General features: G+C 35.8%; 1 protein-coding gene across 1 annotated transcript; it reads right to left on the reverse strand.

Moving 5' to 3' along the window:
* Nucleotides 1-35,073: 35,073 nt before the first annotated feature.
* On the reverse strand, nt 35,074-36,440 carry LOC308338617 (large ribosomal subunit protein uL4-like). The gene is given in 2 exon segments (XM_080796848.1): nt 35,074-35,878; nt 35,882-36,440. Coding segments are annotated over 2 exon segments (1,260 nt in total). The 5' UTR covers nt 36,410-36,440; the 3' UTR covers nt 35,074-35,146.
* Between the last annotated feature and the right edge of the window lie 35,649 nt (nt 36,441-72,089).

The raw sequence follows: 72,089 nt of genomic DNA on the forward strand, positions 1-72,089 counted from the left end.
GGTTCTTTCCACAGTTTGGCGACCGTGGCCATTGCTGCTATAAACATTGGGGTACAGATGGCCCTTCTTTTCACTCCATCTGTATCTTTGGGGTAAATACCCAGCAGTGCAATTGCAGGGTCATAGGGAAGCTCTATTTTTAATTTCCTGAGGAATCTCCACACTGTTCTCCAAAGTGGCTGCACCAGTTTGCATTCCCACCAACAGTGTAAGAGGGTTCCCCTTTCTCCACATCCTCTCCAACACACGTTGTTTCCTGTCTTGCTAATTTTGGCCATTCTAACTGGTGTAAGGTGGTATCTCAATGTGGTTTTGATTTGAATCTCCCTGATGGCTAGTGATGATGAACATTTTTTCATGTGTCTGGTAGCCATTTGTATGTCTTCATTGGAGAAGTGTCTGTTCATATCTTCTGCCCATTTTTTAATATGATTATCTGTTTTGTGTGTGTTGAGTTTGAGGAGTTCTTTATAGATCCTGGATATCAACCTTTTATCTGTACTGTCATTTGCAAATATCTTCTCCCATTCCGTGGGTTGCCTCTTTGTTTTGATGACTGTTTCTTTTGCTATGCAGAAGCTTTTTATCTTGATGAAGTCCCAGAAGTTCATCTTTGCCTTTGTTTCCTTCGCCTTTGGAGACATATCTTGAAAGAAGTTGCTGTGGCTGATATCAAAGAGGTTACTCCCTATGTTCTCCTCGAGGATTCTGATGGATTCCTGTCTCACGTTGAGGTCTTTTATCCATTTCGAGTTTATCTTTGTGTACGGTGTAAGAGAATGGTCAAGTTTCATTCTTCTACATATAGCTGTCCAGTTTTCCCAGCACCATTTATTGAAGAGACTGTCTTTTTTCCACTGGATATTTTTTCCTGTTTTGTCAAAGATTATTTGACCATAGAGTTGAGGGTCCATATCTGGGCTCTCTACTCTGTTCCACTGGTCCATGTGTCTGTTTTTATGCCAGTACCATGCTGTCTTGGTGATCACAGCTTTGTAGTAAAGCTTGAAATCAGGTAACGTGATGCCACCAGTTTTATTTTTGTTTTTCAACATTTCCTTAGCAATTCGGGGTCTCTTCTGATTCCATACAAATTTTAGTATTATTTGCTCCAGCTCTTTGAAAAATACTGGTGGAATTTTGATTGGAATGGCATTAAAAGTATAGATTGCTCTGGGCAGTATAGACATTTTAACGATGTTTATTCTTCCCATCCAAGAGCATGGAATGGTCTTCCATCTTTTTGTGTCTTCTTCAATTTCTTTTAGGAGTGTTCTGTAGTTCCTCGAGTACAGATCTTTAACCTCTTTGGTTAGGTTTATTCCGAGGTATCTTATGGTTTTTGGTGCTATAGTAAATGGAATCGATTCTCTAATTTGTCTTTCTGTATTTTCATTGTTAGTGTATAAGAAAGCCACTGATTTCTGGACATTGACTTTGTATCCTGCTACATTACTGAATTGCTGTATGAGTTCTAGTAGTTTGGAGGTGGAGTCTTTCGGGTTTTCCATAAAAAGAATCATGTCATCTGCGAAGAGAGAGAGTTTGACTTCTTCCTTGCCAATTTGGATACCTTTTATTTCTCTTTGTTGTCTGATTGCTGTTGCTAGGACTTCTAATACTATGTTGAACAAGAGTGGTGAGAGTGGGCATCCTTGTCGTGTTCCTGATCTCAATGGGAAGGCTGCAAGCTTTTTCCCATTGAGGATGATATTTGCTGTGGGTTTTTCATAGATAGATTTGATGAAGTTCAGGAATGTTCCCTCTATCCCTATACTTTGAAGCGTTTTAATCAGGAACGGATGCTGGATTTTGTCAAAAGCTTTTTCTGCATCAATGGAGAGGATCATGTGGTTCTTCTCTCTTCTCTTATTGATTTGTTCTATCACATTGATTGATTTGCGAATGTTGAACCATCCTTGTAACCCAGGGATGAATCCTACCTGGTCATGGTGGATAATCTTTTTAATGTGCTGTTGGATCCTGTTTGCTAGGATCTTGTTGAGAATCTTAGCATCCATATTCATCAGTGATATCGGTCTGAAATTCTCCTTTTTGGTAGGGTCTTTGCCTGGTTTGGGGATCAGGGTAATGCTGGCTTCATAAAAAGAGTCTGGAAGTTTTCCTTCTGCTTCAATTTTTTGAAACAGCTTCAGGAGAATAGGTATTATTTCTTCTTTGAAAGTTTGATAGAATTCCCCAGGGAATCCGTCAGGTCCTGGGCTCTTGTTTTTTGGGAGGTTTTTGATCACTGCTTCAATCTCGTTACTAGATATCGGTCTATTCAGGTTGTCAATTTCTTCCTGGTTCAATTTTGGGAGTTTATAGTTTTCCAGGAATGCATCCATTTCATCTAGGTTGCTTAGCTTATTGGCATATAACTGTTGATAATAGCTTCTGATGATTGTTTCTACTTCCTTGGTGTTAGTTGTGATCTCTCCCTTTTCATTCATAATTTTATTAATTTGGGCTTTCTCTCTTTTCTTTTGGATTAGTGTGGCCAATGGTTTATCGATCTTATTGATTCTTTCAAAAAACCAGCTTCTAGTTTCGTTGATACGTTCTACTGTATCTCTGGTTTCTACCTCGTTGATCTCTGCTCTAATCTTGATTATTTCCCTTCTTACGTGTGGAGTTGGTTTGATTTGTTGTTGATTCTCCAGTTCTTTAAGGTGTAGAGACAGCTGGTGTATTCTGGATTTTTCAATTTTTTTGAGGGAGGCTTGGATGGCTATGAATTTCCCCCTTAGGACCGCCTTTGCTGTATCCCATAGGTTTTGGAGTGAAGTGTCTTCGTTCTCATTGGTTTCCATAAATTGTTTAAGTTCTTCTTTGATCTCCTGCTTGATCCAAGCATTCTTAAGCAAGGTGGTCTTTAGCTTCCAGGTATTTGAGTTCCTTCTGAACTTTTCCTTGTGATTGAGCTCCAGTTTCAAAGCATTGTGATCTGAGAATATGCAGGGAATAATCTCAGTCTTTTGGTATCGGTTGAGCCCTGATTTGTGACCCAGTATGTGGTCTATTCTGGAGAAGGTTCCATGTGCACTTGAGAAGAATGAGTATTCTGTTGTTTTAGGGTGGAATATTCTGTATATATCTATGAGGTCCATCTGGTCCAATGTATCATTCAATGCTCTTATTTCTTTATTGATTTTCTGCTTCGATGATCTGTCTATTTCTGAGAGAGGCGTGTTAAGATCTCCTACTATTAATGTATTCATATCAATATGACTCTTTATCTTGATTAATAGTTTTCTTATGTAATTGGCTGCTCCCATATTGGGGGCATAGATATTTACAATTGTTAGATCATCTTGGTGGATAGTCCCTTTAAGAATGATGTAGTGTCCTTCTGTATCCCTGACTACCGTCTTTAGTTTAAAATCTAATTTATCTGATATGAGAATCGCTACCCCGGCCTTCTTTTGAGGCCCATTGGCGTGAAAGATGCTTCTCCATCCCTTCACTTTCAGTCTGGGTGTATCTTTAGGTTCAAAATGGGTCTCTTGTAGACAACATATGGATGGGTCCTGTCGTTTTATCCAATCTGCAACCCTGTGTTGTTTTATGGGTGCATTTAGGCCATTCACATTGAGAGTGATTATTGAGAGATACGTTTTTATTGACATTGTGTTATCTTTGAAGTCTTTCTTTCTGTCGATTGTCTCTATATTTCTGTTCAATGCTATTCTTAGGATTTTTCCTCTTTTATAGAACCCCCCTTAATATTTCCTACAGTGTCAGCTTGGTGGTTGCATAGTCTTTCAAGCCTTGCCGGTCTTGGAAACTCTTTATCTCTCCATCCATTTTGAATGTCAGTCTTGCTGGATAAAGTATTCTTGGCTGCATGTTCTTCTCATTTAGTGCCCTGAATATATCTTGCCAGCCCTTTCTGGCTTGCCAGGTCTCTGTGGACAGGTCTGACGTTATTCTGATGGGCTTTCCTCTGTATGTAAGGAGCTTCTTTGTCCTAGCGGCTTTCAAGAGATTGTATCTACAATTATGATTCCTCAATTTTACTATGAGGTGCCTGGATGTTTTTTTTGAATTTATAATCTTGGGGGGGGGACCTTTCTACTTCTAGTACATGAACACTTGTTCCATTCGCAAGATTGGGAAAATTTTCATGAAAAACTTGTTCCACTATATCTTCTAGACTTCTTTCTTTCTCCTCCCCTTCAGGGATTCCAATAATTCTGACGTTGGAACGTTTCATGGCATCATTTATTTCCCTGATTCTGTTTTCGTGGCTTCTAAGCTGTTTGTTCCAGGCTTCCTCCTGATCCTTTCTCTCTATTTGTTTGTCCTCCAGATCACTAATTCTATCTTCTGTCTCAGTTACCCTAGCTTTTAGAGAATTTAGATTAGATTGGAACTCATTGAGAGCGTTGTGAACCTCATCCCTGGTGGCCTTCAGCTCTGCCCTAACATTATGAACCTCCTCTCTGGTCGCTTTCAATTCTGCCCTAATCAATTCTGTTTGGTCATCCATGGCTTTCTCCAACCTAGCTATTGCCTGGATAATTGTTAGCCTGAATTCTCTTTCTGACATATTGTCTATGTTGATAGCCGTTAGCTCTGTTGCAGAAGGCCCATCCTCTGTATTTTTCTTCTGTTGGGGATTCCTCCTCCTAGTCATTTTGGTGAGAGATGACTGGACAGATGTAGCTGGATGTATTGACCGTGGTGCAGTCAAGGTGCACCCTGGAACGCTTCTGAGCACTCAGGATTCCCCACCCAAATGAGAGAAAAAAGAAAAGAAAAAGAAAAAAGAGGGAGAGAGAGAGACAGGAAAAAAAGGGAAGATAAAAGTGAAGGTTCAGCCCAAATGGGCCCCAGGGTAAGGTTTATGACGTATACAAACAAAAACAGACAAACAAAAAGACTGATAAAAATATATGACGAGAGAAAATATATATATATATAAGCAAAAAAAAGGAGGAGCCTCGTCAAGAAGAACCCCAAGTATAAGATTTATATACTATCCGGACAAACATAAATACACAGAGACACTGGCAGAAGAAAAAGATGGGAGCATGGTTATAGATTCTCGGTGTGGGCGAGGAAGCTTATTTTGATTCTTCCTGGATGTATCTTGATATCTTTGTTAAAGGACTCAACTTTCCTAAGAAAAAGGGGGATTAAAAATTGGTTCACCTATAGGGGTAGCATTGCTTGGAGAAAGGGGGTTACCTTGAAGTTTAACTCTATATGAATATTAGAAAATAAAAATAAAAAAGGAATAAACTGGACTAAACTAAATTAAAAATTTTTTTTAAAAATTAAGAAAATGGAAAAGCAAAAGAAAAACACATGTGTATGTATCAAAAAATTCAGGTTAGAAGTTTATCATGGAATTTGATGTACTGGACATCTCACTGTGATGGTAAATAGGTTAAAAAATTATCTATATAAAAAAAGAAAAAAAATGAACCAGAATAGTGGGAAAGAATTAAAAATAAAAGTTGTATCTATGAAGTAGTGGTGGTTGTTCTCTTGTAGTCTTTTTTTTTTTTTTTTTCCTGATTTGTTTTCTGGGGGAGGGGGCTGCCACGTGGGTTTTCAGTCAATGATGTTCCCTGAGTTAAGTCCTCCCGACCCCCTCAAGGGGGTGGGCTCTGAGAAAAACTTTTTTTTCAGGTTTTTGTTCTCTGGAGGTTTTTATGTTTGTTCACTTCTTTTCTCTCGCCTTGACAGCTTTTGATGGTTTTTGGAGGTTTAGAGGAAAGAAAACTGCACCCCAACCTCCCTCTCAGAGAGAAGCCTCAGTCTGCTCCCCTGCAGGTGCTGCAGCCGCTGGGCCGCTGGCAGAGCAGGTTCTGAGTCGTGGTCCCTGGGGACGCAGGATCTCCTGCTTGTATGCAAAACCAAGGCAGCTGTGGCTGTCTGGGCAGCTCCAGACCACCAGAGAGGTTCCAAGCAGCAATCGCACACTGAGATTTTCCCGCTGGCTGGGGCTAAGAGCTCAGGGCTTGCGCGCACCTCTCCCAGGGGATGGTTTGGGGCGCGGCGCCTCCAGCTCTATCGGCTCTATCGCCGCGTGGGTCTATCGCCGCGTGGGTCCCAGAACACCAGGCTGGGCGTTCGTGCACCTCTCTCAGGGGAGGTTGAGGCACGCGAGCATCTCCAGTAAGGTGCGTGTTCTGCCGTCTGGTGTGGCTCCCAGCCCCTCACGGGAGCCGGACTCCACCCGTTCTCGGGCGCACTGGCGGCTCCGGGACAAAGACCAGGTTTCTCCGCCGCACTCTCTGGCTCAGCGCCAGGGGAGGCTGCCCTGGGTCTGGGGACTTAAGCCCCTATCCCTATCCGCCCCGATTCCCACAATTTCCCCACTCGAGTCTTTGCTCTTTTGAGTGCTTTCAACAAGACTCCAAGTTAATGCTGGTCCCCAGATGCCGGGCACTCTCGTATTGGGGTATTATTTTCCAGTCGGTCGCCTCTGGTGGCTCCCTCCCCCTTTTGTTTATCTTCCGATATCAGTCCGACGTTCCCACTCCACTTTACCTGCCCACTGGCGTCTTCTGGCCCCCGTAGAGATCCAGACGTGTATAATTCTGATCTCAGGCTGATTTCATGGGTGATCGGAGTTCTTTGGTAGGTAATCAGCTCACTTTAGGGTGCAGGTTGAAAAGGCGCCTCCTCCTACTTCCCCGCCATCTTGTCTCCCCTTCGGGTGTTGTAACTTCATGAAGGGCTTTCTATTCTAGTTTCTAGGTAGAGCAGACCCAAGTATGATTTTTGTTTCACTTGTGTGATGATTAAAGGTGAAAGCTCTAGATTACCGTGCTTACATAAGACACCAAGAGAGCCATTTAACATCTTTTTCCACTTACCATCCTTGATTTTCTTCTGTTTGGGGTCTTGATTTCTGAGGATTTCTCCGATTTTCTTGTGATGTTAGCTAGATACTGAGAAGGAGTTTTAAAGCAGAATTTTATGAGCATATTTAGGTGTTTTGTAGCTGGAACATTTGAGAATGACTGGAATTTCATAATGCTGAACACCATAGTCTTCACCTTCTTTTTTGGCTGTGATATTTTAGCACATAAAGTATAAACAATTAAGCAAATAAGGTAAAACTTATTCTGGTTGTTATGGAATTGGTTGTCCTTAACTTTCACTTACTCACCAATACCATCCCACATATTTTAGAGCAAAGTGACAGAGATTGACAAAGTAGGACAATAGATCAATAAGAAATTGTTCCCAAGTTCAGAAAATTCACATTACAAAGAGACATTTGGAAAATATTCCATTTTTAATGTGGGGCTACCTATCTTCATTTGTGAATGATATGGATTTACTTATTCTGGAATGTTTTACCATGAACCCACATAGCTCCACAAGAGGAGTTAGCTCCGTGGATGTTAGCAAATCTTGTCTGTTAAGTTTGAAGGGGAAAGCCAATTCTATTTTGAGGAGCCATACCTTACAGCATATCTGGGAACTGGAAAAAAAAAAATTAAACAACAACAACAACAACAATAGTGTTTTGCAAGGGATTGAACCACTTTAAAAGGCATATGAATACCTGCTTTCTGCAATGTCAATAGCTTTCCATCGCAATGAAACAACAACATGGATATCAAGATTTACCTGCATTTTATACCCATCAAATCAATATGAAAAGATGAGGTTAAAAATTCTGCTGCTTCTGTGGAATGAGAATGAACCATGTTTTACAGTAATGCCAATAAGATGAGCAAAAGAGCAAAAGCTGTGGGTTTTTATTTAGGAGCTCTATCCTAAATGGGGTGTGCATAAGATATCAAGTATTAAGATGCACTGCAGTTGTAAGAAACTCTGGTTTGTATGAGACACAGAAAGGGTCTTTTACTCCTAAAGAGATGGCCTCTTTCATGCATGCCATAAAGCAAAGACTAGTATGATCTACTTAGCACATATTTTGAATAGCAAAAATAAAGTCAATATCATTTAGTATATCACTGAAACCTCTGGGCTGATTTTAAAACTGACTTAATGAACGTCAAGATGTAAGAGATGGATGACTAAAATGTAAAAAATATGGCAGCCTCCTACAGAAGGTAACTGCAGGAAAGATATGCAAGAGAGCAAGCTTACTCTTTGCTACCTTTCTTCTGTGGGGGTCTTCATCTTTTTTAGACTCTTGGACCCTAATACTGTGTAGTGCTGCTTTTCGATTACTGAAATTGATTGTGTATCTCAGCATGAACCACCTTCTCCCTCATTCTCACTTTGCTTTCCTTAGTATCTATTTTTCAATTTGAGCAATGACTTGAAGGTTTGACTAAAGCAATAGGTCATTCACAAAGCTTAAATCCAAGTGAATTTTCTCAAGAGAAATTAGATAACGTAAGGGATCTATTACAAGAATTTAGAAAATCATAGCATTTTTGATAAACCACATTAATAGGAAAAATAAATGGGTTATAGAATAATGCATAACATATGTAATATAGATATTAAATATATATTAATTTAATACATTTAATATAAAGATACATATATTTAACTGATAAAATAGTTGTTGACTATTTTGAGCTAGCATGGCCTTGGATAATCACCAGTTCTGTTTTTCTTCATCTCCATTTCTGGAATTTGGGTCTGAAAGTTCTTAGTCATATCAGTTATATTCTAGACATAACCTTGCTTTAAATCCTTTGGTACTATCACACATGCCTTCTGTTGAATTGCTCTCACCGTGGCCCTCTTTCTGAGCAGTGGGTGACTGTATTCACAACTTGCGACCACCTCTATTTTGACTTAGTGAGGCTTTTCCCTGCCGCTTCTTTTCAGAATCCTTCCTTGGTGTTTATTACCATGTATTTATTCCTCTCCTGAGTGAACTTAGAAGTAAAATAGAAAAACAAACCAACAAATGAAATACCAACTGGAAAACACAGACATTCACAGAGTATCACCAAATCCTAACAGAATAACAGAGTCTTACACTGCCCCTCTCAGAGTGTTAGTTTCTTTGTGACATTTATAATTGCCCCAACTGGCATCTTTCATCTGCCTGCTTGTTTATGGTCTGTAAAATCTTCCTTGATGATGCATGAGAGCTGGAGCTTTTCTGGGTTCTTTTCCTTTTGGAATATCTGTGCCACTAACAGGACCCATCTGAAGACAGGTACTCAAAGACTTTTGTTGAACGAATGAATGGCTAGAGGACGATGGATACGGGCCAGGAACTTACTTTAAATAATTCCATGAAATATGGGAAACTTGGCAGTATTACTGAGTTGTGCTGCCAGTGGAAGATCCCAAACACTCTTTTGGGCAGTTTAAGCAACTTTATTTGGAAATTAGTGGATGTACATTTTAAAACATACTATTTCTGTCACATTCCTCTAAATTATGTAAATAATTGAGCAGGAAAGGAAAGGTGACTGGATTTCTTCTATTGATCTTAGACTCTACATATGCTTTATAGAAATCACAAACATGATAAATTTCTCCCCTTTTAAATAGTGTTTGAATAATTGGGACTCAGATCAAGTCTTTAAGGCAGAGATGAATGAAAAAAGAACTGGAAAGTAAAAAGCAAAAAGTGATTACATGCACACATGATACCTCCATAATCTGCATTTTTCACCTATTCATTCTTGCAACGTAAATATTGTATATGTCATGGTGCCTTAAGTATGATGATAATAATAACAACACTAATGATAACCATCATAATAACATTAGTTATAAATTATATTTGACATATATTAATGTATGCTAGGTATTACATACCCATTTTGCAGGAAATTAATAGAGTAGGGGAGGTGTACTACCATCACACTTTACAAGTCCAATTGTTAGGGCTCCACTTGCCACATGCTTTATATTTTAAAACCTCCTAAAAGAAAAATAATCTGGACACATAATCTTTTACATATGGCCTTTTTGTTACATGTTGCCTTATTTCTTGTGAACTTTCAGTATGTATTAAAACATAAAAACATCTTTCTTTTAAAATTTTGGAGGCCATGTATCTTTGGGGGTCTATTTTTGGACACCTTCTCTCTGCTTGTGCTTGATAATTTGATTTGCTTTTCTAGCCCCCACCATCCTCTACTGTTTCAAGAGTCCTCAGTGTTTAATTTAGAACCCCTCCAAGTTTCACGCCCATATACCAATTCCAATTAAAATACTGCATACTTCTTAAACTTGAGTCATTATCTTCTCCCAGAAATCCACTTCTATTCTGATTCAAGATGGTTGATCAAAAACCTTCTTTAAATTTCTTTTTTTCCAAATCACATCAGATTTATTAGAGAAATATATGAATAAATTCCTAGTAACTTTGGGATGTTAGAAGAAATGCTACTAGCATCCCAGAATGGCAAGGATTTCCAAAGATTGACAGAGAAGCCAAGCAGGTATGATGGCTCTGTTATACCATCAGGCATCAGGGGAGACTTACAAAACAGGTGTTTATCAGGAAGAATGCAAAGATAATGCTAAGAGATCTGAGGGGATAGAATCTGGAAGAAGAATCTGCGTTGGGAGAAAATTCAGCTGGGAATTATTTCAGAAACAACCTCTGCATCAGTTCTCCAAACATCTGATTCCAGCATTTTCTCACAGGAAAGAATCTTGAAGTAACTGTATAGGCCTAAAAAGTGGACACATGATAAAGGCAGACAGAAATGATATGCAACTTCCCCACTCAGAAAAGCAGTCATCCACACACCCCGCCTAGACAGTTAATAACCCTGTTTGAGGAAATTAAACATTTTGTTTTCAGAGCTAACAAAAGACTTAAGCCCACCAAGAGCCAGAAAGAAGAAAAACAACCTAAAACCAAAAAAGAGATGAACACAGGTTACTTAAAATGAAACAAGGATCTAACCAGCATTGCCAACAAGGAGAGCTTGAAATAAGGGAGCAATGTCCCAGAATTCTGAGGAAAGAAAGCTTTGAATCTTGTTTTCTGTATGAAACCAAAACAACATTCAAGTATAAGGACATGAAAAAACAGTTTTGCATATATAAGAAAGGAACATATTCATCCCCAAACTTTTTCTTAAATTATTTGAGAATATATTCTTACAAAACCAAACATAAATCACAGAAAAAGAAACATGGGCTTCAAGGAATACTATGGAATAAGACATCTGTGAATTTTATGACCATCTAAATATTATTAATACAATGGTTGTCAATCTTCAGATAACCATTAGAGAATGATTTGTAAAAGTATGGAGACATAACCCAAAGTTATAACAAAATGAAAATAAAAGTCCCACGTGATTTCAACAACATGGGATGGCACTGGACACAAGAAAGAAATAACAGAAAGCCAAGAATTTTTTTCTTAAACACTATATAAATTTTTCTTAAACACTATAAATGTGCGTGTTAGTTTCATAGGGCTTCCATAATAGTTACCACAAACTGGATGGTTTAAAACAATAGAAGTTTATTCTTCACAGTTCTGGGGGCCAGAAACCCAAAATCAAGGTGTTGACAGGGTTTATTTCTTTTGGAAGTTCTGAGCAAGAAATCTATTCCATGCCTCCTGGCAGCCACGAGTTCGGGGTGTTTCTTGGCTTGCCGATGCACGCTTCAATCTCCATGTTCATCCTTATAAATTGTTTCTTCTGCTTCTCTGCCTCTTGTAAAGATTCTTGTCATTGGATTTAGAGCTCACCCTGATCCAGAATGATGTCATCCTGAGATTCTTACATAAATTACATCTACAAAGACCCTTTTTTCAAGAAAGATCATATTCACAGGTATATCTATGCCTTAACCCACTATAACACCTTAACATTTATTAAAAAACAAAAATAAACTCTTCTAGGACTTACATCAAGCACTACTAGCTTTACACGTATTAACTGATGTAACCTTCCCAATAACCCTATGATCTATGTCCTACCTTTTCCACTTTACAGATTAGGAAACAGAGGCACAGTAATATCCAAACAACTAGGAGACACTGAATTGTAGCATCCCTCCAACAATTCTGTGAAAGGTGGATATGGTCAGAGAGATATCTACAGAGAAAGCGATAACATGAAGAAGAAATAAAAATAAGATGGCTGATATGAATTTAAGTAAAATATAGAAATTTTAAGAAAAACAAAAAATAACTTAAAATTAATTCCTACGACATGTCATTCAATATATAGTTGAAACAAGTGATATACAAATATAGGCGGTAAAGTGATGAAAAGAGAATTATAGTCCGCATTTTAACAAAAATGAGTAGTTGCAGAATTCTTCAAGATTGGTCAGAGATATTTTTAAAATGTATATGGGATCATGTAATTCTCAGTTTCAGAGCCATCCAGTATCAATTCCTTCTTCAATGGCCTACAAAATTACAAATCATCCGATTGGTTCCTGTCTGAGTTTATACATTGTTTCTTCCTCTCTCAATTTCCCTTGCTTACTATGTTCTGAGCTCACTGAGATTTTCATTCTCCAAACTTGCCTGTATACTCTTTCTTCTCTCTTTCTCTGGCACTCCGTTGATGTGGTTCCTATTCATCATTCAGATCTGAGGTCACAGATCACTTCTTCAGAACTGTCCTCCCCACATTATCTAAAGTGACCCGTTGTTATGCTCTAGCACTTTGCCTTAATTATTTTCTTCCCAATTATTTCAACTGCTTGATATTACTAGTTTGTAAAAGTCATGTGCAATCGCTTCCAAAGTCATCAACTTTACACCATAATTACCTATTAAATGAGTCCTCCTTCAGTGGTATCACAATAATCCAGGCCTCCAAGAATCCAGGAAGACTTGTATAGGATGGCACCCGAGGTCAGTGTTGGAAGATGAGCGTGGCTTAGGTTTTAGTTTGGTAAATAGTGGTAATTTGTGAGTAAATCCCAAAGAATTGTAAATATATAGAGAATATGGAGAATGGATGGAGTGTTGGTGATTCTCTTGCCGCCAGTCATACTACCAAAAATCAGCAACGGTATTATTCTGAATATCATCTATTTGGCCCTTTAGGTTCACTCTGTACCCTTCGTCCAGTTGCTTGATGCCTGGGTGGCTGACCACATCAAAGAACTCTCTTGTTTTCCTTTGACAGGGTGGTAGGGATTGGCAATGATTCTGGGCTTGGGGATAAAACATTTTCTTACGTGATTTCTCCACTCTGACCTCACCTTTGTAGATACTTCTTTTGTTAAAGTCTGCTCACATTAGCTTGAATGTGCCATTTGTTTCCTGCTGAGACACTGACTAATACATATGTATTTCCTTTGAGCATTTCCAATTGCCAAGGGTACATATTTCATTTTTTCCCTTACAATTATTAATTGAGTGCTTACCATGTGCCAAGCACTGTTATAAACCATGGGGACTTTGCAGTGAACAAAATAGATGAAAACCATTGCCCTTGTGAAGCTTACTTCCTCGTTGAAGATTACAATGAATAAAATAAATGTGCAAAATTATGTGAGATATAGCAATATATATTATGAAGAAAAATAAAGCAAGGGAGCAGGATAGCAATATTGGAGGAGGTTGAAATTTAAAATGGGGTGGCCTGGGAAAGTTCCACTGAGAAAGTTACATTTAAGTAAAGAAATGAAAGAGGTAAGGGAGACAGGCATGAAGATTTCTGGTAAGGAACATACCAGGCAGAGAGAATAGTAAATGCAAATGGCCTAGTCACATGAGGGCATGATATTTTCAAGAATCCATGAGAAGGCCAGTGTGATAGGAAAGGATAAGCCAGGAAGGAAAGGAGTGACATGAAGACAGATCCTATAGGACCCAAAGGGCCACTGTGAAGACTTTGGAATTTACTCAGTGTGAAAAAAAAAGGAGGATATTGGAAGGTTTGGAGCTGTGGTACAATGTGACTTACATTTTACATTCATTGTTCTTGCATTTGGTTGTTTTAAAGTGTATGTATGTGCATGGGTGTGTATTTTAGAATAGGGGAGGGCAAACAAAGATATAAATAAAAATTATTTAAGGGGCACCTGGCTGACTTCCTAGATCATGTGACTCTTGATCTTGGGGTTGTGAGTTGGAGCCCCATATTGAGTGTAGAGATTACTTTAAAAAAATCTTAAAAAAAAAAAAAGTTATGTAAGAACTTAATATCATTTCAGGAGAATGGTAACAATGGCCAAAACGAAGTTAATGGCAATGGAATTGTTGATAATGAGGTATGAAATACTTAGATTCAAGATGCATTTTGAAACTAGAGTCACCATGATTTTATTTATTTATTTATTTATTTACTTACTTACTTACTTCCTTATATTTTTTTTCTAGAATTATGCATTTATTTAATTTATTTATTTATAAAGATTTTAATTCTTTTTTTTTTTTCAGCATAACAGTATTCATTGTTTTTGCACCACACCCAGTGCTCCATGCCATACGTGCCCTCCCCAATACCCACCACCTGGTTCCCCCAACCTCCCACCCCCCGCCCCTTCAAAACCCTCAGGTTGTTTTTCAGAGTCCATAGTCTCTCATGGTTCACCTCCCCTTCCAATTTCCCTCAACTCCCTTCTCCTCTCCATCTCCCCATGTCCTCCATGTTATTTATTATGCTCCACAAATTCACCATGATTTTCTAATGGATTCATTCATTCAGCATACATTTATTGAGGGCTTACCATGGGCTAGCATTATGCTAGGTGCCTGGGATAGCACAGTGAGCAAAACAAAGATTCCTACTCTTACAGAACTTAGAATATAATGATGGCATGGAGGCAGTTAGCAGTGAGCTAAAAAATAAACAGATAAATAAAGCATATAGAACTTTACCTATTGTTAAGTGCTGTTAGAAAAAAGTGCTTGGGTGAAGGGCAATAGTGCCCAGTTAGGTTAATAAATGGTCAGGGCATGCCTCCTTAAGTAGGTGACATTTCAGTAAACAGTTGAGAGAAAAGCTGGAATCAGCTAAGGGAATATTTGAGGAAAGAGTTCTTTAGCCAGAGAGAACAACTAGAGCAAAGCCATAGGGTAGACACATGCCCTGGGGCTTAAGGAACCTCAGGAAGGCTGTGGAGCTGAAGAGTATCATTAAGGGACAGTGTATTAAAGACTGGGTTTTAGAGGAGTAACAGGCTACAGGCTTTAGAAAGCCTCATAAGCTATTGTAAGGATTTGGGCTCAGACTCAGTGCAGTGAGAGTAACTGCAGTGTTTGTGTAGAGGAATGGCAAGATCTAACCTTTATTTTGTATTTAATAGGATTATTCAAGTTGCAGCATCGAGAATAGGCTCTCAATGTCAAAATTTGAAGAAGGAAGACCTGTTGTGAATTGAGATGTATGAAAAAGAAAGAACCAAAGACAACATTGCCATTTAAAATTATGAAAAAACTGGGAGGAAAGTAAGTTCTAGAGAGGATGATAGGAAGATTAGGATCTCCATATTGGACATATTAAGACCAAAACAACTATTAGAGATTCATTCTTCACTTTTTTTCCATATAGAGGGACTTCTAGTTTCTGTCATTCCACAGCAGCAAGTTATTTAACAGATGGATTTAGAAAAAAACAAGTGGACATGCTCAGTTTAGCCAGCTCTTTTGCTTTTTTATTTTGCAGGGGAAAAATGCACTCTCTAACTCTCTGTAATGCGGGTTTTAAAGAGTCAAGCCCTAGTAGAGGTATCTATGTTTTTAAACAATGACTAGATTGACTAGATGAGTAAACTTAAATTTTTAGTGAAGTGTTAGTAAGTCCTTTTTGCTGTAGTTCCATAGATGCTTTCTCTAAAGACCTTTACATAGAATGAAAGTGATCATTTGAGTTTCCATATGATAGTCCTCATGTCAATTCTTTTGAATACTAAGGGTGGGAAAATGGCATTATTCATTTTCTTGAATCTAAGGATTTTAAAAAAATGAATATAGAGTGATTTTTATACTAAAGATTATTATTAAGAAGCAACCTTCATATCCAAGTCTTCTCAATTTTGAAGGTAAAATTGAATTTGACCTTTAACTAAAGATCAATTCCACTGGGTAACCAATTTGGACTGATTCCACTGGAGATCACCTAAGAGTATTCTGGCATTGTAAATGGCCATTAAAAGCCATCAGTGCTATAATTCTTTTAGAAACAGATAGTTATGTGAGAGTCATATGATGGTTATTGCTTTATGATTTAGATATTATTTAATGAACAGTTGGAAATATCTATCAAGTCTAACCTGACACAAGAGGACAGAGAGGACCTCCATCTCAGCCAAGACTACTTGGGAAAAATGCTGTAATTTCCAGAAGCATACCCTTCAAACTGACAATAATAGCATATTATCCATTTGCTTTACATCTTTCACTTAAAATTATCAAAACAGTTTACAGTACTCAACTTCAGTCTTATGTGTTAACTAGAGTCATAGCTATAAATCATTAAGACTGCTTGTCACCATCATCACAGGTAATACTAAGTGAGGGGTTTTAACCTATTTTGTGCCATTTGGGCAATATTTTGAGACCTTCACAGAATAATAGTTTTAAATATATAGAAGCCCAAGGTAAGAACCATACTGAAATACACTGTACTCTTTCAAGCATACCCACTTTTCTCATTTTGCTTAAACATTCTTATTCACAAGTTTAAATATATTTTTTCAATGAGAATAGTATTATTTTATTTTTGCCATTAGCTTATCAAATTTTCACTTCATCTGTGTTACTTATAAAATGTTACAAAAATTACCTTAGTTGTGAATATGTTATGGTTGATATAAACACACGACTCTTTGGATTTCTTTTTGGTCTTAATGATCCAAACCCTTATAAAGCAATGTTACCGGTGGCTTATAATTGCATAAAACAAAATTGTGTTTTATATCTTCCTCCAAATATGTTCACATTTACATCTATTATTTAGCCTGTGTTTCTTGAGCAGATTCTCATGGACCCAGACACTCTTCAATATGCTAGGAATTCAGTTCTGAATCAGATAAAGCTAGAGAAAATAAGAGAAAGGGAGGAAAGAAGGACAGAGAGAGAGAGAGAAGATAGATAGGAAAAGAAAGGGAAGGAAATCTGATATTAAATAAGGTGTTAACAAAGGAATAAAAATGACAGGAGATGAGAGTGAGATAGGTAGTCAGGAAAGGACTCTGAGGAAATGACATTTGTACGGAGAAATTAACGTATCAATCCTGAAAAATAATGCATTGTTTACAAAAATCTAATTAGCTTGAACAAAGCATGATCATATTCACAGGCAAGGATCAAGTAAATGCTCTGTCTTAGACCAAAAAGGAGTTCCCTGTGTTTGTCATTCCAAAGTAGGGTAACATCGAAGATGTCTACTGCAGAGTCATGTCTGGCAGAGTAGAAGTAGTAGCTGCCTTGTTCTCAGACTAGATATATAAAGCGGAAACTGAAAGAGAAATGGGTAGTTTCCCCCAGAAGCATTTGACTTGAAGATATTTCTCCATGGTTTTTGCTTTGCTGAAAGGCCTGTAGTATGATTATTTAGTTTTCCCTTTCTCTTAGCTATCTTTGCTCCGAAAAGTCAGTTACATCAGAGGGTAAGGGCCATGGTCTTTCTGAAACCTATAGAGAAGAATCCTTCCTGACCTATTCTTCAGGTGGTTTTCTGGCAATCCTTGGCAAGCACTTCAGTTTTTGTCTCGTCATTACATGATGTCCTCCCTTCATGTGTCTGTGTCTTCACATGGTCTTATAAGAACAATATCTAGAATAGATTACGGGCTCATTCTGCTCCAGTATAACCTCACATTGACTAGTTAATCTTCAGTGATACTATTGCAGATGTCGCATTTGAAGTTACTAGGGGTTAGGATTTCAACACATATTTTGGCAGGATATAATTCAACCCACAATAGTCATTTCTGGAGTTTGCACAAAAACTTGAAGTACTTAGAAATCAAACCAAGTTAGATATAGAATTAGTCCAGATGTCCACTGATACATGAATGGATAAAGAAGATGTGGTATACACACACACACACACACACACACACACACACACTAGAATGTTATTCAGCCATCAAAAATAATGAAATATTGCCATTTGCAATGATGTGGATGGAACTAGAGGGTATTATGCTAAATGAAATCAGTCAGTCCGAAAAAGACAAATACCATATGATTTTATTCATATGTGCAATTTGAGAAACAAAAGAGATGAGCATAAGGGGAAGGGAAGGAAACATAAAATAAGATAAAAACAGAGAGGGAGGTAAACTATGAGACTCTTAGCTATAGCAAACAAACTGAGGGTTGCTGGAGGAGAGGTGGATAGGGGGATGGGGTAATTGGCTGATGGGCATTAAGGAGGGCAATTGATGTAATGAACATTGGGTGTTATATGTAACTGAAGAATCACTAAAGTCTACCCCTGAAACTAGTAATACACCATATGTTAATTAAATTGAATTTAAATAAAAAAGAAAAAAAAAGGAAAAAAAACAAGAAGAAAGAGTATAGGCTAGGAATTTTCAATAGCTAACTCTTTAAACTTCAGCCATACTATGTCGATCGACTATTGTCGATCTTAGGAAGGTTGCTAAAATGTCTATACTCAGTTTTCTCATCCATAAAATGGTGGGGCCAACTACTTTGCAAAACTGCTGTGTAGACAGAAATAATATAAATAAAATGGGAGTACATGGAAACTCAAATTCTTGTTTAATTGTTCTTATAAGTATTTTTGTCATCCAAAAACTGCTTATAAGACTAAATAGAAAGGTATTGCAAGTTACCCATCCTTAGGAAAAAATAGGTGTTATGAATCAATTTTTTTTTACTAAAGTTAAAACAAGAAATAGACATATTGTCCTATTTCAAGTTCATAACTGCATATTAAGATGTATCCTGATATACTTCCACAGCAAGTTGAATTGAATCAACACAGTAAGGACATGAACAGCTCAAGAATCAGTAGAAATATTTTTAAAAATATTCTTGTGGTTGACCTGAAGGATAATAGTCACTACATTTGCCAAAACAAGATCAGTATTTTCCAAAGAATTACTTGTCTTCAATTTAAAGCCATGGCTTGTAATTAGGAACATACTCTTCAGCAAGGCCTCTGCTGACTACCCAATATAAGTTATGTCCACTTCTGGTAGTCTATCATCACAGTTTGTTCTTGGCTTTATAGCATCTATAAAGCACGTGGCATCTATATAGCATATCACAATTTATAATTATATATTTAAGTTTGTGTTTCCTTGTCCACTGTCTGTTTTACATACTAGATCTTAAGTGTCTAGAGAATAGGGATCATGCCTCAACCCTCTAGCACAGTGACTGTCACACAGTAAGGGCTCAATAAATATCAATTTAATGAATAAATGGGTTGGTGAGTTTATTGATGAATAAAAACATTATTACTCTCTCCAGACATTCTCATTTGACAGATTTGCTTTCAGCGAAGACAACACAATAAATTGTATATTTATTTACTTGTCCATTACATAGAGGTACTGGATAAATCCATGGGATATCATTGGACAAATACTTTAAAATTTCCAAAAACAACATATTTTGAATATCAAATATAGCATGTTACTTTTTATAATTCTTTTATATCTAAGAAAAGGTAGACATCAGAACTTTGGAGATGGAATATTCAGGAAGTGGGAAAGCAAGACAAGTACACAAATAAAAACAGGATATAGCAAAAGAAAGTGAAAATGAGCAAAAAAATGTCAAACAATATATAGGTGAAAGTGATAGACCAAAGTCTAAAAAAAAGATCAGACTAATATCAGTATATATATAAGCTAGGTTAGAAAACTTATGTGACATTCCACATTTTTATAATTTGGCCCACATATCATGTTCTATCTTATTTTCCATTGCTGAATTTGTTGGTTAATGTCCCCAGTGAATTTTTACCTCACAGTAGTAGCTTCTTCCCTCCACTCTACCTACAGCACTACCACAAGCCTATCATTAGATTTCTCCTTGTATTCATCTCTCAGCACCCCCATTAAGGTTCCAGTTTTTCTGTTATAGTTTTCCCATTGTATCTGTTGAAGAAGCTGAGACTTAGGGGTAAGGAGACCATGTAAGTTCACACAATTGATGAAGCACTAGAGCTAGAGCACAGAGGACTGTTTCCATAGCATCACAAAGTCTATGGCTTGTAGCATCCTTTGCTCCACGGTTTGAGATAGGGTACATTATCCATCATCTATGCCAGACTATGCATACCTGGGTCATATAAGGAAAAAGAAAAGTTAGTGGAAATCCATTAGATTATAGTTACTATGAAACCAGAGGCAAACATAGAGCTGTCTGCTTTATTTATGTCTTCCCAAGTATGCAGAATGAAGTAGATGGAAGAAAACCCAAAAGCAGTTGGCTAACACAAAGATAGCCTAAAATTGTGTAACACGTGATAATTCTTAATATAAAAGGATACATTTGCAGGGTATGCAAGAAAATTGGATGATCAAATTCCTATTCAACTATGAAGTGATTTGCAAAATAGTATGAAAGGCACAATCTTAAGGAAGTGATTTCCTTTTTCCCTTTAATACTGAATATAACCCCATTAATTTTAATATGTGCCTGTTAAGGGAAAACATACCCGTGGGTGTTTCAGAGAGAACTCAAAAGTATTTTTAATTTAGAAGAGTAGTATAGTTACACAATATAAAATCAGTATCTATTGGTTATTAAAGTGTTGCATTCTGGTTTGAAGTATACAGGATTTGGTTGACATTTTCTTCATTTACTTTATTTGAAGATCTGAACAGGTGACTATAAACTATAGGGACTTGTTTAGAAGTATATCTAACTCTGCATAAGACTTAAGGTAATAAGTTAAATTTAATGAGTTGGCAATAAGGATATTTTTTTCTTCCATGTAATAGAAGTGACCTGGTTTCATAAATGGCTTAGAAAATAATAAAACAGAACATGTTTATGGCTTGACATTTAAGAAAAAAGTATCTGTTTCTCTAGAAAATAAGACTAAGAGGATTAAGGGAAATATTATAAGAAACAAAAAGAGATTCAAAGATAATTTTGTTCTTTAAGACATAAAACTTTTCACTATACAAATATTTCTGCTTTCACTTAAATTTCTTTGGGTTTGAAAACACCTTAGAATACATACATAAATATATATTCTCTTTCTCCTTATATGTATATATATATATACATACACAGATATATGAATGTATATACATACACACACTATATAGTCTATATTTAATGTAAGTATATGTAAATAGTGTATTAAAAACAAGAAACACATGTATAAATATTTATTTTATTTTTTATATTTCAAATCCAGTTATTCATTCATTACTGGAATACATCCTCTGAGGGTAAAAATACTCATCATTTCCTGATGTTGCCTACAGACACCATCTACTCATTTATTCCTTCTTTTCTTTTATAATCGAATATTAGCATCTGCTATTGAATAATTCAGATAAAAACAACAACAATAATTAATAAAAAAATAAACAAACAACAATTCCTGTCTTCAAGGAAAACAGAACTACTGTAGGAAGGCATATGCAAAAATATGAATGCAATAAAATATATTATTTGAGGAAAATATTACTGAAGTAGAGAGAACACAGTTGAGTGTAGAGTAGGAAAAATCCAATCCTGCAAGGAAAGCTCACCTATGGAAGAATCTCAAAAGATGATGTAGAATGGGCCATGGCAGAAGGGCAAGGCCTGCCCCATAACTTGAATTTAGAATAAAGTGCTTCAAGATAAGGAAAACTAAATGATGAAAAACAAAGTATGAGCAAATACATTTTTAGGTAAGTGTGAATTTCAAGTAAACAGTCACACTAGTAATATTTAGTTGAATAAAATTCAAGGCAAAAAACATTTTATAATATAAAACAGTTATTTATAGAAATAATGAATTATAGTAATGGAAATTCAAAATAATATAAATATCTGGTAGCAAATAAAGTTGTTTCAAAATTTATATAAGAGAAGTTAAAATATATGAATTGGAGTTAGGATACTTACCTATGTCTTTGACAAATCTCCTTAGCAAAAGTTACTCAGGATACGAAAGCCATGAATTTGTAATGTATATTATATAATACATATATGTGCTATGTACTACATAATATTTTGTTATATATTAACTGATGTTTTGTTTATATAATTTATATAATTCATTATTACTCTATGTTACTCTATATTATTTTATGATAGAATTATTATATACTACTTTATTAAATATACTGTCTTATATATACATATCACACATTCTAACCTACAAAGAGAAAATATACCTTCTTAAGCATCACAGATCTTTTACAAAAACTAAACATGTAGTAGGCCACCAAAACAAAACAAAACAAAAAAACAACAAACCCTCAATAAATCTAAAAGGTAGTTAGTTAATGGGTCATATTTTCTAGTAATAATGCAATGAAACTAGATATTATTAAGAAAAGTTTGTGTTTAAAAATGCTTGGAAAATAAACAAAAATATCATAAATAACTTTAGGTCAAAGCAGAAATTAAATTTGTCATAGCAGCTGTATAGAATACAATGTAAGTGAGGGTACCTCATATTATATTAGTGGAATGCAGCCAAGTCTCCACCTAGATGAGAATTTATAAATCTAAATGCACATATTTTATACAAGAAACACTAGGTGTGAAAGAACTCAACATGCAGCTCAAGTATTCACAACAAAGTAAAACAAACATTAAGGAGTAAAGCAGGATAAAGGAATTAATAAATAAGAAATACAAACAGAAAGGAATGAGAAAGCCAAAAGGTAGCAGAATGGAAACATAAATATAAAAAATGATTAAAAAAATAAAATAGTCAAACCTGGCAATGTCAGTTGAAAGAGAAAATGAACGTGGAAGAAATCATAGCTATGAAACATTAGTAATAAAAGAGGATTAGCTTAATTTTAGACAGTATTTTTATTTTTTATTTTTATTTTATTTTATCTTTTTTTTTTAAAGATTTTATTTATTTATTTGACAGACAGATCACAAGTAGGCAGAGAGGCAGGCAGAGAGAGAAGGGAGGAAGCAGGCTCCCTGCCGAGCAGAGAGCCCGATGCGGGGCTCGATCCCAGGACGCTGGGATCATGACCTGAGCCGAAGGCAGCGGCTTTAACCACTGAGCCACCCAGGCGCCCCTAGACAGTATTTTTAAAGATTAATTAATTAGTTAATTAATTAGAGAGAGAAAGAGAGAGAGGGAGAGAGAGAGAGAGCATGAGCAGGGAGAGGAACAGGGAGGGGAGAAGCAGACTTCCTGCTGTGCAGGGAGCTCAATGAGGGGCTAGATCCTGGAACCCTGAGATCATGACCTGAACCTAAGGCAGACTCTTGGCATACTGAGCCACCCAAGTGCCCCTAGACAGTATTACTATTTTTTTTTAATTTTTTAATATTTTATAAACATATAGTGTATTATTAGCCCCAGGGGTACAGGTCTGTGAATCACCAGGTTTACACACTTCACAGCACTACAGTATTATTTTTAATGTTAAATCACTATAAACCAAAAATTGGAAGCATTAAGTGTCATAAAATATGAAAATACATTATCAAAATTAACTTAAGACATGAAAATCACATAAAGACAAATAATAACTATAAATTTTAAAAACAAAAAGCAAACTATCTCCAAAAGATGGTGCGAGGGAAATATGATTCAGATGAATTTATGGGGAGAATATGTCAGGATCATTCTTAGGCTATTTAGATTGTTTCAGAATGTAGAAAATCGTTTATAAAGTGGACAAAAAATTGACCCCCAAACCTTCAATATACCATGTTGCAATTGTTTAGGATATAGATCTGAAGATCCGCAAGGAAACACTACCAATTTGGGCCTAGTATTATGTTAAAGATGCAGTATAAAATGACAAATGGACTGGATCCAAAAAATTAAAGGGCTTATATTGCATTGTTTACATTGTATTGCTTATATTATATTGTTTATATAATATTATATTGCTTATATTAATGTCATATGCATATATAATCAGTTATTTTTAAAAAATGCTTTGGAATCTGCCCAAAACACATTTGGTAAAATTAAGTGTTCACTTCCCATAAACATTTTGACTAGACACTACTTTTTTTAATACATTAAAGAAAATCTATACCAAAAATATTTTAATAGTGAAACAACATGAAGAGAAATAGATGCACAAATATCGGCAAAGAAGAAACAAAATAATTATTATGTATTGATGAATGATTATTTCCCTAGTGAATGGAATAGAATCAAGTGAAAAACAGTTACCAACAGATTGGAATGTTTTTAGAATTGTTAGAATAATTTAGTGGTAAGTTGCATTCCCATCTTAATTTGTGATTTCAGTATAAAAGCTCCACACTCAGTATTTAAACCTGTCTAATCATCTACCTTTCCAAGATAATCTCATCCCTTTACTTTCTTAGATTCTATTTAATTCTAGTTGATTCTACCTCATTTACTTTCTTTTCCTATTAATTTTAATTCTCCATCTTTATTAGAAAGCGGTTATGACCTCAACCTTTTTGCCTGATCTTTTACTTTTGCACCTGATCTTAATTATAACTTGACCCTTCCTAAAGGGTTCCACTTTCTTAAGTGGCAGGTGCTACAAAACACCCCCGAAAAACATCTTAAGCTATGGATTCAGAGTCCAGCTCTCTCTGAGATGCTTCTTTTGCCCCCTGTACGTTCATCTCCATAGAGAAATAAGACGAAACAAAACAAAACAACAGAACAAAACCAAAACCTCTGACTTCAAACAAGTGCCATCTGGCTAAATCATTCTATACTTCTCTTCCTTGCTATCATCCCCAAACATCTGGGTTAATCCTCTTATTTGACTACAGATTTTGGCCTTTGTTCACACTGCCTTTCCATCTGACGTCCTACGGTGATCCAGGGTGACTTCTACGCTGTATGAATGTGTCAAATACTGGCCAAAAGTCACCACAGGCCAGCTATTTGGACTTTGTCCTCATCAGGGAAAGCCTTATCTCTGAAATAATTAACTTAGTGACTTTCCTCGCTCTGCCTCTCAGCTCCCATTCTTCTCAACTCCTGATCTCTTCTTCCACCTAATTAGAATATCCAAGGCTGTGCCTGGCAGCATACTCAAATCACCCTGGGGGCTTTAAGAAGGTGTGGATGGCATTGTTTGACACTCTCTGGGCTTCCTATTACCAAAGCAGCCTAAGTACTGCGCAGGCAGGTTCAGCATCACCGCTCAGGGGTACTTACGTGTCTGCTTCCATTTCTCTGCTGCATTTCCTATCCAGCTTGGATTCCAAGTGTCATCTCTTGATATTGCTCTTTTGTCAATAGCTTCAACTCTCTTCTTCTGGATCCCTTCTGTTGTTTCTACCTGGCAATATTTAACCCTCACTGAAAAATAATGCCCTGAACTTCTAAATACTGCTAAGAGGGAAAACGCACCATCTTGCGCACTGCTATGGTCACTAATAGGTAGTCACCAATATATATAGCCACTCTGTAGTCTTACTGTGTGTAAAATAAGCTCTTTTTTTTTTCTTTTCTGTGTGATACTATGTCAAACCATCTCCATTTTTTTCCCCAAATCTCTAACCCCATTGGCTCACCCATCTTTCACAGATATCCTTAAATGACAGCTTGACAGTAAGAACAGAATCCTTTCCATGGAAACTCCGTGAACTACCACAACCTCAATAAAATGCTTCCATACAAGAGTGCCTTTTTCTTCCTATTATAGTTAGGATGTGTCCTTCCTCCTATCCAAGGCTCACCTCTCAAATTCTTTGCTGAATCCCTCTGGTTCCTTCTCAAAGGCTTTTCTTTGTTACTTATCCTTAGATGATTAGTCTAATGAAGCATTTGCAGCTTGGATTTGACTGACTCCTCACTAATTGCCTAAGAGACCATGAGCATTTGACCTAACCTCTTCATATTCATTTTTAACTGTGAAACGGGGGGATAGAAATATTCCTATTGCATAGAGTGGGTGAGAATTAAAAAAGTTAATCTTTATAAAGACTTTAGAAGAGTAAGACAGTAACAGTGGTTGATAAATGAACTATCCCCTCCTTCCTTCCTATATACTTAATTTTTATGACTATATTCACTTCTTCTATTCAGCATCTACACATACTCCTTAGAAAAAGATATCATCTCCATGCTGTCCTTCACTAACAAATGCATTTTTTTTCTTCCCATTCACAGCCAAACATATCAGAAAAGTCTGAATTCTGTCGCCACATCTGTTTCTCCTTTTCACTCTACAACCTTCTAAAATCTGGATTCGACTTCCCCCACTCTGCTGAACCTGCTCTTGTCAATGTCAGAGATGATGGCCTTGTAGTTAAATCCAATAAATAATTTCCAAGCCTTATCTACCTGAACACTTGGCAGAGTTTGACACTATTGACTGCTCCTTTCTTGAAATGCCCTCTTCTTATGACTTATCTCTTACTGCACTCTCCTTTTTTGCCTTATACTTCTCTGACCGTTTCATTTTCACCTCTTTTGTGAGCTTCTCTTTCTCCTTGGTCTACCCTTTAATTATTGGCAATCTTCAGAATTCTTCCCTAAGCCCCTTTACCTTCTTATTTAAAAAAAAAAATCCCCTGGCTAATATTTTCTGCTTCCAGGGCATCAGTTTCTCTCTATAACATGATGGATCCCAGTCTATCAGTCTCTAGCTCAGATGAGGAAGTGTAGGACAGTGTTTAAGAACATGAATTCTAGAGATAAATGTATGTTCAAGGTTTATATTCTTACTCTGCCAGTTTACTACGTATGTGATGAAAAATGATTTAACTTGTCTAAGCTTCAGATCAGTTCTTTATAAAATAATGGTAAGCATAATTTGCTTCATATTCTATATAAGAAAACATGTATACATTGCTTAGGAGAATTAGTGATGTCTAAAAATATTTAATGTATTCTATCTATTGCTGATTACCTCTACCTTCAGGTTTTTTTTTTTTTTTGGTACCTTTAGATCTTTCTATTAGCCTGTATGACAACTGGCTATTTGAAATGACCATTTGATTGTCCATGAAGTCCTCAGAAGCCAACTCTGAATATATTTTCCCAACCCCTTTTCATTGTGCATTTCTTAACTTATTGTGTGGCATAGTGACCAATAAGAACTTCATTCCTAACATTATCTTCTTATTTGTATCATTTTAATATCTGTGCATTTGTAGTTATGTCACCCTTTCCATTTTTAATATTGTTTATTTTTTCTCCTCTTTTTTTCTTTGAGAAGTCCTCATAGATATTTGTCTATTTGTTAGTGTCTTCAAAGAACCCACTTTTACGTCTTTTAAAAATAATTTTATAATTGTTTTGCATTTATTGTTTCTGCTCTTAAGTTTATTATGTCCTTTCTTTTTTTTTAATGTCAGGGTTTCTGTCCTATCTTCCTTAGTTGCACACTAACTCATTAATATTCAGCTTTTTATTAAAATATAAGAACTTAGTAAATTTCCTGCTAAACAAAAGTTTTAATATGCAGTATGTTTGCTATCATTAGGTTATAAAAATTTGGAATAATATGTGAGTTATTTATGGGTGCATGTGTGTGTGGCTACTATTTTCAATTAATGGCCTTGTATTGACCATAGTTTGGGATTTGTTAAAATTTACCTTATGATCCAATGTATAATCTTTACAAATCTTTAGATGTTTAAAAAGAGTTCATATTCCCTTATTCTCAGGTGCAGGACTCCATAGAAATCTATTATCTCCAGATTTTAGTTTTGTTGAAGTTTTTTCTATTTTGTTTATTACCTTTTCTAGATTAATCTGTCAAGAATTGAGGAAAGTATGTTAAATTTGTCACAAGGATGAAGGATTTAGTAACTTTTCTTAGTAGCTTTATTTATTTATTTATTTTATATATATATATTTTTTTAAGATTTTATTTATTTGACAGAGATCACAAGTAGGCAGAGAGGCAGGCAGAGAGAGAGAGGAAGGGAAGCAGGCTCCCCGCTGAGCAGAGAGCCCGATGCGGGGCTCGATCCCAGGACCCTGAGATCATGACCTGAGCCGAAGGCAGAGACTTTAACCCACTGAGTCACTCAGGTGCCCCATTAGCTTTATTTTGAAATAATTTTTTTTGGAGTATATAAATATATACTTATCAGAGAATCCTGATATATATAGTCTTTTATCATTATGTAATAACAACTTACATCCCTAAAAGTATTTCCTATCTTAAGATTTATTTTTTCCCTATTAAAATAGTTATGTCAGCTTTCTTTTGGTTAGTATTTGTTTTGTATATATTTTTCATCATTTTACTTTATACTTTTTCGTGTCTTTAATTTTTAGCTATTTCTCTATAAACAGCATATAGCTTCACTTTAAAATCCAATTTGCTAAACTGTTTCTTGATAAGTATAATACATATATTTATTTCTGTGATTATGATATATTATACCTGTTTCTACTATTTAACTTTTTACTTTTTATTTGTTTTTCTTTTACCATCCATCTTACTATTTTAAAATTTGAGTTCATACTTTTTCCTCATTCCATATTTTTTTAATAAACCCTTGGAAATTTAGTTTTAGAAAGTTCAAAATTTAATAGTACCTTAATCCTCCTTCATAACAATTTAACAACCATAGGACCTATTAAATTGATCATTCTTCCTTGCATAATATGGACATGATCTGTTCTAGTTTGACTTCCCATCTTCCTTCAATACATTTTGTAGAATTTTCTTTAATTTAGTTTTCTTGTGTTGACTTCTTAGTTTTATTCATCTTCACATGGCTTTTGTATAGTCTTCTCCAAAGGTGGCTTTTGATGGTTATACCATTCTAAGTTAGCAGTTATTTCCCTCAGCACTTGGAAGATATCTTCCAACTATCTTCTGATTGCCAGTGTTGTTCTAATTATTCATTTGTTGGTCATCTGTTCTCTCTCTTTGGCTGATTTTTAGTTATTTAAATTATTTTTATTTCACAGTTATACAAGAATTATATTCTACCTTTTAAGTTGAAGATATTCTAATGTAAGACTCACTAGAATAAGGAATAAAAGATGAGTCACCACAATGGACAGTGTTCAGAGGAAAAGTCTAGGATTTGTGTCCCTGCTATGTTACTTCTTAGCTGTGTGATGTTGGACAAGTTACAAAACCTCCTTAAGTCCCAGAATTCCCCTCATTCAAGTAAGGATAACAATATCAACCTCAGAGGGTTGTCAAGAAGACCGAATGAGATCACATGTAGAAACAATGAGCTCCGTGCCTATTGCAGAGAAGTATCCAAGAGATTATGTTAAGTCAAGAAAAGACACTTTAGATTTAGATTACCAGTCGTGGACTGTGAGCTGCTAGAGTTGTCAAAGTCCAGGGAAATAGTCTGATAAAGTTATATAAATTAATCACCAAAATAGCTAACACCGATGGACACTTACCATGTCTCTTAAATTGCTCTTAAAGGTTTTTCTTTGTCTTTATTCTTCAGCAGTTTTACTGCAATTTGCTTCAGTTTTAATTTTTTTTATGTTTATCTTGTTGGAGGATCAGGATGTTTCCTGAATTTGTGGATCTATATTTTCATCAATCCTGAAAAATCTATAATCTCTCTAAATACTGCCTCTCTTCTATTCTCACCAGCTGGGACTGATTTACATGCATGCTAAAACTACTTACATTATCCTTTATATCATTAATACTTTAGATTTTTTTTTTTTTCTTTTTTTGGTCTCTCTGGTTCCTATTGACTATTTTGGGATATATATTCTAGTTCACTAATTCTCTCTTCAGCTGTTATCATTCTGTTTAACTTAAGTCAGTTGAAGTTTTTACTTCAAGCACGATATATTTCATTTTAGAAGTTATATAGTTAAAACTGTATCTATCCATTTCTAATAAAGTTTTTATTGAGAACATTTAAGATTGAAGTGTCTATCTTATTATCCTTCAAGTACATGAATTTCTATATTCAGTGTCTGAAATTTCCATCAACTGCAGGGATTTTTGGTTTAATTTCTTGTTTTTATCTTTTTGCTGATGCTCAGACATGGAGAGCATTTCAACCCTTTCTGAGGATCTAGGCTCAGTACTAGAGACTCAAGTCCCCCTTCCCAATCTCTTAAAGTTTCCTGATGGCATTGCTGCTATTGCTGATTTCTTAGGGGACCAAAATTATTGATATTCCAGTAGATCTGGTCTCCCTGTCTTTTTAGCCTTAGCTCTGTCCTCAGTCACAGTTTATATATGCTCTTTGTTTCTTGTATCTTCCTTTCTTCCATGATTCCTGTGTTTTTGTCTTTCTTAAAGACAGAAGACATGGGGAAATGTCTTTAATAAAGAAAGAAGGCATGGAGAACTTAGGAACTGTCTCTATCTCCTGAAAAACTGGAGATGGCTCAAATATAGTCATTGCAGGCTTGGGTTGTTTTACAGCAATCATTTTGACTCTTTCTTCCTTAATCCCTAGATCCAATCAACTACATATTTATATCAATTTATCTTCCAAACAAATGAACAAAGAAAAAGTCAAAAGCCATGAACCTCTAAAATCTACTATTTCTTCCCATAGCTACTGCCTATACTCCTATTAAGATTACCACCATCTCCTGCCTGGATTGCTTTAACAGTCTCCCAGCTTTCTTCATATTCCCAATCTGGTTTACATCCAATCCATTATCTTTCATGCAATTAGAATTGTCTTACTGAAGTATAAGACTAAACATATATATTTGGTACTTAAGACCATCTACACCCTTTCTTTCCTTCAGACAAAGTTTTTCATGGTTTTCTCCTGTGGTCCCTGATTAAATCACTATTGCTTACACTCTGATCTTATCTTTCATTAGCATTCCACCCGAACTCTCACATTCTACATGACAGTCAATATAAATTCTTCATCATGTTTTCTTATATTATGCACTCTCTAGCTTTTTGAACTCTGAATAAGCTATTTCCTTTTTCTGATACCTCCTTCCTTCCAGACCCTTACTCCCATCTCGGTTTCTGATTGATGAATAATCACTCCTGAATAGACTCTACTCATCATCCATGGCCAAACTTAGTCTTTTATTATAGCACTTACTACACTTTAGAGTAATTTATTTTTACTTGCTTGCATTCCCAACTAGACTATACACCCCATGAAAACAAGTACTGTCTACCTTGTTTGTTCTTGTGTACCAGATACTTAGTCAAGTGCCTTGCCTTTGGATGTTTGGTAAATAATTATTGAATGAATGAAATAAAGTCAAGATAGTTTTACAAATAGTAAGAGAGGAGCTCTGAAAAGGAACAGAAATGAAATTTCCAGATACAATCACACAGTCTCTAATTCTTACTTTTTTCTTTACAAAATATAAACTTCAATAGAGATTGCTTAAATAAAGGCCTTGTATATAATAAAGGCTCAATATTTTATTCAAGAAATAAAATATTGACTGGTTACAATTAGTAATATCCTTGCATTTCTCTAAATAAAGCTTACAGTGAAAATGAAATGATGAAAACCCTTGATTACTTGATCTATTGAAATATTTTTTCCTTACTATTTACATATAGCATAGTCATCATTATTTTATCTTGGGTCTGCTTTCACACAAATTTTCCTAATTGGTATTTGAATCCTATGATTTTCACTTAGCCAGAGTCCAGCTTAGCCACAGTTTCCCACATTCTATACCACCCACTGTCTCTATCCATTTTGTGCTGTCAGAGGCACATCAAGCAGCCTCTGAGTGTAATCACATCAAAATCGATTTTCATGGCTGAGAGAAAAATAATGGAAATTTCTCTAATGTAGTAAATGTATGTGTTCCTTTTGGTTAACCAAAATAGACTATATATCAGACCTGTCAAAATTAAGTTTTCTTGATTCAGTGCTCTTGCACCGACTTGTATACAAATTATAAAGGCATGCTGTGGAGCACCATGATGCAATCTTCCTGCTTCCCTGGTCTGCTTCTGCATATATCTCAAATGAATAATTTCACCAATTTATCAAGGTACAACCCACCTACAGTCTGAATCTCCAAGCAACCTGCTCAACGTTAGAATAGTACCTTAAACCTATCCTTCTTAGATCAATTAATTCTATTAGGAGACCTTCCCAAACAGTAGCTATGGTGACATTTGGCGTGGGGGAATGGGGTGGGGTGGAGAACGTGTGTGGAGACTAAGAACCAAATTCAAATACCACCTTTCAGGACTTTTTCCTCTTTTTCTTTCTTTCTTTTTTTTTTTTTTTTTTCAAATTTTTCTTTTTTGTAATTTGGCCCCAGGAATCGCATATTTAGGATTTTATTAGTATTTGGTTCTTTGAAGCCATTCAAGGTGATCAACCATGTTAAAATGATAATATTCCAATAAGATGGTCATTCTATGTATACTTTTTATATCATATTCTCAGAACAGATATATCTTGAAAACAATTAGAAAATTTCCCTTTTTACTTTCTTGGTAGGTATAGCCACAGCTGTGTGGTAATTTTGACAGTGAATTTTAATCTGAATGATCCAGGTTGATAGTCTATCTTCTTTTAATCATAACAGTCCTCTACTATATTTTTAAGTATCAAAATAATTGCTAAAAGATGGCTTATAATAATTAGTAATGTTTGCATTACTAAGGATGGAAATGAGATTCAATATGTTAAAAAAATGACTCATGATATATTGCTGAAAGTTGCTGACCAATCAACCAAATCTTTTATTAGCATCTAGCAGCCATTTATAACCAGCAAGAATTAAACCCAAAACTACTACAAGTTTAGTATCTCTAATGTATTATGCTGAAATTCCAGGTTTTCATATCCTTTGCCTAAGAGAGGTAAGAATGAGTATACACTAAAATGTGCATCTTATAAAAAATGCCAATATGTGTTCCAAAGAAACTTCAGGCAGTATGAATAGTATCATAAAAACAAAACAACAACAAAAAAATAAGATAAGATAAAATTTAATTTAATTTAATTTAAAAAAATTTTTCTAATGTTTATCCTTTTAAAATCATGGTTTGTTTCTTAGTTCTATTTTTTTTTTCTTTTTTTTTTCACTTAAAACTGATTCTTTTGGGCACCTGGGTGGCTCAGTCATTAATTGTCTGCCTTTGGCTCAAGTCATGATCCCAGAATCCTGGGATCAAGCCCCACATCCAGCTCCCTGCTCCATGGGAAGCCTGCTTCTCCCTCTCCCACTCCCCTTGCTTGTGTTGCCTCTATGACCATCTCTCTCTCTCAAATAAATAAAATCTTAAAAAGAAAAAAAAGAAAAAAAAACAAAACTAATTATTCTGAGGCTTGTTTGAAAATATAATCAGTTCTTAGAGTTCAGTAGTCATGAACAGTAATGAAAAATTACTTTGCATGTATGGTAATAGAAACCTTTTATTTACTTATTTTATTTTTTAAAGATTTTATTTATTTACTTTAGCGAGAGAGAGAGAGAGAGAGAGAGGGAGAAAGTGGTGGGAGGGGAAAAGGGAGAAGGAGAGAGAGAGAGAGAGAGAGATAATCCCCAGCAGACTCTCCGCTGAGCAGGGAGCTGGACTTGGGCCTTGGTCCCATGACTCAAGAGATCGTCACCCAAGCCATAACCAAGAATCAAAAGCTTAACTAACTGAGTCACCCAGGTGCCCCAGTGGAAACCTTTTTAAAAGCCAAATTGTTGTTTTAAAATCCTGGGATTTTGAACAACGTAACATGGGGACATATATGAATAGACAGAGGTAGTGTCATTTTTTAATAGTCAAATTTATTAATCTTTAATCATTTGATTGTACAGTTAATAATATTTAGAAAGACTTTTTTAAAAGCAAGCAATATGGAATTATAGAAAAAACATGGCACTTAGAATTGGGAGTTTTGTATTTTAACTTAACACTTTCTAAGTCTGGTGCATCAAACACCTCATCACTATACAAACCCTTTTCAGCACTTATTTTTAAATTAAAAAAACAAAAACACAAATTTCTTGAGCTTTAATTCTATATGAAGCTAACAAAATATTCCTTATATGTCTTTATAGCTTTAAAAACCTTTAATTATTATTATTTCTTTTTGCCATTCTTTGAAAACTCTTTGAGACATTTAGGATTTTCAATACCTGATGGCAGAACTTTTCACATGTATAATAATTAATTATAGACTGACGTCTGAACTGAATTTGGTAACATTCTCTTTCAAAGATTGATGAAAATGTTGCAAAAGGCTAATCTAACTAGGGTGAAAAGAAATCCATTCATACTCCTTAACAGACTTTCAGTTCTAGATATTCCCACTTCTGGGTGACAAGTCTGATGTAATGTATATTAGCATAATTGATAGAAAAATTGATCCACTATAAAGACAAGAAGGAAGAACTGACAAGGGAAGACTTCCTTCTGGAAACATAGATTTGAAAAATATAATTTCTGGCTTGTATTTAACAGTAGGAATTCTTTTACTTGCCCAGGCATCATTATGAAAAATGTCCCTCATGATCTGCAAATATTTTTTAACTAGAGTAGCTATATAAATTAATAGTGAACCACCATTATAGTATAATTTATTTACTTATACATACTTTGGTGGCTCTATGGCTATATATTTCAATTCAAGTGGCCCAATCATACACTAAACTCTGTTAATGCCTGGGTAACTACTGTGTGAGTTCAATACATCAGCATTATAAAATGGATCATATGTGTTTTATGCATTTAATGAAGTTGTTAAGTGAACATTTACTCATTCATTTACAAGTATTTATTGCACTTACTCCTGCAAGCTCAGTGCTAGATGCTATCATTTAAATTCTTTACAGTGGCAAGAGTTGGGGATATTTCTAGTATTTTGCTCTCTAAGTTCAAATTTTTCATCAACAATTTATAATATTAACTGGGACAACTTACTTAACCTTTCTCTGTTCTTCTTTACCCGTATATAAAATAGGATAATAAGAGTGTGGGAAGTCATGGGAACTCTGTGATAATTAGATGTACTAATGCATTCAAGTGTTACTCATGGCAAAGTGTTATACACAATAATTGGTGTTATTTTTTCTTCATTGTATATACACAAAACTGAGGCTATGAAAGAAAAACACCTCACTTATGGGGAAAATAAGGAATAAGTAGAGGAGAGGGGATACAGACTCTATTTCTCTACGTTGAAAGTCTCTACTCTTTTTAAAAGTTATTTCTTTTTTTTTTTTTTTTTTTGCTTCTCAATGGCTTTGATCATGTCTTTATTCAAAATTAGCTGTCCAAAATTATTTGACTTTTATGAATAAACGTTAAGTTTTTAGGCAGCAGGCTTCTCTGCAGTGGGTTTCTTTTCTGCAGGCTTCTTATCAGCTGCTGGTTTCTTGGTAGCTGCAGCCTTTTTCCCCACCACAGGTTTCTTCTGCTTCTTCACACTAACAACCTTCTTTCCTTTCTTCCCTACCACAGGCTTCTTGCCTGGAACTCCCTTCTCATCTGATTTGGCTTCTAAGGCTGCCGCCGCCTTATCCATCCGGAGTTTGTGATTCTTGGCCTGGCGAAGAGTGGTGTTCCGGCGCATGGTCTTTGCATAGGGGTTTAGCTTCAACATGATTCTCAGGTTCTTCAGTGGATTCTTCTTCAGGACCCTGCGATGAATCTTCTTGCGTGGTGCTCGGAGGGCTCTTTGGATCTCTGGACTTTTCAAGATTCTGCTAAGGTCTGTATTAAGCATCTTATGCATGGGAAGGTTGTAGTTACTCTTGAGGGAGGCAGCCTTACACCAAGTGCCATATAGATCATCTAACTTGAGGAAAGCACTTTCAGTCCAAATGCAGAAACGTCCCACATGCCCACCAGGAGCAAGTTTCAAAATGTTCAGTTTGCTTACATTAAGTAAAGTAATTCCAGGAATGTTTCTGAAGGCCTTGATGATACCATTGTCTTCATTGTAGATGATGCAGGGTCCCCTGCACTGGATACGACGACGGTTTCTTATTTTGTCCTTGCCAGCTCTCATTCGCTGAGAGGCATAGACCTTTTTGATATCATTTCAGGCTTTAAGTTTTTTAAGAAGCAAAATAGCCTCCTTGGTCTTCTTGTAGCCTTCAACTTTATCTTCAAGCACCAAAGGAAGTTCAGGAACTTCCTCTATACGATGACCTTTAGACATGACCAGCGCTGGTAAGGCTGAGGCAGCCAGGGCAAAGCAGATGGCATATCGCTTCTGTGTCGTGTTCACTCTGTGATGCCAGTGGCGCCAGGTTTTGGTGGGTGCAAACATGCGGCCCCCACGACACATATTTCCAAAGACACCCTGGCCAGCACGGTGAGTCCCACCGCCTCGAACTCTGGGAATTCGAGCCACAGCTCTGCCAGTACCCCAAGACTCAGCACTGGTTTGATGACCTGCTAATTCACTGACAGCATATGGCTGTCTGTTGTTTTTGCGCAAGTTGGTGTGAACAAATTTCACAATATCTGATCGAATGGGAGCCTTGAACACAGCAGGCAAAGTAACATTTTTGCCAGATGATTCCCCCTTTTCCAAGTACACAGATATCAATGGGCCAGCACACGCCATCGCGGGGAGAGGAGAAGGCCACGCTCCTCTCAACCCGGTGGCTCCTATAGGAAAAGGTTAAAAGTTATTTCTATCAACATAATACCTCTGCATTGTTTTTAAAAGTTAAGTCTTAAAATGAATGGGAAGTCTTAAAATGAATGCTCATAACTCAAATAACATGCTAACATTCCTCTTTCTTGATTTATTAACTTCATCATTATTTATTGCCTACTTATTATGAAATAGGAAGAAAACACCCAAACGTCCCCACTGTCTACTTTGCATTCTTTCCTTCTTCCAATACAGTTTTATCAAAATTGTTCAGATAAAGCAATTTTCAGTGTTTACATTATAGTTGCTAAGTAATTATTTTTCACTCCCGAGCCAAGTCAAGCACTATATTTCAATTACCTTTCCTGTGCAATATTTTGAGTTTTTTCCATATTTAAATAATTTTCTTGAATTAATTTTTGCTTAATTGTCTTTGTCCCTATCAATTTTTCATTAACTCTTCAAAAAATATCAGACCATATTCCCTTTTATTTATGGTCAAAAACATTACATCACCTGTTTGTTTCTCTGTTCTCCCTGGAGACATCATTCCTAAAGGCCCCATTCTCCTACTCCCTTCTCTACTTGCATCTTAGACCTGCTGTCTTGCTCTCATTAGAGACTACCTTTCTCCCCTTTTCATGGTGTATCCATTCTTTCCTTGATTCGGGTTCTTTTTTCTCAGTTACTTCTTGTTATGATGTAACATAATTTAAAATGTTAGAATGGTTGCTGGTTTGAAAGCTTACCTGATGAACATTGCTGTCTATTCCCAAATTTGATTGATAGTTGGCTAGAGATAGAATTCTCTGTTGAAAGAGAAAAATACATTATTTTTTAGATTTTGAAATCATTGCTCCACTGTTGTTAGTTTCTAGTTTTGAGATGTCAGTTGCCATTCTTTTTCTCCATCCTTTAAATATGACCTGTTTGTTTTTTCCACGGGAATATTTAGATCTTAATTTATTTTAGTTTCAGAAATTTTATGAAATATGACATAGTATGGGTATATTATTCTGCACACCAGGGCAATTTTAATTTTGAGAAATTTCCTTGCATTATTTCTTTAGTGATTTCCTTTTTTTTTTCCTGTTCTTTTTTTCTGGCATTTATATTAGTCAGATGAGTGACCTACTGATTTATCACTTATCATTTAAAAATTCCCTTTCTTACCTACTTTTTGAAAATTTTGGCCTTTTGATTCTATTTTCCTAAAGATTACTATTGAGGCCAAAATGTATATGAAAAAATGCTCAATGACACTGCTCACCATGGAAATGCAAACCAAAACCACAATGAGATATCACTTCACACCTGTTAAGTATGGCTATTATTAAAAAAAAAAAAAAAACAAGTATTAATGAAATTGGAACCCTTGCCCACTGTTTTGCAGAATGCAAAATAGTGGTGCTGCTAAGGAAAAGAGTATAGAGTCTTCTCAAAACACTAAGAGTAGAATGCCCTATGATCCAGAAATACCACTTCTAGGCATTTTTCAAAAAAAAAAAGGAAATCAGGATCTCAAAGAGGTATTAGGCTTCTCATGTTCACTATAGCACTATTCGCAATAACTCAGATGTAAAAATAACCTAAGTCTCAGTTAGTGGATGAATGCATAAAGAAAATGGGATATATATATCTGACGGTAAATTATTCTGCCTTAAAAAAGAAAGAAATACTATAATAGATGACACCATGGATGGACTTTGAAGACATGCTAAGTGAAATAAAACAATTACAGAAGAATACATACTTCATGATTCCACTTATATGAGGTATCTAAAATAGTCAAACTCATAGAATTTAAAAAATAGAATGGTGCTTGCCAGGTTGGAGAGAGAGAAATTAGAAGTTGCTAATTAATGTGTATAAAACTTCTATTATGAAAGATGAATATGTTCTAGAGATCTATTGTATAACACTGTGCCTCTAGATAATTAATGCTGTATTGCATACCTAAGGTTCTATTAGGATGGTAGGATCTTATGTTAAGTATCCTTATCATGGTAATAAAAACAAGATTTATGTTAAATTTTTAATTGAAACCATCTTTTCAAATCATTTATTGTTCTCTATTTTTCTTTCTTTCTTTTTTTTTTAATTCTTTTTTTCTGTAATTGTTCTCATTTCATGAATGCAATATCTTCTTAAAATCTCCAAGGTTAAAATTTAGGGTAATTTGTGTGTTTTAAGATTTGTTCTGATCCTTGTTTGTCTCTATTTATGGCAAGTTCCTTCTGACTGTTATTTGCTTTAATCTCCTTTCATGCTGAGGCTTTCCATACATGTCTGATGATTCTTGACTGCTGACTCATACTTAAAATTAAAGCACTAAAGAAATGATTGGAAGATCCATGTGCAAGACTTTATTGCAGAGTGATAGAGTTAGGATTGTAGCACTCTTTGTTCCAACATATTTAAATGATGTCCATTTCTGCATATCCTTCTGTTCACTCTCTAAGCCCATTAGTCATCTCATATTTCCAGAGAAGAATCTTCCAATCCATCACCTATAAAGGTAGAGGGGAAAAGATGAAGAATAAATCTCTCTGCCAAAGGTCTTAGAACTAACAAGGAGAAGGATGTGGATCTTAGGTTCTACATGTAGACTTTTTTGAATACTCTGTTTTCAAAACTCTGCTTCTTATCTGCCAGATCTTGAGAATCTTGGCTTAATTTCTCCGCATAGCAAGTTTTCTCCTGCCAGGAGAGAAAAGGATGTTTACCCAGCTACAGGGGATGAAGACAGAGTCCCAAGAACTAACTCCTCTTTGTTCAAACTTTCAACAAGTTACAGGTCATAAAAAAACCTTTTAAGGTAGTTGATGCCTCAAATTCCTGAGCTTTCTAAAGTTTTGCAACATGGGTTTGCTTGCCTGTCATTTGGTATCTCAACTGTAGATAATTACCATATTTATTGATGATAAGATGAAATAATTTTCTCATTTTAATATTTTTGAATGTGGGGACCCACATTACAGTGAATCACATTGTGGAAGGTTGTCTTTTCCAAAGATGGTTGTAATAGTATCTTCATCTAGCATGCTCTGTTTTCATGGTAACCTTGCCATTATTTCATCAAAGTAAGGAATACATGTCTTTTCTCCTTGAAATTGGTTGAACTTTGGAGCTGTCTTGTTCAATAATGTGGAGTGTATGTGAAGCTGTGTGATTTGAAGATAAGTCCTAAAGAGCAATATGGCTCTGCCCAGCTATCTCTCTTGGGATATTTGTCCTTATAAATAGTTACTTTGCTCTGAGGAAGTCCAGGCTACATGTAAAGTCTGAATATACCTATTTCTAAATTTTTTTTAAATTTATTTATTTGTTAGAGAGCGAGCGAGCGAGCACAGGCAGACAGAGTGGTAGGCAGAGGCAGAGGGAGAAGCAGGCTCCCCGCGGAGCAAGGAGCCCGATGTGGGACTCGATCCCAGGACGCTGGGATCATGACCTGAGCCGAAGGCAGCTGCTTAACCAACTGAGCCACCCAGGCGTCCCTGAATATACCTATTTCAACCAATAGGCCCAGTTGAAGTCCCAGATGACAGTTAACAGTAATCATCATCCATGTAAGTGAAGCAGACTTTGAGAGGATGACAGCCCCAGCAAGCATTGTGGTCACAACCGTATGAGATTTCCAGATCCAGCCAGGCCCAGTCAACCCTTGGAAGTGTGAGAGATAATAATGAAATTATTATTGTTGATGTAAGCTACTAAATTTGAGATGGTTTGTTACATAGCAATAGATAAGTGGACATTCATAATCATAAATATTTATAATTATATTTGGCAGTGATTTTTCTTTCTCAATGAAACAAATTAATGGTGCATCTTATAATAAATGGCAACTAAGATTAAGAAAATATATTCATATTCCACTTTCTCTGTCTTGTTAACTCCTCTTTTGCTCTCTGTGTTCCAAAAATGTGTTGTCCTATCAGGATTACTGGTGCTTCCCCTGGAGATTTTATACCCTTCCTTTATTTTATTTTCATTTTAGTGAGATTATTAGGAGATGTGGTTGACTATGTTCAATCTGCTGGGTATAGTTGTACTCATCATATTGTACATGAGGTTGTAGTTTCAGCACTAATCCTAAAGACAGTGTTGTGCAGTTTGTGTTTGTTGGTTGGTTTGTTTGCTTGTTTGCTTTCCCATAACTATCCAGGTCTTATTTCTTTACCTTAGTGTTACAAGGTTCCTGGTTAGAAACAATTAGTTAAAGGAAGAACAGTCTGCACAAATAATAGAAATAGAACCAAAAATGGACCAGAATTACTTGGGGAGTGGCAATAGAAGTCAATATAACTTTCTGATCTTCAGTTTTCATAAGCACAAAATAAAAATTTTAGTTCTAACAGGAATTTCAGGTGACAGTTTAATGAGATAATACATGTGAAACTATACCTAATACACAGTATATCTCTAATAAATAAGTACATAGTATATCTCTAATAAATAAATATGTAGTATATCTCTAATAAATAAGACAAAGCTTTCCCACTGGCAAAAGGTACATAAGTAATTTAAATTAGGCCATAACCAAGTTCCCTTCCAGGAATTTGAATATTAAACTGAGCAATCCAGGGATTAAAAATGGTCAGATTTTGCTCATCCCAAGGCTAGCACTTTGAAAAAATTTCCCACTAATTCTTGTTTCTTAGATCTCTGCAACTGCCTTATCTCCCCTTGCTGGTATGTTTCTTCAACTCTTCCTTTGAATCACTGAACAATTCTATCTTTTCTTAATAAATTTCCAGTTTTGCTCAAAATAATTAGGATTTATTTCTGTTGCATGTACCCCAAAAATATCAATTGGTACATTGATATTCTGAGAATTCATTTCTAACAAAAAAATAAGCCATATTTGAAGATAGATATGACTTGATATAAATGAGGGTAATTTAACCAGCTTATAATTTTCCATGTCCTTTCCATAAAATATCTCCTTATTCTCAGAATAGGCTATTCTTGCATGCATTGAAGCCAAGATTATTCACTTCCCATATCTTTAAGATTTCAACAAATACAAGAGTACATAATGATGTACTTGGGAATATATGAAAGTTAAGTCTAAAATAGAGTAAGATCAAATGGCTATACCTTGAAAGCAAAATTTATTTCAAATATGTTAAGATAACCAAAATTAGCTTCATAGGACAGGTAAACATATTAAGTACACTTACTTAGAATTCTGGTTGGAAAATTTGCTATGATACATTAAATCAACTTATAATTTAAAATTCATATATCACTTGAAGGTTTTCTCCTACTAGCATTTAGTTGGTATGGTGGTAAACTGAAGCAAGTCCTTTGTGAGCTGTTGTTTAAATAAAGCGCAGGAGACACATTCATATGATGGGCCTCTGAACACTTTGCCAAATTATAATTATCCATAAACAAAGACCAGAAACCCAGAAAAAAATCTATTAGTATTGCCATGCCTTCTTAAAGCTCTGCCTTTGATTATTTCTATTGCTACCCAGAGTCATATTATTACCAGCTGATGGGTGGCACAGATGGCTCAAAGCAGAGAGGTTTGTTTCTGTCATGGTTTGCACTATTTCTTCATGCCTTTTCCTATAGAGTTTTGGTGGATTTCAATTTACTTTATTTCACATGTAATTGTTTCACTGCTTTGTTGTTGTTTTTACTTAATTAGTGAGGATGTGGTTATGTGGATAGGGCCCTTGCTCTCATTGAACTCGTGGTAACTGAAGATGGCTCTGTTTATTGCCCTTCTGCTGTTTGTTTGGGAGATGGCCCTGAACTATTTGGCTTCACCATGGGGCAAGAAGCTGGCCCTGAGTTCTGAGATCCTCAGCCTGGTATCTGAGCATGTATGCATATAGTATCTTTGGCTTTTTATGGCTTTTACAGCTTTAATCTTTGTCTTATCCTCCTTCTCTCGTTCACCCTTTCTCCCTCCCTTTCTCCCTATCCCCTGCTCTCTCACATATGTGTGCACTCTCTCTCTGCATGCAGTTGCGTGCATGCGCGCGCATGTGCACACACACACACACAGTTTTCACCATTCATTGCCATTTTGATCATTGCTATGTGTAAGAGATGTTCAGTAATATATAAACAGCAAAACTATTACCCTAAGCTTTCCAATTTAGGATTACTTTCCAATTTCTATGTGTGCTATTTCTGTTCGTTTTCTTTTCTGCTCTCTCATTAGGCTTATGAATTTTTCTGCTCTACTACAAATCTTTAGCTTGCCTAGGAATTTGCAGAAACAGAAGCTGTAGGCCTCTCCTACATTGGTGAATCCATGGAAGGTGTTAGGGAGACTTCAATGACTCCATCTTTGTCCTGTTCCCGTGATCTTTGATAGAAATTTTCCAATGCCAGCTAGCAATTCAGCCTGATTTCTCTCTCCACAGACTTTCATCTCTTTTACACTTTAAGAATCAATTTTAGGTCCTAGGATTATTTTATTTCACCTTCCTGAAAGTTTCATTTAATATACTCTGCTTTTTAAACTTTATATGTATTCAAAAGTTCATAGGCAATGAATCTCTAGAACATGTGCAGATATAGTATTTCCATGTAGTTTCCACCATATCCTTTATATGTGACTGTCAGAATTATATTTCAGAGTAAGGACCAAAGGGGCTTTTAGGAGAATGGTATTTCATTAACTTACCTTCTGGAATTTTAACTGTTATCAGCTGTACAGTTTAGTTTTATTACAACAGACATTATTGTGATAACTTTTCCTACTTTATCTTTGCAATTTATTGGAGCAGTTAATTTCTCAAAAAGTAAGAGCATTTTTTCTCATTAGAAATTCCTTCATGGCCTCTTTGATACATGTTCCTTGCTATTTAGAAGAACTGCTGATAAGTGATTTTGACTTGTATCCTCAATAATGTGAGATGTTTAACAGAAACTTGGCAAACCACTTAGGGGCTGAAGCCATTTCTTAAAACCAGCCCCAACTGAATAATTTCTGTCCCATTACTGCCACCAACATTCAAAAAGTTCCCATAAAACAATGACCAGTCAAATATACTTATGAACTTCCTAAGGACAAAAATTTTACTTTGTGTAATGAATCACTTTTTTCCCCAAGATTATTGTTTCTCCATTTAGTTATATATCCCCCATATTTGACAGCATTGAGTTTTAAAGATGAAATCTATTAGCTCAAAGTAAGTGGGAGAAATCTCAATTATCCAGCAAATATGTGCTCTGTATAACTCCAAACCATGCAACTCAATCATCCAAATTACCTTCTTTGACCAAACGAGCCCACAAAAGCCAGTCTCCTTTTCTCTTTGTCATACTAAAACTACTCTGTCTGCACAAATGTTATCTCTAGTCTCTATTTTTGTATGTATTTCTATATTTTCATGTATTTTTTTCTCTCTTAGACTTTGATATTCTTGTGTTTATTTGTCCAGTTGTTTCCTCACACAGCTCTATCAAGATAAAGGAGGAGAATTTACATCTGAAAACATGACCTAAATGCAACAACCTTCAGGGAATGTAGTAAGTGGTAAATAGGAGGCAAGAAATAGACAAGAAACCTTCGATTTGCGTAGGACAGGTACTAAGAAAAGAAAAGGAAAGAAAAGGATGATACAGACTGTGATGAAAAGATCACAGACTATTTTAACTAGCAAAACATAAAAGCTGTCCATAGGCATTCCTCTTTAGATTTGTTAAGTTTCTCTTTCCACAGGGAACATTTCTCTTATAAATCTGCAAGGTGAGTAGTCCATTCAGAGCTCCAAGATTCTATCCCCTTCCTTCTGGGTTTATAAACAGGTCTCACTAGTGAATCTAGTCCAGTTGGGTAAGTCAATGTTAATTAACTATATGAGATTAATAACAACTCCAGTATTCCTGGATGTTTCCCATAGGCCTACAGAGGTACAGGTATTTTCCATACATTATTTTTTTCATTCCCTTTTGCAGTCCTTTAATGTAATTATTGTCCCGAGTTTATAATTGGGGAAGCTCAGGTGTGAGAGGTGAAGTAACTTTCTCAAGATTACCGGAGCACCATGATACCTGGATTTGGATTTATGTCTTTTTCACTTTGTTCTACCTGAATGCTTTAAAGATGGTTTCTGTGTCCTCTCCACTTACTTTATCATATGTCCACTATCCACCAAAATTTTATCAAGATTGTATTTGATGCTTTCTAATTTGGACAAAAATAATAGTTATAGTGTTCTGCTTAATTGGAGTTATAATTTACCTTTATTTCATTGAAAGCTCACTTTAGGCTGTCACTCATATTTATAATACAAGCCCACTCATTAATAACATTTTACTTTTTTCCTAACCTAAGTACTCCTTAAGGTTTGGTAATTGGGTAATTTTTGCATCTATTACAGTGCTATGTCCAAGGCACTGGATCATAAACAAGACCCACAGAGCTGTGCTTCAACTAGCTGAAACACTAAGATCCAAATGCAGAGAAATGACAGAACCTAAAGTAAGTCAGCAGCTGAGTACTGGTGAGTTTTGTAGGCTTTTTCAAAAAAGGTAAGCTTCAAGAATGTTTCTTGAAAATTAAGTAAGAAAATGAACTTGGTCTTTGGGAAGGTATGAAACAACACCAAAAATGGAGTTTACATGACACAGAAAAAATTTCAGAAGGGCAGTGGAAGGAAAATAGAGAAAATCAGAAGGTTTAGAAAAGAAAGAATCCAAGAATCACCCCATTTATGCAAGGCAAAGCAAAGGGGGTACTGCAGGTTTAGGAAGGACAAATGATTGGCAGAATGGAGACGAAAGGAGCCTTGATAACATTATTCTGAATTGCTAATGAAAAGGCTATACAACATCCAAAGCCAGAGCATTCCCTAAGTGTCTCCTACACTGATGCTGTCTGAGTATTGGGAGGAAGAGTAAGGAGTGGTTCAGCCTTTAATTCCACATATCAAACCACAGGGAACTTGGACAAATCTTTATGTCTTCCTCAAGTTTTGAAGGTCGAAGCTAGAAGACTTTTTAAGGATTTGTCTATTATGATTCATCATTTAACATACAAGGAAACTAAGTTTCACTAGGTCCAGAGACTTGACTGAAATCACAATGGGTGTGGATTTTAAAATAGAGCAGTTTACTATTTAGGCTACTTTCTATGCTTTGGTAACAAAGAATTTCTAAAACTGATTGACTCAATTAACGTCCAGGGAAGGGATTTCACAGGGTCCTCTGGGGACCCTGCCAACTTTAACATATGGCTTCCAAAACTTATCTTGAACATGTCTAACCACTTGAACTTTACCTGAGCCCTGTGATTCTGGAAAACAGTGAGGGTTAAGAAATCCCCCTGACTCTTGTGTGTCCTGAGAAATGGCAGACTGTAAAGAATCACCCTTTCCAATATGACTTACCTAAGTAAGACTCATGAGGAACCCTCTGTTTACCTATGACAGGGCTAGACATGAATCAAAAGTCTTATTCTTTGCCTCAGAGACAATTAGTTGAATTACTTATTTCCAATGATCAACTGGAACAAAATATTTGTTAATTAAATTTTGGTTGAGTTTCTCTCCTCCCCCCTGGATTTTGACCCACTCTCAACCTGAGCCAGCATACATCCTTCTCCTGGGAACAGGCTGGCCTCAGAGGAAAACATTCTCTACTCTGCTCTCAAGTCACACAACCCTTTTATGTATCCCACACTCAGTTCATTTTAGCTTTGGGGCTTGAATCTGGGTCTGCTGCATAACTCTATGATCTACCTTCTTTATGTATCAGTTTCTTCATTTAAAAACAATGAAAAAGTAGAATCCGTCTCATAGAGTTTGGAGAAATATTAAATGAGAAACTGCAGGTAGAATGCTTAGTCTACTACCTCCATACAATAATCACCACAAATGATAGTTTTCCGCATAGAACAATTCCTGGTATTTTGATATCCACTGCATCTCAAACTTCTCACAATGATAAAGTAACAATATAGGAAGGCTATTATTATTATTATCATTTTACATAAAAGAGATCTGAGACTCACTAAGATTAAGGAATTTTTCTCAGATCAAACAGAGTAATAGGGTATCTGGAATTCAGAATTTATTTTCTCTGACTATAATTTCCATCTCTGTCATCTCCTTCATCTTACCTCATGCAATTTCCTAACTTCTAGAGAACATTACATAATTAACATCCCGTGATTTTAAGGGGGAAAACATTCTTTGCTTTATTGAATCACTTTACTCAAATGAAATATAAAGACACAGTTCTCCAAAAATGCATGCAAAAATAAGAAATATCTTACTTATTTTCTCAAACTAAATTATTGAGCAGCAGATGTCTATGTAGAGAGTTCCACTGAAGTTTTTGAATCTGTTATTCCTCATCAACAAGACCAATGCACATGGCATGAAGCAGTCAAAAAAGATGTGCTGAATGTGCTGAAAAGAAAGAGGAAAATATGGCAGTACTTTTGAGAAAATGATACTCAAATAGGACCACAGAATAGGGGAGTTGTAAATGATGCTAATGTTGTTATATGCAGAGCCAAAGGCATACTTCTGTTTTGTTCTTGGATTAATGATGATTGCAGACTTTCTTTACAATTTCAATTTTGTTACCTACTTCAATTCCATCTAAATTTTGGGAAAGGAGCAGCGTGTTAAAATTGTTTATTGGGGGACTTGGGGCTGCTTTTTTGATGAACTTAAAGAGAAAACTTAGGAATCAGTATTTGGGGAACTTAAATCTGTCTATTTATCCATCTATTCATTCATTCAGCAAACATTTACAGAATCCCTATTATATCTGTGCCATTGGCTCAACGGAATATAGGGATAAGGACACAATTCCTTCCTTCAGAATGCCGCAGTCTACTTGCAGATACTAATATACACAACCGCAGTGACAGAAATCAAATATAAATATGTTATAAGGAGGTACTGGAAAATTAAGCATTTAAGGGAAATGATTAATTATGACTGAAGGATTGGGTAAGGCAAGTGCTTAGTACAGTGGGTTCCATGGTGCTGATAAACAACAAATAATTACTAAATAATTGAGTGAATGAATGAACACTAAAAGCCATACTCATTCAAGGTGCTTATTTCAGGCTTGACTGAATTATTCATATTTGGTATTTTTTTAAAAGTCAGACCAGATGATTTCCAGGTCTATGAAGAGAGCCAATTCAATTCAACAGAATTTGCTTTCATAAGGTCCTTGTTCATAATGCTTCATTGGTTCTCCTGGAAGTTGACTGATGGTCAGACCCTCTCTGCAGGATGAAACAGTCAGGAATCCCGTGCACATAACTGAGGTTATGAAGAAAGTATGTGGTTGGAAAGCAAATGACCCCACATCAAGTTCCCAAAACATATTTCCACCTGGGAGACTTTTCATATACTGACTTTCCTACAGAGTAAACCTACACATACACACACATGCAATACACAAAATTTGAAGTCATTTTTTATGGGAAGGTTTTTGTTTGTTTTGTTGTTGCTGTTGTTTTTAATCCCAAAGCTAGAGAAGGTACTCCTCCTAGGTGCTGTTGTATACTTTCTCTCTTATAGTATTGGTGACACTATTCAGTTTTATGTTTAACTTTCATGATTATAAATTTTATGAAAGCAGACAGTGAGTCATATTCACCATTATATCCCTATTGCCTCATGTAGGTCTTGGCACATGATAACAAGACAATAATTATTCATCTGTGGAGTAACCAAAAAAAAAAAAAAAGGATAAATTAGCATAGTGTATTGCTGGACTAATCTTCCCAAGAGAGCTCTGACCATATTATGTGTCCACTATGAAACTCTATACTGAATTCCAAATACAGTTTAAACTCCTTTGAACAACCGTGAAGATCTTATGTAACATAGTCCACGTTATTGTTTATTCATATGTCAAAAATTCCAGGAAGATAGGCATCCTGAAAAACTATTCTTGAAGACATTGCACATCACTGCTTCTCTTGGGTTTCATATTTATATGACTGCTGAAACTTTACCCACCTTCCAAACCCAATGGAATTGCTTCTTCCTTTAAGGAGACTTCTTGATCCTTCCCCAAGCTCTAAGAATTTTCTTTTTTTCTATCTACCCAAAGCTTTCAACAGACTGTCTTACAGTTTATGACAAGCCACCATGAATTATATTTGGATTTTTAGTGCATATTTCATCTCCTTTCAAGACTGTGAGTTCCTGGAAGGGAGAGGTTTATCTTTCTCATCCTTATAATCACCACAGTGAAAGATAAATATAATTTTATCAATATGCAAAAGAAAAACAAACTTTTCAAATAGATGGAGTTTACTATACCTTTTGATTCATTGTCCAAGTGGCCATAGATTAATGTATAATGAAACCTTTTTTTCTTTTTAATATTTTATTTAGGGGCACCTAGGTGGCTCAGTGGGTTAAGTGTCTATTTTTGGCTCTGGTCATGATCTCAGGGTCCTGGAATCCAGCCCTGAATGGGTAGTCTGCTTCTCCCTCTCCCTCGGCCCCCTACTCATGCGCTCTCTCTCTCACAAATACATAAATTCTTAAAAAAAAAAAAAAGAAGAAAATGTTTTATTTATTCATTTGAGAGAGTATGAGTAGGGAGAGGGGCAATGGGAGGGTGAGAAAGACAAGCAGACTCCTGCTGTGTGTGGGGCCTGAAGCAGGGTTGATCCCAGGACCCTGAGACCATGACCTGAGCAGAAGTCAGATGCTTAACTGACTGAGCCACCCAGGTACACTGATAATGAAATATTTCAATCCATCTTAACAGTATTTTATGTCTTGACATGTAGATCTTCCTTCTTCAAGTCTATTCTAAAAATATAATAGTATTAAGTCACACAATTCTTGAAAGAATCAAATGAAATGATGCATATAAAGTATTTAGCAAGTGTCTGGTCTATAGTAAGCAGTAATTAAACATTATTTCTACTTATTACTATCTTTATTACTATTATTACCATATCATCAACATTAACTATATTATAATGCATTTGGGTTGACATTTCAAAGAGAATTTGAGCATGCTAATATTGGATTTTCAATCTTTTCATTTTGTATTAATTTTTTCAAAGACCCATATGTTGTATGAAGTTATTATCATCAAATCCAGGGCCCCATGTCTTAGTAGGAGAACTGTATGATTCTTGACTCCATAATACTTGGGAGATGCATGCTTCACTGAAGTGCCATTGATTTTCAACTAAAGTGAAATGCTTTCATTTAATGCTTTCTTAAGAGAATTACAGTGGAGGTTGAAGAGAGTTTGGCTTTAGAGAAATCCATTATTAATTTTACATGGCAAAATTGGGATTTATATATCGAAATTTAAATTCAAAGGTCCCTTACAGCTGCTAAATCAAAATGTTGTTCTAAAATTATTTGTCTTTTCTTTCTAAGAAATGAAAAGGCTGTTTTGTCCTAGACTTGTAAATCACCTGCTTCACTGAAACAAGTCTTAGTGTTTGCTCTGAAAGAGTACTACCTCTGTGTTTAGCATATTGGGTATAACCTCAGATTTCTCATCTTTGTAGTTTTTTCTGAAGAATCTTAAAGAGCTTTTATCAGCTTAAAAAATCCTTATCTCTAGCCCTCCCTTCATGGTAAGAGACACATTAAGCTAAGCCAGGCACAGAAATACATTCATAGTCCATCTTGAGTGGGCCCCATTAATTCAGTTTGTCTTAACTAAACACTAGCCTTAACTCCAATGACTTTCACCTTGAAGGTTTCTAACATGAACTGGTGCATCCTCAGAAGTATGCTGAAGAAACTTCAGTCCAGCGCAACCTCTTTAAACCAAGAAGAAATGAATTTAAGAACATTACAACTTTAAAACAAAAACCAAAACTTATCCATGTCTGTTCATTGGCTTACACATTAGGGACTATACTACCATAAAGCTGGATTTTTTCATTGTTAGTCTCTTTCTAAATAATAGGAAAGTTTTTAATTTTTTTTGTTTGTTTTTAAGATTTCAGTTGGATGTGATATATTTTGTCCATGTGTGCATAGCTTAAAGACAGAAGGAATTCTGTTCAGACTACTCTCTCCCATCTTAGTCCCCTGAATTTTCCCTTGGGCTAAATCAAGCATAGAAAGTTTTTGCTTAAATGCATTTTTTAAAGGGAAAGTCATAATCAATTGGGAAAAAAAGGCATCTGATAATGAAAATGGTTTTTTCAGGCATAGCGATAACATTTGCTGCTGTGCATTCTATAAAAAGCCTTTGGATTCCTATAACAGGGACAGTGGTATTGCTTTGCTTCCTGCTGCTGATTATAATTTTAAAGATGGAAAATCTAGATGTTCTATTTTGTCCTATGAAATAATCTCTGACTCTGTGGTCAGCCTGGTGTCATAGTTATCTGGGACCAAAATTTTCTGAGGCAACAAGAAAGTGTGCATCATTTGTTTCTTCAAATATTACTATGCAAGTTCTATTCTTGGTTCTAGGATACAGTAATTAAAAAATTCTGGCTACTTGAAGGTTGGATATGTAAGTAAACAGTTAAAATATCATGTGGTTAGAGTCGCATTTGACGTTATACCCACAGCTATGGGGATGTGAAGAAAAGAGATCCACATCTATCTTGAAAAGGAATTTCAATCTTGTAGAGTCTTCTAAAAGATAGAATTCTTGGCTTTGGTTATTCATTGCCTTCCTGCCTAGAATCCAGGATGATCAGACTGGATGATGCTCTTTGGGGTTTAAAAAAAAAAAAAAAATTGTCTATACAGTCAGCAGGCTGATTCCTGAATAATTTGGATCTGAAGGCAATTTTAAATGGCAGCACCAAAATATTTTGAGCCAAAGCAGCATTACCAGGCATTAGGCTTAAAGATTAAAGATCAGTAGCACAGCACGAACATTATGTGTATGTTTTTGGATTCAGGTATTTGGTTTCCAATCCTGTCTAACCCAAGTTAGCCATTACTTAGGCCAGTTGCTTAACCTCTATACAAGACTCAGTTTTCTCATCTATAAAATAAATAGAGATTATATCACCCACCTTAAACAGTTGTGAAAACTGAAGAAAGCTGAATACATGTGAAGACTTACATAGTATCTGGCATATAGTAAGTCATTAATATATGGTAGTTAGTGTTATTCTGACATCAATAAATATTCATGATACTTTATAGTTTACAAAGCACATCTTATTACTATTTTCATTTATTTAACTTTTATCATAACCTAAGTATTATTATTCCCACATTTTAGATGAGTAAAGTGGAAGTCAAGGATAAATGGCCAGCAGTAGACCATACAGCTAGAAAGCAGTAAAAAGGGAGCTGAGTCCAGTCCTTGATGGCTGTATAGCATCATGCGCTTTCCTCCCAGTATGTCATGTGTGGATCATGACCACAGAGAAAAGCAGGCTCACATTAGAGATTATCTTTTTCTTTCCTAGCCATTATTATTATTATTTTTTCATTAACAAAGTTGAAGGCTGACTCATGGCAAAAGATAGGGATGGGCCTTTTTAAAATAAGTCATAAGTATTAATGCAACAGCTTTTAGTAAATTGCTGTTACTTAAAATTCTTTCTATGTACCTCGAGGATGTGTAATAGCTTGCCTCATTTATGTTTTTTTCTTATTCATTCATTCTCAATGGACAAAAATTCTAATTCATTCAGTCTCTCCTGACACATTGTACTTGGCAGGTAATTCTTAATAAGTTTTAATTTTGAAAATGAACATTTGTCATTTGGGACCGTCATTTAGATAGTTTAAAAACACTGAACCCACTGTGCAAACATCTGGAAAACTTGATGATAGGGGATTATTTGCTGCAGTCAACATGTCTACCAAGTAGATGACAGAATCAGACATAGAAAGATCTGTTGTCGAAGATCACCAATAATGGTGATTTGTCTAGGAAGACGGAGGTAAAAAAGAAAAAAAGTCATTTTCCAACAATTTGGCAAGTGCATTTGCTATTTTGGACTAGTTGCTAATTGATGCTATAAACCTGTGATCTAATGTACTGTTAAATATGAAATCAGTACACAGAGACTCATACCCATGTGAAGATAGACATCTAAGGTAAATTAAGAGATGAGAAAATTAATGCAAAATGCCATACTTTGAAAGTAAGTCCTTTGGGAATTGTCAAATGCCAGTCAGTTACTTGTCTAAGTCAGCTTTCTTGTGAAGACTATAAAACCAGGAACAAGGCTCTAAGAATTTAGAACACAGTTTCTTTAGTAATATATGCAGATAATCAGAGAAGTAATGTGAAAGAAAATGATGATTTTAGTTTTAAAATATGATAATCTATTCTTTTTTTAAAAAAATAATTGATATCATAGGACTTAAAGCTGTCTTGTTCACCATCTTTTCTGATAAGCTTCATTTTTTAAAAGACTGAAAACTTAAGGGAGATTCACGAAGAAGATTCTGTAATTTAAATACATAAGTATCAGAGGCTAGTTTTCATAGTAATTGAAAGAGGTCAACAACACCTCTGCAAAGCATTCTAGGACTTACCTTGGAATGGAAGGTTAGGTGGCCTGCAGAATCTTATAGGAGAATGTCTCATATATCACTGGAAGTTAAACTAGGTGTACCTAAGTTATGATTGCTTTTAAGTTGTAGAGAGGGACAGACATTTAAGCAGATATTTTACAAATGACAGTATATACCTACTTCCTCAGAAGCATAGTTAAAACAATAACGGCAGAGTATCCAATGGCCAAATAGAACTACAGTCTTCATTGAAGAGCTGGCATTTTGAATTGGTCTTGAAGAAGGCACAGGAATTTACCTGGGGAAGTGTTTTTCTGGGAAAGTGGGTAGTATATGAAAACGTAGTAGGAATGAGGAAGTTTTCTCTGTATGTGAGTCCAGTGGGATTACCGGGTCTCTTCTAGTTCCTTTTGGTAGTGAATAAAACATATCCCAAATTTTAGAGAATCAGTGACTCAAGGAAATTTATTTATTAGTTATCATTGTATGTGTGTTTGATGGAGTATGTATAGAACAGGAATGTTTTTGCCATTTCTCAGAGGCAGACTCTATCCAAAATTGGAACTCTCTAGTCAAAGTAAAACTGAGAAAAGAGTTGAGAGAGAGAAGGAGAATAAAAGTGGAATGACCAAGGAAAGAGTTATACCTTTGAAATTAGATATTTTCTGTACTTTATCTTTTTAAAAATGCTGGGATAGTCATCCCTTCAGAAGAATTAATGTATGTTCCAATGGAAGAGGCTTTTGCAAATGTTTAATTCATTACTCCATTTTCATAAATGAAGAAACCAAGGTCCAGAGAAGTTGAAAGCCTTGTTTCAAACCACAGCTATTTGCAGGTATAGAAGGGAATAGAACTCTTGGTACAAAATTCTTTAAACTAATACAGCTTTTAGACAAATCACTCCCATATGAATTAATTGGTCAACCAATGTTTATTGATTGCACCACAGTGGTTGCATATTGTACTGGGTTCTACAAGGAATGCAAAATAAAAACAATATATAATATGGAGGCAAGGTATTAAAATACCAAAAAAAAAAGTAATCAAACAATAGAGAATGAGACCCTGTATTAATTGATATTGCAGAACCTGATGTTACCAAACATTAATTCAGGTAGGGGTGGATACCTGAAGATCACAGTCTTGACTTTTAGGTTATCTGGTATGAGCTGTGAGTAAAAGGTAGATTTGATTTCCCATGATCATTCCAGTTGATTTGCCATGTCTTCCTAGAGTACTTTACTGAGAAGGATTTTGGTCCTATTTGATATCAACAGAAAGAAACATCATGATCAATTAGTAATGATTGTCATGGCATAGTAATGAAAATCAGGCCAGGCTTTCTCACACATGATTTAGATATTCTAGGGCATCTCCAAATAATTTTAAGAAAATCATCAAAGACATAGCCAGTATAGTGATAAACATCTTACATTGAGCTTTTCTTCAAAGATCAAAGTTTTCTCCAAACTAGAGCCATGAAACTAAAAGAGAAAAACCATACTTCTTACTCCAGAGAATGAGTTGATGCCAAAAGATTATGTAAGCATCACTAATGTGCTTACATGGGAAGATATTGCTGCCAATTACATTTCTATCCTGACAATATGACTCAGATCTTAAGATGATGTCACTCTGTATGTATGTGTATATCTTATGACATGAGACCGGAAAAGAAAAAGAAAAGATCTATGCTGATTTGAATAGAAGCTTTGGCATCTATATGCCACTCACCTGAATCATTTTTAAATCAGACTCTCCTTCAATCTTATGATTCAATCTAATAGCTAAATAGCTAAATGCATTTTGTCAATGCCATGGATACTCTCAAAGTCTTATAAAAGATGTTCTGGGTTCATGAAGACTGAATTAAAAGACATTCACTTGTGGTGGCTCTAAACCACATAGGATGACTCATCATATCAGTTACATCTACTTGTGCTGAAGTTTGTCTTGAGTAAGTATTGTGTTAAGTGCTTTCCATAAGTAGCATTCATGCAAATCTATTTTTTTTCCAGATCATTAAAGCACTTTAACACAAAGGAGTAGAACTCTACCTTGTAACCACATCCTGAGTTTGTTTCTCTATAGGAAGATTGCTTTGTGCCTGAAAGCTATACAGGATATTTAAAGACTTGCACAAATGATTAAAATTACCCGCATTTATTTTTCCTGGCAGCCCCAACCCTGTGTTTTACCTGTCATTCAACTCATCTAAAAGCCAAAGAGAAGGGCTGAGACAGAGTAGAAATTCTGTCACATGACATCACCCTTCCCTCCAATCTCCTTTTTAAGATCTCCTGCAATTGTCATTTACAATGAAGCTCTGTACTCTGGCCTACAGGTAAAGAATTGCTCTTTTGTTGAGAGTTTAATTTCTGTTCCACATCAAAAACAAAAATTTTTCAGATATCAGGCTCCTTTTCAAAGTATTTCACTGCCAGGACTTTCTAAACAGGAGAAGAAAGCCAGAAAGCAAGGCACTCCCTGATATATTAGTACAATATAAAGGTGCCCTTAAGGAAATGAACAACATGGCTCTTAGGTTCTTTTGGATTCCAGAGTTTAAGAATTCAACAGCACCCACAGTTATGACACCTAAAGGGAATTGGGGAGCAAATGACAGCAATTCAATAAGTTCTACAAATATTTATAGACCACTAATAGGTCAGGCTCTATATAGGCACCTGGGATATGAAATTCGGTTAGACTATGTCTCAGGCTTCCTGGAACCCAGTGGCTGGTAAGAACAATTGATGCATTAGTGATTATAATAGAATACTCTAGTATAGTTGGAAGAAATTATAGGGTAGTTCAAACTAGGACAAAAGAAAGGGAATGGAACATTCTTCTCGTGTCTCATTATATTCAAGTCTATTTTGATGACATAAGTATAGACAGTGCAGTGAAGAAAAATTAGTACAGACTCTTTAACAAGTATGCTGTCAAATCATTGCCTGTTTGTATGATGTTGGGTTGGGTAATGCTTGGACAATAACTAGAGGATACTTTCTATGTTAGTTGAAATACAGTCTGTTGTCTTAAGACTATGAAAGGTATTGGGGCACCTGGGTGGCTCAGTCTGTTGAACATCCAACCCTTGATTTCAGCTTAGGTCATGGTCTCAAGATCATGGGACCAAGCCCTGTGTTGGGCTCCACACTCAGAGGGGAGTCTGCTTGGGATTCTCTCCCTCTGCCCCTACCCCGCCAAAAGTAAAAAATATATCCTTAAAAAAAAAAAAAGACTAATGAAGATATCAGGATTTAACTGAAAATGTCATTCATATTTTAGTCTAGGAATATGTCTTGTTAAATTATATAATTTGTCATTCTCTTTGAATTTATTTTATAGTGATTGTAAATCACCTTATGTTCTTTAATCTTGCTTATAATTAATTTACATTATTGGATTAAAAAACAAATGAATATTTGTCTTGAGATGTTCAGAAAATATAGAAAGTTCAAAGAAGGAAATTAAAGTAATCCATAATTTTATCATCCTAATGATGCAGACTTAACTGTTAACAATTTGAAACAATTTATTCTGTAATATTTTTATATCCTACTTATTTTTATAAAATTGATCATATCATGATTTTTTTAAAGAATGTATTTATTTGAGAGAGAGAGAGAGAGTGAGAAAGAGCATGAGGTGGGAGGAGAAGAAGGAGCAGTCTTGAGCAGTCTTCCTGCTGGGCAGGGAGGCTGATGACTCGAAGCTTGATCTCAGGACCCTGGGATTATGACCTGAGCCAAAGGCAGATACTCAAGCAACTGAGCCACCCAGGTGCCCCATATCATGATTTGTTATACAACCTGTTATTGGTAGAAATATTCATGCTTATAATTTGTTTAACTAATTTCATATGGTTGACTCACTGTTTTTTTTTCTTCTAATTTCTTCATCAACATTAACATTCCTCATGAAAGAAGGAGAACTGATATAGCATTGCCAATCAAAGGAGAGGAGCCAATGCTATGCATCCCAGAAAAAAACATTACAAACAAACCTCATAAAACCCTCAACTAATGGCAAAATACTCGAAACAAAGGTCCATGTCCTATATTTTATATTCTCTGCAATGGAAACTGCAGACCAGGTAGCCATGGAAGAGCTCATCTAAATTTCTTAGAAATTTTAGAAAGAAAATTAGAGGATATGAAATGCACTACTTAGCAGTCACTATGCTAAACCTCATGAGGGAATCAAGTGCAAGTCATGCTGAAAACATGACAATGATTTTACTTTGAAACAAGAATAAATCTAAAAGTTTTAATAGGGGAAATAATATTATTAATAATGATGATAAAATAGTGACAGTTATTGAGCACTTTCATGTATAAGGCATTGTGATTTATATATATTAACTTATTTACATACTACAACCTATTGTTCTTATCCCCAGATAGTAACTGGAGAAACTGAGACTCAGAAAGAACGAGTAATTTGCTAAAGGTCACACAGGTAGTAAAGGGGTAGGGTGTTTGGAATTCTCTCCACCCAGATCTTGCTGTTTTTTAGGTCTCACACCAAATGTTATAACCCTCTGTTGTAGACACCTTTTATTATAAGAACCAGTTTATTTTCCTCAAAGTAATTATCACTAATGCTGCTATTTTCTCCCTGATTTGTATATTGCCTATTTCCTTGACTGAAATGTAACCTCTATAAAGGTATGGACTTTATATTACATGCTTATCACTATATCCTCAGCACCTTGAGCAGTATCTAGTAACTATCTGGTGATCCATAAAATATCTTGTTCAAAGAAAGAATACATGGGATAAACAACATGGTGTCTGCCCTCAAAGAATTGAGAGCCTAGTCAATTCTAAGATATGTAAAGAAGTTGAATTTGGTAAATGGTGTTTTTGAAAGTCCCTAAGAGCTGTAGTTCTATGAAGCAAAGGGGAGACAGAGTTCATACCCACCTGTGGGTACTTAGCAAAGGGCCCAGGCAGAGGCCATGATTAAGTGGGACCCTGAACATATAAATTGCTTGAAAGAGTATCTTTGGGGCACCTGGGTGGCTCAGTGGGTTAAAGCCTCTGCCTTCGGCTCAGGTCATGATCCCAGGGTCCTGGGATCAAGCCCCACATCTGGCTCTCTGCTCAGCAGGGAGCCTGCTTCCCTTCCCCTCTCTCTGCCTACCTCTCTGCCTACTTGTGATCTCTGTCTGTCAAATAAATAAATAAAATCTTTTAAAAAAAAAAAAAAAAGAAAGAAAGAGTATCTTTAACTTTGTCCCAGTTATTTAAGCCCAGCCCCGGTGATTCAAGAAATGAAAGAGCACCCCTTCAAAGAGAGAGCTAGGAAACCCCACAGCCTTGATAAAAACACATCAAATGAGATGCTAACGCCCCACATTGATCACACTCAGAAAGCCTGACTGAAGATGTTTATCCTAATCCTCCAATCCAGACACTTCCTGAGATATGGTCAGGAGGGCTAATTACTCCAATACATAAAAACGGAAATGCTCTCAACCCAAACAACCAGAGAGATCTCCATTAGCAGCAACAGCAGTAAACCTTGATGCTTCATCCTTGGTGAAAGAATAAAGCAATGTCGGACCAGTGACAGCAACATCTATAAAATCCAAATTGGATTCCTCCCTTGAAAATGAGCCACAGGCTTCATCTCTCCCCTGATTGCTGCATATTAACAAACATGTGAAAAAATCCAACCGGGAGAAGAGATTTTCCTTGCTTTATTAGACTTTAAAATCACCCTGGACTCAATCTGGCTCTAGAAGTGAATCCACAACTGCTACAAAGGGAATGGATGGAAAAACAAATGACGTATTTAAGTTTCTATATCAATCCATCAATTGAAGGATGAAAATAAGCATAAACGGATGCCTTCAAGCAGGAAAGTGAGACAAGGACTCACATCTCATAACTTAATAGATGCTAGGATAAGTTACTCCCGGGACTGGAGCCATGCCCAAGCTCAGGGTCTCTGATAAACCAAAGAAAACCAGACTACTGAGACACCACACTGGGCTGGATTTCTTTGTGGCACTTAAATCATTTATGTGGGAGCTAAAAGGAAGAGGTTAGTCACTCATTAGTGACCCACCTCTCTAGATTCATCTGCAGAGCAGTTCTTAGACTATTTTATGGATGGTCTGATAGAGGGCTGATTGATAATAACATACAATATAGAAAACAACATGCCTGGTTGATCATTAGAATGTGAATGCCAAGGAATAAAGAATTGCAAAGTACTTAAATCAATTATTTTTTTTTCTGTTACCAGAAATATATGATACAGTTCTAGCCTTGAAAGAACATACAATCTTTTTGTAAAGAAAAATATAGATGTGCAAATCTTAACAATCTCCTTAATCTTCTTAACAAAGAGATCCTTGATATTTCTGAGGAATGCCTCCAGTGTTTCTCCAAATCAGGAATACCATTGGAGCATTTAAAGCTGCCCAATTCACTTGAATGAAATGGAGTAACTCTGACTTACAGTATCTTAAATCCAAAGTTGCACAAAACTTGCATGGCGCCACCATAAAATGAACGATGATACCATTGGTGTGCCAAAGTTTGGACTACAAGTTCTTATTTGTGTTCCTTAATGCCCTATAATTTGAAAAAAAGTTTAAAAATCCAGATTCAATTATAAAGGTTGCCCTATGCTCACAAAGTATAACAGTTAATATGCACTTGGCTACCTTATACTTGTCCTTCCTGGACAAATGTTTTCATGATGACAATTTTATTCCAATACAGGTCTGATCTGTTTTTAATGAGCACTTATTTTCCAGGCTATACTCCTTCATCTCAGTGCACCTCTTAAGTCTAAGAAGAAACACTCCAGAAGAAACATGAGTTCAATTAAAAAATATTGAGCTCCTACTACCTTCTGGGTATTGCGAGGATTACACAGACAAACACTTCTGCTCTTATAGAAATGTTGCTCCAGTGGGGGATAGCCAGACTTTAAATAAGTAAATAAAGAAATAAGAATTTCACACAGAGATAAATGCTAACTGAGATACAGAATGCATGACATGTTAGAGAATGACCAAAAGGCTGTTTATAGAAATAGTCAGAGAAGACTTTTCTAAGTCAACATTAAGATCTGAATTACCAGGTGCATTGAGCCATCTTCAAAGGAAGGTTAAGAGCGTTTATAAGCTAAGAGAAGAGCAAGTGCAAAGACCAAAAGGAGGGACAGCTTTTAGCTTCCTGTACAACAGAAAAGAAGTCCACTGAGAGAAGGGGAAGAATGGTGAGAGAGTCAAGGAATTAAGCAGGGATTTAGAAAGGGGTCCTTCAGGGCTTTAATCAAAATAAGAAGATCAGGTTATACTTTAAGTGAGAGGAGAAGCTATTGGAGATTTTTACACAGGGATATTACACGATCTGACTCATAGTTTTGGACTTCTATGTTGAGAATTCATGGCATGGGGGCAAATGTAGAAGGCAGGAATTGCCAAGAGTCCAGGAAAGAGGTAATGAAGGCTTGGAGTAGGGTGAAAATGGCAGCGTTGGTGATAAGGAGTCCCAGATATGTCCCAGAGGAAGAATACAGGCATTGCTGGTGACTTCACATTATTTCAACAATTTTAAACAATTTTAACAAATTTCAAACAATTTTAAAAATCTTAAATGTTAAGTCAAATCTTACATGTGATAAACATTGAACTTTTAGAAATTTATCTAAATTGGGCTAGTCTAGAAAGATGTGTATATGAACAAAAATTCCTCAGTTTCAAGTTAAAAATAAATTCGGAAACCAAATGGAGAATTTTTCAATATCCCTCAAGATGAAGGTACTTTGATAAATTGCAGGTAAACTATTTAACAGTTATTATTACTGGTGGTATGAGTTTACATTTATTAATATCCAAATATATCAGTGGCATATTGTTGGTGAAAAAGTAGGTTAAATCACAGTATAAAAAAATTACTGTTAAAAAATTGAATATATACACACATGCAGCATGCACACAGAAAAATGTGGAAGGAAATACACAAAATTATTTCTTATTGACTTTTTTATGAGTGTGTGTTAAATTTATCATTTAAAAATATCAATAATCAATATATTTCCATCGGGGGAAAATGGGTATCCAGTACCTACATTAGTACCTTCGTTACCAGTGGCTTTGTTTAAACTATTTATGTAGACTTTTGATTATCTAGGTATCAGTTATTTCTTAGTTTTCTTAACTTCCATGTGTCTACTAAGTAGTTAGTAATTTATCGACTTATACCAATGCCCTTAAGAGCATGCTTTAAAAACAGAAGTACCAACAAAACACCATCTGACAAGACACTTTAGTGATATTTAATGGTGAAAAAGTGAGCATTGAATTTTATTTCTTCAGTCTGACACCCGTGTTTTTATCAAGGACTTTTCATGAAACAGGACCACTAAAGATTGTCATCTGTGGACTTTGGGACTTTTGTCCAGAGGCCTATGACATAACTTTGCTTTACTGACATTGTTAGATTATACTGAAACCATCCTACCCACAAACCTTTATACTGTTTAATACTTTGCTACTCAACCACATACAGAAATAGAACATTATAAATTCTAATTATTTAGATTGCAAGATTAAATTATTCCTGATACTTCACAAAAGTCCTTGTGGTAATTATCCCCAAACTAAAAACAAATTATTTTCTGAGATACTTTAATTTATTCATTCATATAATTTTTTTCTCTTTCTTCCCTCTCTTATTTTACCCCTTTTTTCCTTTTCTTTCTTCCTTCTTTCCTTTCTCATTAATTGTTCAATCACTCATTTATTTATTCACTTGATAAAGAGTTATTAAGTCTTAAAATGTACCAGACATTGCCTGACACTGATGGTACAAAATGAGTATGACAGAAAATTTTTCCTCAAGGAGCCTAGAGCCTATCAAATGCATAAGCCAGAAACATAAAGCTATAAAAACAATTATGCTGATGGTGTGAATTTTAATATTGATAATGTTGATTTTTAAAAGATAAAACAGGAAATCTTTAAAAAAAAATTAAAAGAAGCAGAATTTCCCCTTTGTGGGACTACATCCTTGGTCTTTAGAACTATGGTCAGTATGCTAAGGGTTAAGGGAATTTGGTTCAAAAATTTGAGAAACTGTCTTGGGATGGGACCTGCATAATGTCTGGAAACCTGACTGGGCATCACTGAAGCGGAGGTGTGGCATGGATCAGAGGCAGGAAAGAAAGGAGGCATTCAGATGGACAGCATTTCCAGAAAAGGCAGAGTAGGAAGAAATAGCCCGGCACCCTCAAAGATTACTTACATTGAGAACATTTGAAACATAGTGAAGGTCAAAAATTGGTGGAATAAAACTACAGAGGGTATTAGAAATTGCTCCCAAGACTAGACAGGGCTCCTCTAGAACATACAGGAATTGGAGTTTCTTCTCACAGGCCCTACAGCCTCATGTAAGGAGATCCAGACTATCTAATGCTGCTGCTGCTCTCATAACTGTAAAGTTACTCAGAAGGTCTTATAAGTGGATAATCAGATGCTCAGATTGATTAATCAGTATTGCAGAGGCCATTTATGGCTGGAGATTTATGGAATAGTACCTGAAGTTTATTGTTCTCAGGGCCTTAGTCTCAGTCTCAGATTGAGGCAAGGGGACACTGCCCTGGGTTCCAACCTTTAAGAATCTCTTCTCTGGCTGTCCTAGTGTCATACTCCTCTCCATGGAGTGAGACATCTATAGGACCTATGAAACACCATGACCACACAAGAGCCCATAATACCACCACTGCCACCCTCCAAAATCACAAGTACCTCAAGTCCTAGGATTTCCTTACAAGTGGTCCCAAATCCTTGTTTCAGGATGCATGTGTGCTGTCCCCAAGAGGAGTCTAAGGGGCAGCTGTTTGCAGGAAAGGGGGCTGCATAGGATCAGTGTGGATGAAACTTAGGGATATTTCTTCATTGTCAGCATATAAATATTTGGGATACCTAGCTGTAAAAGATAGACCTAAGAATGAAAAAAGAGGGGCAGGTTATTTCTGGATATAAGGGATGTTGCCAGGGCCCAGTGGTAAAAGGGGTCCATTTTTCTGGTGTAGAATTCTCAGAAGTCCGTGACCTAAAAATTTGAACCTGGCCTTAGAAGTTATTATGAAGGTATGTCCTTCAAGAAAGGAAGATGGACTCAAGGGCATGCTAGAGCCAGCTTACAAAATTTCAGGAGTGGTGACTGCTATCCTTTTTTCCAAGCCCCATGGTCAGTGGTGTCATGTTAGTTCCTTGAAGCTGGACACAATGGGAATATTTACACAATAGAAAACAACAAATGCTACAAATCAGCATCCACATCACTTCCCCACCCTCTTTAGAGACCCATTGTAAAACATTTGTTCTCATACCACAGCACTAAATATACTTTATTTAATGGCTTATGAGTTTTACATAAAACTTATAGAATTTTAGATATATGGTATTTACGCCTCTATACTCTGTAAATGTTTGGAGTAAGATTGCCTAGGGTTAAGGCTCGGTTGTTGCATAGCTGCTTAAACTCACTGGGAAATACATGATTATCTCTGGTAAAAATTCTGTTCTGATATTATATGCTGACCATAGTCTATGATAAGACTCACTGTCCATTTCTTCTATTCCTGTAACTTAACTATTTGGGTTATTGGAAGGTTGTCTGGATATATGATATTGAAAGAGCAAATAATCAGATATCATTTTTCTGGGTTTAGACCCCTCCTCTTTTTGAGACATGAAAAGAAGTTGCCCTTTTGAGCTTTCTAAAACTTGGAGGTAACCAATACCTGATTATAAGATTTAAAGGGATATGGTACATCATGATAAGGAGTTTATTTTGTATGGGGTACATTCCTGAAGTCTTAATATAAATCTAGACATCTCCAGTCCTTTAGTCTATGATTTATATTTCTATTTTGAGTCCTAGGAACATTTTTAAAACTAATATCTTGAAACTCAAAACTAACTGAACCTAGGATAATCTGTCCATAGTTGGTTTTCCATATTTTGAAATGTATTTTTATAAATATCTAGGAAAGTAACTAAAAAGGATGATTTTCTTTCCTCAGTCCCAGAGGTTCTGATACAGCAGGTATTGAGTGAGGTCTGGAAATTTGAATTTTTTTTTAAAGATTTTATTCATTTATTTGACAGAGATCACAAGTAGGCAGCAAGGCAGGCAAAGAGAGAGGAAGGGAAGCAGGCTCCCTGCAGAGCAGAGAGCCTGATGCAGGGCTCGATCCCAGGACCCCGGGATCATGACCTGAGCTGAAGGCAGAGGCTTTAACCCACTGAGCCACCCAGGTGCCCCGAAAATCTGAATTTTTAACAAATTTCTCAGTAGTTTTTGACGAACATGGATAGTACTTTGAAAATATTAACTCGATCCAAAGTATCTAACTAATATTAAATTGTTAGAAGTCTCAGTTATTTGCTATCATAGAAATAACCTGACCCAGCTGTGCCTGGATGTTTCAATTGGTTAAGGATCCAACTCTTGGTTTCAGCTCAGGTCATGATCTCAGCATGGAGTCTGCTTGGGATTCTCTCTCCCTCTCCCTTTGACTCTCCCACTCATTCTTTCTCTCTCTTTCAAATAAACAAATAAATCTTTTGAAAAAAGAAATAAACTTTATCTATTAGTCTGTTAAAGGACATCTCGGGTCCTTCCACAGTTTGGCTATTGTGGACATTGCTTCTATGAACATTGGGATGCATGTATCCCTTCTTTTCACTATGTCTGTATCTTTGGGTTAAATACCTAGTAGTGTAATTGCTGGGTCATAGGGTAGCTCCATTTTTAACATCTTAAGGAAACTCCATACTGTTTTCCAGAGTGGCAGTACAAGCTTGCAGTCCCAATTCCCACCAACAGTGTAAGAGGGTTCCCCTTCCTCCACATCCTCACGAACACTTGTTATTTCCTGTCTTGTTAATTTTTGCCATTCTAACTGGTATAAAGTGGTACCTCATTATGATTTTTATTTTTATTTCCCTGCTGGCTAGTGATGTTGAACATTTGTTCATGTGTCTGTTAGCCATTTTTTTGTCTTCTTTGGAGAAGTGTCTATTCCTGTCTTCTGCCCATTTTATTGACTGGATTATTACTTTTTGAGGTGTTGAGTTTGAGAAGTTCTTTATAGATCTTGGATACCAGCCCTTTATCTGGTATGTCATTTGAAAATATCTTCCATTCTGTACGTTGCTTCTTAGTTTTGTTGACTGGATAAAGAAGATGTTGTTCATATATACAATGGAATATTACTCAGCCATCAGAGAGGATGAATACCCACCATTTTCATCAACATGGAGGGGATTATTCTAAGTGAAATAAATTAAGTAGAGAAATACAATTATTATATGGTGGAACATAAGAAATATGTGGAACATAAGAAATAGGGAGGAGGACCACAGGGCAAGGGTTGGAAAAACTGAATGGGAAGAAATCAGAGATGAGGGCAAACCATGAGAGACTCTGGAATCTAGGAATCAAACTGAGGGTTATAGAAGTGAGGGGGGTGAGAGAGGATGGGTTAACTGGGTGATGGGTATTAAGGAGGGCATGTGTGGTGATAAGCACTGGGCATTATATGCAACTAATGAATCATTGAACACTAATCAAGAACTAATGACATACTACATGCTGGCTAATTGAACAGAATAAAAATAAATAAAATAAAATAAAATAAACTGACTTAATAAATAAATTTTGGCCAATTCACACAGATATCACAGTTCGTAACACATGAAATAAATTGTGTTCCCCTAAATTCATATGTTGAAGGTCTAACTCCCATGACTATATTTGGAGATAAATCCTTTAAAGGAGGTAATAAAGATTAAAGAAGTGTCCTTATTAAAAGAGGAAGCAGTACCAGAAGCGTGTACACAGAAGGAAAAGGCCATGTGAGGACACAGGGAGAAGGTAGCTGTTTGCAAGCCAGTTAGAGAGGTCTCACCAAAACCTCACCCTGCTGGCACCTTGACCTTGGGACCTTCAGTCTCCAGAACTTAGAAAATAAATTTCTTTTGTTTAAACCACCCAGTCTGTGGTATTCTGTATGATAGCCTGAGCAGGCTACTACAACAAGCTAAAATATTTTTAAAAGAAGTGGCAAGTGGCCAATAAAGTCAATATGGGAGGTTTTTAGTATGATGAAAATATTTTATCCAGAAGCTGGGTTCCATCACTATAAGATGATCGGTGTTTCATTTCATCAAGCTCTGACAAGAGGACTCTTCAGATTGGCCAAACCAAGTGCTCTCACCTTAAAGATTTTTATATGGACATTTTCAAGGATTGACTCACTCACTCCTTCTTTTTTTTGCTTCCATGGTTGACCAATTTTTCTTCTGGCAGATCCATTCTTTAATTAAAATTGACAATTGCAGTTTCATTTTACTTACCAGAGACCCACTATATTTTTCTAAGATGACTTGGCTCATCTCTATTCAAATATATTCTATATAAGTTGCACAGTTCAATTTACAGAGAAAGGTCTCAATTCTGTGTGTCTACTGGGCAGTCAGGAGCTCAAGATGAGGGGAGGGGCTACTAAATACCTACCCAAGTAAATTTTCCTCTTATTTGGACTTCCATAACAGATCAAAGAAAGGACATGGGAATTAACGATATAGAAAACCTTCTTAGGAAAACTGGTGACAGATAAAGAGTATTGTCTCAGTAGGCAGAATAGCTGATTAAGAGGGAAACTTCACCCCATGACCACAATGAGTAACTGAATGTTTATGCTTACTAAAATAGATGCACTGGTATCTGTAAGATATGGCTCAACATCCTCTTCTGAATTCAGATTATTTTTTCCCTAGTCACTTTTCAATTGTAAGTATCTATTATAAATAAGTTAGTTTTAAATAGTCTATTTCTAAAAGCTCAAGGAAGTATATTTTTCACATTTCTTTTTATTTGCTATGGTAAAAAAGGAAACCTCTGTCTCAGTCACCATGATTATTAAGTCATTTCTCCACAGGTTTCCAGGGACCCTCTGCTAACTAATTTCCATTTTCAGTTGTTGATGACTATATTCATTCAACTAGAGTGATGGAGTTTCTTTCCATTGGTTTTAAAATAGGGTCTTTTATGGAAGGTTTCTGCATATCACTGTTGAAGGTGCAGTATACCATTTGCTTTTGTTAAAAGTTCCATTCAGGTCATACATGACTGAAGACGCCTGGATAGTGAGTTCTTTCCTGAATTCCTTGGGTTTATTACTGGGGGAATGTAGTCTTCAAGTAACACACAGAGTGGAGGGAAATAATATTTCTTAATAATAATTATCATTTCTCTATCTCAAATTCTTTGCACAAAGCACATTATAATGTTATTCCCATTTTCCAGATGAATAAACTGAGAACCAAATAGGTGAAGCATATTAGTTGGGGTATAGAATGGCATGACGAGAATTATACTAGCTTCCTCCATTAAGAAATGGAGACACCAGGTTTTAATCCCAGATCCATATGATACAAATCTATGATAGTCAGTCTCCCAGAGCTTTCCATTTTAGCTCTGAAAATCTTGCATCCTGTCAATCCTGGGTAAATTGGGACAGTTGGTCACCTTATCAAATTCTAGGCTCTTTTTACAATACTATATTGTTGGTTTTATGGCTTTATCCACAGATCAATAGATTTGCTAAATCAAATATTTTAAAATAAAATATTAGTATGAAATAAATATTATTTTTACACGTTAACTATTTTTCTCCTCTATGTTTGCTTATACACAGTGATCTTTCTTATAATTAGTCATGTATGCTGACTTTCATTGTTTCCAAGAGAGAGTGTTCAACAGGGAATAAGGGATTATTTCTTTGTGTATTTCAAGTTTAGTTCCTCTAAGAAATTAGAAAGCCTTTAAAAACACAATATATTTGATGCTATACCTGATGATATATAAATACAAATTTATATTCTCAAACATGATGATGGTGATGATACCTAAAATATGTTGGGCACTTGCTATATTGCAGGCAATTTTCCAAGTATTTTACAAAAGTTGTCTTACAATTTCTGTATGAATTGTGTACTGCTTATTTTATAGACGGGAAAACTAAGGCACAGAGAGACATTTCAAGTTCATAGATACACTGAATGGCAGATCCAGAATTCAACCTTGGGCAGTTTGGCCCCAGACCCTATGTTCTTAAGTAATATACCCTGATAAATAGAAAATGATAACATTGGCTGTAGACAGAGGGGTTGATTGCAAAGGAAGGAATGAAGAATTAGATGCCAGTATTTCCTTAAGAAGATAACCGATAACTACTCAGTCTTTTAGGGACAAGTCTTAGGGAAAACCAAACGAACAAACAAACAAGCTATGTTTAAAAAGAATCTGAGTGTATTTGTGCTCCATTTCCAAGTAGATCCTAGATAAGGCAAGATCCCTGAGTAAAAATCATTCTGTGGTTAGTCTAAGAGTTTATCTCTAAGATAATTGGGGTCAATTAGAATTTGGCTCATCTATGCATAACAAAAACCCAAAATAAGGGAGACTTAGACAAATGGGAGAGTTTTATTTGTTTGTTTCTTTACTCAAGAAGTTGAATTTTAGTAGCCCCATAATCAGGTAACAAGTTCTTTATTACCATCCTTTTCATGTCTCTTATGCTCCAAAATGACTGCATGAGCCATCACATTCATATTTTTAAAAACAAAGGAGGTAAAAAGAAGAGCAAAAAACATGCTCCCTTTCAAAGTCCCATCCAACAGTTTCCACATATACCTTAATTGTCCAAGATTTAGTCACATTGCTACATTTGGTTGTAAGAATGAAAAGAAGCAAATTTTCTTGTTAGGTATATTGCTACTCCTAAACAATATAAAAGTACTTTAACATCAATAAGGAGAAAATAAATATCGTGCACAAACTGAAAGTTATAATTATTAGTTCCCAAGAAACAGCATGACCCAATAATATTGGGATTCCTGAATGCCAGATGATCCAAAATTAGATAAAATGTGTTTGGACTCAGAAGATCCTAAAGCCAGGAGAAGGTACAATATAGCACTAATCTTCATAACAGATGAAAATGAACATGTTGAAGAATGATCTTTCCTTATATGTGATACTGTTTAAGCCCCCCGTCATCAAATACCTCTTAAATCCCTCAAAAATTGATATAATTCTAGGAAAAGGGTACGGGAGCCCCATCTGGGCTGAAATTCATTTTATTCCATCACAACCAAATGGGGTGGAGAGATTCATTTCAGTTTAAGAATAAAGGTAAATTTCTTTCACATCTAGGATTGCAGACCAAGATTTATAAAAATTACATGTGTAAGTGAAAAGAGGGATGAACCATTACGTGTCAGTATTAAGATTGTGTGTAGAGTCAGATGAATATTTATGAAGCCCTTTGATACTGTTTGATTATATTCCAGCCTCTTCAGACCCCATGAGTGTTACCTTAAGTACTTTAGCATATAAATAAGCACTTTTATTAAGAATTAGCATGCATACCTTTGAGTTCAACTGTGTCAATTGAGTAGTTGAATTGTATTAGTTTGTTGGAGCTGCCATGACAAAGAACCACAGACTGGGTATCTTAAACAACAGAAATTCATTTTCTCACAGTTCTGGAGACTTAGAAGTCTGAGATCAAGGTGTTGGCAGAGTTGGTGTCTTCTGAGGCCTTTCTGCTTAGTTTGTAGATGGCTATCTTTTCCCTGTGTGTGCCCATGATCTTTCCTCTCTGGGCATCTGTGTTCTAATTTCCTCTTCTTATAAGGACACCAGTTATAATGGGTTAGGGACACTCTAATGACCTCATTATAATTTAATTACCTCTTTTAAAAAAATTAACATATATTATATGTTAATTCATATATAATATGTATTATTTGGTTCAGGGGTACAGGTCTGTGAATCATCAGTCTTACATAATTCACAGCACTCACCATAGCACATACCCTCCCCAATGTCCACAACCCAGCCACCTTATCCACCCCCAACACCCAGCAATCCTCAGTTTGTTTCCTGAGATTAAAAAACTCTGAGAAACAAACTGAGGGTTTTGAGGGGAGGGTGGTGGGGGGTTGGGAGGGCCTGGATGTGGGTATTAAGCAGGGCACATATTGCATGAAGCACTGGCTGTGGTGCATAAACGATGAATCTTGGAACATTGATAAAATAAAATTAAATTAAAAAAATTCTAAGTTAAAAAACTAAACAAACAAACAAAAAAGACTCTCTTATGGTTTGTTTCCCTCCTATGTCCCATCTTTTACTTAATTACCTCTTTAAAAACCCTATCTCCAAATATGGATACATTCTGAAGTTCTGGGGTTTGGGACTTCAGTGTATGAAATTGAAGGGGACACAATTAAGTTATTAACACCAACTTTGCACCCCAAAGATCCTGTGCTTATTAGACTATCAGATAGCCCTTTATAACCATGGAAAGCCCCAGGGTTATCTTTATCAGCCAGCATTATTGGTTGAGCACCTCTATGTGCCCTGTGTTAGGAGTTATAGGATCATAAGACCCCACCAAATTCAGAGCTTCTCATTAACTGAGGTTTCTGGATTTTAAAATTCTGCACAAGGCAATCTATTCTACCTGCTCTCATTGAAATGTATTCTTCTGTAGAAGTAGGGAAGGACCCAAATATGTAAATTATAAATGAGCCTAGTGCTTAAACATAGCAAGTATGTAATAAATATACATGGTGTGAGTAAATGTAAGAACAAAATATTGCTGTTAAAATCCCTTGCAATTGAGTCTAGTTTGTGATATTTAGTAGTTGTGTAACCCTGGTTGCTCGTGTTACATCTTCTCTTTAAAATGAGAATAATCATTATTTATAAAACTTTATTAAATAGCATGCCATATGACAAGAGCAATTTTTAAGCTCTAATCATACTATACTGTAGTTATTTCTGGAAACTGTATCAATATTAATTATATATTGTGATTTGTAGGGAAAAGAAACACCCTGTGTATTTCCATGCATGTTCATTTCACTCACAAAAGGCCCCCCAATACATCAGAGACTTCGGCACAGCTTTGCATGATTTTACTGTCATCTTTCTTGGTGGGGTTGTGGAGCACAAGAATTATATTCCTCTAGAGTCTATAGAACTGGCCAACTTCTCTCTTTGCCCAATTGACTCGGGGAACACTGGGTGAGGGCTTTTCTAGCTCTGCTTTCTAAGTAATACACACACATTTTCAGGCTCCTGAAATATCAGGGGATTACTGATGTAGCAGATAAGGAAGATGGCCTATACACGAAGTAATAAAAAATGTTCCTCTATCAGTTAGGTTTAGGTTAGGTTATGCTGCTGGAACAAAATAATCTCAACTCTTAGTGGCTAAAAAGAGCTTATTTCTCACTCAGACTATATGTCCTACATAATCAGGCAGGAAACGTTTTTCTTCTGTAGTCATTCAGGGTTAACCTAAGGGGCTTTCCATTGATTTACGTATGCACCAAGAGTTTGGTGAATTGCGTAAATTGCACACTGTATCTTACTGTATTTGTCAAGAAGTGACATATGTTACTTTTGTTTAAATTTACTGTATTAAAGCAAATCACACAGCCGTGCCTAACTCCTACATGTGCCTGGAAAGGAAATGGAAATAGTTGGTTAACAGTAATAATATCTATCACTTATTAATTCATTTCATCCCATCCACATGATGAAAGCCTACCATGTATCAAGAAATGGTTTTTAAACACTGAGGATATAGGAGTGAATATATATACCTCTAGCTTCATAATGTTCTAATATCCTAATACTTATATAGTATGTCATAGATATGCATGTAATGGATAATATCAAAACAAGAAACATGGGTAGAGATAGGCAGGAGCATTCCTGATATTCTTGCAGAACACTAAGGTAAATATGACTTGAGAAGAGTGAGAAGGGGGGATGGTAAGGGGTGAGGTTAAAGAGGTAATGGAGAGGAAGAATACATATATATATATAAGGCCTGGTCAATCATTAGAAAGATTATGATTATGAATGAGATAGGAGGAAAGGGTGACATAATCAAACTCACGTTTTAAGGGATCAAGACTTGGGAAGAGAGTAAGACAGAAACAGAGAAACCTGTTAGAATTCCATTTTTCAGGGTGAGGAAGGACAGGAGCATGGACCAAGGTAGTAGCATTGGATGTGGTAAGAAGAGATTAGATTCTGGATATTTGAGGATAGGTCCAATAAGATATGTTATGGCTTAGCTTT

Source organism: Martes martes (genome assembly GCF_963455335.1).
Source record: "Martes martes genome assembly, chromosome: 2".
NCBI classification, from domain to species: Eukaryota; Metazoa; Chordata; class Mammalia; order Carnivora; family Mustelidae; genus Martes; species Martes martes.